At 49.6% G+C, this 71,196-nt stretch overlaps 1 protein-coding gene across 2 annotated transcripts; it reads right to left on the bottom strand.

Annotated features, from left to right (window-relative positions):
- Positions 1-16,353: 16,353 nt before the first annotated feature.
- TBX5 (T-box transcription factor 5) lies at positions 16,354-61,196 on the bottom strand. 2 transcript variants are annotated; one of them, XM_060029383.1, is made up of 9 exons: positions 61,004-61,196; positions 59,093-59,277; positions 57,374-57,468; positions 55,130-55,249; positions 54,150-54,297; positions 50,464-50,616; positions 42,631-42,722; positions 26,618-26,844; positions 16,354-17,065 (listed from the first exon to the last, which is right to left on the bottom strand). In XM_060029383.1, the coding sequence occupies exons 2-9, from the start codon at positions 59,237-59,239 to the stop codon at positions 16,485-16,487; spliced, it is 1,563 nt and encodes a 520-aa protein (XP_059885366.1). In that variant the 5' UTR covers positions 59,240-59,277; positions 61,004-61,196; the 3' UTR covers positions 16,354-16,484. The 2 variants fall into 2 exon arrangements, with proteins under 2 accessions (XP_059885366.1, XP_059885368.1); XM_060029385.1 differs by having other exon boundaries at positions 16,354-17,062.
- Between the last annotated feature and the right edge of the window lie 10,000 nt (positions 61,197-71,196).

Here is a 71,196-nt window from a genome sequence, read left to right as displayed (position 1 = left end):
CAGCTGTGTGAACTTGAGCAAGTTCCTTAACCTCTCTGTGCCTCCTTTTCTTCACGTATATAAGGATAAGAATAAAACCTGCTTCATAAGGTTGTCTTAAAGATTAAATGATAACTTATATTAAAAGCTGAGCCCAGTGCCTGGCATATTGTATATTAAGCATTGTGTAATATAAGTATTGCTATTAGAGTAATGGGAATGTGGATCCCCAGTACCTAGCAAAGGCTGGCACATAGTAGGTGCACAACAAATACTTGTTAAGGAGAGAAATGAATGTTTATTCATCTCCCAAAAGGCAGAGATGATTATATGCCTTTTCATTTTTTTAATCTTCATCACTCTGCACGGGACCTGGCGCTTAGTAGGTGTGCAAGAAATTCCTAGTCATCCCCACTGCCTGCCACTGCCGTTTCAAGCCCTTCCCTTCTTCCTTCTCGAATCCAGGTGGAGCTCTTCCACTCCTTGCGGTAGGGCAGCCTCCCCAGCCCCCTCTGATCTTTCCCACTTTGCCCAGAGAGGCAGAACAGCTTTGATCGCTGACAGGTGCCTTCTAGGAAGAGAGAGAGAGAGAGAGAGAGAGAGAGAAATCCAGCAATTTAAGCTCCCTGGACATGACTTATTAATAAAATGAGCAGCTCTCAGCCTCTGCTCCAATCAGCTGTCCGTTGCTTGGGGCAGATGCGGAGGCTCAGGGCAGCTGCAAAGCTGGGGATAGAGGAAGGGGAGCTGGGGAGAAGCCGCTGCCTCCAGATATCAAATACGTAAGTAAGCCCAGGCCACAACTGAGAAAGGCCCGATGCCCTTGGCAATAATGGACCTCTCTGGATTTCGATGGTCTTAAGTGACTATAAACCCAATTCTCTCCTCTGATTTCCTATTATTAATGAAGTTTTACTTACACAATCATGAATACGTTCTCCTTGTTGAAAAAAGTTCACCTTGCAGATCAGGTCACGTGGACCTCACCTCATCTTGGTCCATTCAGCATCTCCCAGGAAGTAACCTCGGACCGCATTTCAGGATGTATGTATCTTTCTAAAACTCATCTGATGCTTGTTATACCCTGTACGTCATACAGTAGGTAGCCTTAGTTTGCATGTGTATATATTACTGGTATGTAGACTTTTCCAGTGGGGTGTGTTGATTTGCTGTGTTTTGTTTTTTTCTGAAGGACAGCACGTTGAACCTACGATTCTCTAACTGGTTTTTTTTTTTCATTTAGTGACGTGTCTGGGAATGTTGCCATAGAGCTGCAAACACATCAACCTCACTCTTTTTCACTGCTGCACAGCACTCCTGAAGGTGGAGAGAACCTAGTTTATTCAGCGCTAGCTGCATGTTAAAATACCAAGGTGTGTGTGTTGGGGGGAGTCTTTTATATTATGAACGCCCGGGCCCCACCCCAGACAAATTGAATGAGATATAAAGGCAGGAACTAGGTATCAGAATGTTACGATTCCAGCGATTTTAACTTGCAACCAGAGTCAAGATTGATTCATTTAGCTGGTCCCCTATTCATGCATATTTAAGCTATTTCCAAGCCCTTTGCTGATTTAAAAAAAAAAAAAAAAAAGCCTTCTGGGCGCTTCTTTGTACATCCTCTCTTACGCATCTGTGCTGGTATTTTTCCAGGACAGGGTTTCTCAGCCTCTGCACGGTTGACATTTGGGCTGGGTAATTCTTGGTTGGGGTGGGATGCTGTCCTGTGCACTGTAGGATGTTGAGCGACATCCCTGGCCCCCACCCCCTAGACACCAGGACATCACGCTGATCAAAAACGTCTCCAGATATTGCTAAATATCCCTTGGGGAGCCAGATCGCCCCTGGCTGAGAACCCAGAAGGGAAGGATTCCAGAGGATATATACTTTTTCTTGGAGTCCACATGGCTCTAAAGTTCCGGCACTAATTCACAATTTCCAGGAATATCCTGCCCGCCAACAGCCTGCCCCTTTGTCTCTGTGAGTCTGGACTTAGAATTTGGGCTTGAACCCTGAGCGTCTCTCCCTTCAAATACCTCCTGCAGCCCCGAAATCCTATCATGTTTGGAACACAATTCTAGAATCTAGAATATGAGCCTAGAGGTCTGGAGTAGAAGGGACTATCAGATAAGGGTGAGAAGGAACCGATTTCTTTATTTTCTGTATATCTTTCCTTCCTCCTTCCTTCCCTCCTTCCTTCCTCCCTCCTTCCCTCCTTCCTTCTCCTTTTCTCTTTTATTGTTTTTTGGGGTTTTTTGCGGTAAGCGGGCCTCTCACTGTTGTGGCCTCTCCCATTGTGGAGCACAGGCCCCGGACGCGCAGGCCCAGCGGCCATGGCTCTCGGGCCCAGCCGCTCCGCGGCATGTGGGATCTTCCCGGACCGGGGCACGAACCCGCGTCCCCTGCATCGGCAGGCGGACTCTCAACCACTGCGCCACCAGGGAAGCCCCTCCTTTTCTCTTTTAAGGAAGTTCTGCTGAGGGGAGGGGAGGATACTTCTCTCATCCCCGTGCCCACCTCAAATTTCCAGCCTACACTTTTCAGGCTTTTGAAGACCACGGTCTGTGTCCGGGTGGCTCTCTGAGTTTTATAGGTCATGAAAAGGATGGACGAGAGGGAGGAAGACAAGGTAAGCGGTCCTAAGAAACAGAAAGAAGATTCCCAGAGGCTGTGTGCATGTGCGCTTGCATGTGCTTGCCTGTGTGTGCATGCGTGTGTGCGTGTGCGTGTAAGAAAATTAAATTCACATGCTGGGGAGGAAGAGGAAGGGGAGAAGCAACAGACGCAGCCAGCTGTGTCTCTTTAAGCAAGATAAGCGGCAGCCCCATCTATCTCCTGGACACTATCAGCCCGTTGTCTAAAGTACTTACAGCCCCTCCTGGAGAGGAGTGCTAACCAGGCGATGCTGGGGGAGGGGAGGACGTGAGTGAGGCATTTAGGACCGGGCACCCTGGCGGCCAGCTTCCCCGAAGAGCAACACACAGCTTGCAGAGGGGGAAGGTCACCCCACCCCAGGCCAGGCCTGTTTTTAGCTCAGCACTGGCTCCCTACCTGGGCCCCGTTCCCAGGGGAACCACTTGAAACTGAAACTTGTCTTTCTCAAGTGGCTGGGGGAGAGTGTGAAATCCAGGAAAGAGAGAGTGAGCAGAAGAGAAAGGCTTTTTGCTGCTGTTCAAAGGGACCTCAGCCATCCGGCCCCATGATCCTTTAACAACCAGCTGTGGCTCTTACTGCCCTGTGAAATGGGGGCTATGATCCTCCCTGTCTCAGAGATAAGGAAGCCAGGCTCAGAGACATTAAGTAACTCACCGAGGGCCACACCGCTAATCAGAGGTGTCGGGGGAATTTGAACGTGGATTTCTCTCGGCTCCAAAGCTGACGTCTTACCTCTTGAACCAGGGTATTTCCTGCAGCGCCTCTGGATGAAGGATTTGTTCTCTATTCATTCAACAAACAATTTTATCGCCTTGGTACCAGATTCTGCTCTGGGTACTGACAATAAAGACTTGACCCCAAGTGCTTACTGATCTCTACAACACATCCCTCTACATTAAGCCAGACCTGCAGAGACCTTAATAGCCAGATTTTTATCACTTTGGCCCCTGTACCGCTTGATTTCGTCCAACTGTGATTGAGGGTGGCAGCACGTCCAGGGGACCCAAGAGAGACAGTCCTGTAATATTTGCTACTGGGCTCCATTAACGCGATGGTACCCTCAAGAAAATCACAAAACTACACAGCGCTACGTCATCTTTCTAAGAACCCAAGGAACATCTCCCTCCTTGTGTTTAGCAAACATCTCGATGTATTTGTCTTTTATGAACTCTTAGGGCTCTCGTAACTAACTATAATTCTCTCCTCGTTTTGGCAGCTCGAAAACTCAGTGCCAAATATATTTCTATTAACTACACAGGATGTTCCAGTTCTGAAGGCTGAGAAGCGACATATCCTAAAACTTAGTGATGTAAAACAACCTTTGCTTACATTCCTGGATCCCGTGGGTCAGTGATTCAGACAGGGCATGGCACAGGGCAGTCTCGGTACCGCGATGCTGGGAGCTGAGGGCAGAATGATCTGAAGGCTCTTCGCTCGCACGTCTGGGGCTGGGTGCTGGCCGTAGGGTTGGGGCGTCAGCTCTTCTCCACGTGGGCTTCTCCTCGTGGGCTCCTCCTCGTGGGCTCTCCCGATAAGCTCATTTGGGCTTCCTCACAGCATGGCAGCTGGGTTTCAAGAGTGAGTGTCCCAGTGCAGGGGCAAGTTAGGCAGAAATTGTATCACCTTTTATGACCTAGCCTTGGGAGGTCTTCCAACTGAAGGGGTCATCACCTGTCGCCTACCCTGGGCCTGGCCTGTGTTTAGCTCAGTCCTTAGTGCTGGGGAACATTACCCCACCACCATCTCATTCTATTGCCAGAAGTAAGTCCAGTCCAAAGTCAAGGGGAGAATCAGACTCCATCTCTTTTTTTTTTTTAATTAATTTTTATTGGAGTATGGTTGTCTTACAATGTGTGTTAGCCTCCACTGCACAACAAAATGCATCAGCCCAGACTCCATCTCTTGACGGGAGAAGCATCATGGCCCTGGAAGACAGCGTGGGACAAAACTATTGTGGTGGCCACTTTTGGAAAATACAGTCTATCACACGCGACCAAATGGAATTCACTGACATATACTCATCACTCTTGGCCTCGTTATTTTATTATTTGCCACCTGTGGATTGCGTGCATTTTTGAAGTCAAAGATTCTTGATGGAAATAGGCAGGAGATAGACAATGCCTGTCATCAGTGCCGTTTTCTGAGTGTTTGTTCTATGCCGAGAGCCGTGTCAATAGATCCTTCCTTACGCCTGCACTGCTTTAATTCACAAACAATCCTCTTGTCAATATTTTACAAGTAGAGAAGCCAGAGCGCAGGAAATTAAAGAGGTTTACCAGATCTGGCATGGTGGAGAAGGGGCAGAGGTGGGGCTCCATTCCGGGCAGTCTGACTCAGCTGTCGCAGGTAGAGTCCCCCCACGTGCCTCCATTCTCAGCCTTTTGAACCTCATCGCACACCAAGATCCTGACATGGTATTGTAGCATGAAGGCTCGACAAGATTCAGCTCTGTCCTCCCTCAACTGTCTCCTCCGACCACCGAGCGTTCTCGAGTGCAGCTTTCTCTGAGAAATAAGAGAGTATTCAATGACTTCTGCATATATATCAAGATTAACATTCTCTCCAAGTTAGATCAGCCAGGCTGTCGGGAATTGGGGAATTTGGCAGGAAGTCTAAGCACCCACTTCTTGCCAGGCTCTGAGCTAACTCTCAGGAATCTAGGCACGAGACATTTCATGTCACACTCGACTGAGATCTCTTGAAGGGCAGGGACTGTGCCATTTGGGCTTTGCAGTAGGTACACTGCAAGAGCCTGGCATCGGGCCTGGAGGAAGTAGAAGTGTTTGTCTAGTCCAGCTATGAAAACTTGGGCGAGTGACAGCCCCTCTGAGCCTCTATTTGTTCACCTGTAAAATGGGACTAAGAATGGTCCCTGCACACCTCCCAGGGCTATATCGGGAATCTTGTAACTGAGTAGGTCTCCCTTTTGGCCTTGACTTCTAAAACACTCCATAGCAAGTTTGGACCCTGTGCACGATAATCATATAAAATGCTTAGCATATAATGAACCCTCAATAATTGGGACTGTAAAGCATGCTAGGGCTTGAACGCCAAACTCAACTGAAGTTGATATCAAGAGGGAACAAGAGAATGGACGAAATCAAATGGAAATCTCCTAAAAACCTTTTTATAAACCTTAATCCTCCAAACCAAAGTTTTCGACCAAACGTCTGAGTTAGTATGTGTCGATCTAACGAAATGCTGTCAATGGCTCGGAGCTGGTAACTTCACTGGGGGTGTACCTGGCTGAGAAGCGTCGGGGGAGAGGGTAAGGTGGCAGCCTGTTTGGAGAATACAGGAAATTAGCCCAGCTGACCAGGTGTTGCTTTCTCTCTCTCTGCCCAATTAGCACCGACCTCTCATTTTTATTTTCCATGTAGGATGTGGCTGGTGAGTCAGAAAGAAAGGAGACCTTCATTATTTGCTCTTTGCTAAGTTCTTGGAAATATCGAGAATACTTGGCCCTCAAGACAAACCCAGCTCTGGGCCTAAAAGCTAAATCCAGATATGTTATATATTTATTCAAGGCAGCAATTGGCCAGGAAACGACCATAAAACACACATTTTGAATAAAAGAGAGAGATTTATGGTGCATTTTCGAATCTGAGTCATATCTCTCTGCCTCCCCCTAGGCCAGGAGTCCTTAATCACTAACATACCCCCAGCTTGTTCATTCGGTGGGCACAGAATTGCTTCCTTCTGGTCCTGTCCCAGTTAAAGATGTGATGGAGATTGTGCTACTTATCTGACAGTCAGTAAATGAATTGCCAATTCATTCTGAGCTTAGATGGGGCTGGTTTTTTCCTTGGGAAGGAAAGAAGGTGAGCTCCTTTCATATGTATCTTTGATCAGTCGCGACTTGACAAATTATTTTCCCAGGAATTTCTCTATCCTCAATGCCACAGGGAAAAAAAGGGATTTACTCTAAAAGAATAGTTTTTATGTTTCAGAAATTAGAGTAATGTAAAAACTTTTCTCAGGTTCCTTTATCTCTCTCTGTCTCTGTCTGTCTCTCTGTCTCTCTGTCATTCTCTCTGTCTCCCCTTCTCTTCCTACAAATGTTTTTTCCAGAGAAAGGAAGTAGATACCAGGCAGAGTTGGGAAAGGCTGCTGGCAACAGCTGGGCTTCGGGCTGGTTATTTCAACTTCACGAAAGTAACAGAAATAAGGCTCACTCCCTGAATACAGTTGGTATTGGGAAAGCAAAGTCAAATCTTCTATCCCCAGTTTCCCTTGTGACACCTGGTTCTTTCTCCTCTGGACTCTTGTTTTAGAGACAAACTTTAGCCTGAAGAATACCTGAATGCTGTTTCAACTATCTCATGTCCATAGTTTAGACATTCATTTACCTGAAGACAGGAGGCTACTTCCATATCAAGGTTTTATCCGCTATGGTACAATATTAAAGAAAAGCATGTATTGAAAGTATCAGTGGTACAGGGCCGCCATGAACAGTTGGGCAGGTGTGCACTGCACAACTTCAGGTGGCCCCATTTGGCTAGACTATCAACGTGAATGACGTGCTCTGAGGGGTGTTCCCTGATCAATCTTTACAAGAGTGGGTGGCAGCTTTGAAAGGGAACTAACAGAGGTGAAGGGAATATTGGAAAATCATAATTGTAATAAAGGGACAATCTGGGGGATCAAGGTGGAAAGAACTAAAAAAGAGTTTTGTTAGGGACTAAACTGAGTGTACGCTAGTAGTTTCAGTCTGTTTATTTCTCCACTCGAGATTCTCTTTCTGGGAGAAGGAGAGAGAGAGAGAGGCAGTAAGACTTGCTTGGGTCAAGGGCTCCCACCCTCTTGTCTAAGGCCAGGGAGAGCTCTGGATTAAAGTGTTCCTCTCCTAGGGTAAGTTTTCTCCAAGCAGACCCTAAAAAAAGGATTTGAGTGCAGTGGTCTATTTGAGTGAGGGAGTGAGAAGCGAGATAAGGCAGGAAAGGAAACCCATGAAGGGCGCGGTAACGAGCAGGTCACCTCTGTGAGCCACTGGGACTCAGTCCTGCTAGGGACCCCGTAAGAGACTGCAAAACATACTCAAAAGAGTCCCGCCAAGGGGACAGAAAGCTGGGATATTTACAAGTTGGTACTCCGGTCCCTCATTACTTAATTCCCTGGCCAAGCACATACCTAAGGCCAGAGAAAGACATCAAGCAAAGAGACCCCGAGGCAGGAAGCAGACAGTCACTGGTGTCTGAGAACCATTCGCCCAAGCTGCAGGTGACCCGGAGGACGGGCCCAGGAGACAGGGCTGGGCCCTGACAGCATCTGCTGGGCCCACACACAACGAGAATGATGTAAACCATCCCAAAGAACCAGGGTGCTATCTCCCAAAGAAGGAAGACCGATGCAGGAAGGTCACAGAACACCAAATACTCATCACACAAGGAATCCAGAACACATGCGGCTTTGTCCGGGCGCTGCCCCGTCTTCGCCATTAAGGAGCCTCCCGGCCTCCAGCAAGTCACCGCCTCCACTTTGGAGTTACCAACGCCTCACTTTCCTCTTCTCTAAAGGTCTGTAGAGTATTAATATCTCACATTTCCAGGACCCTAAAACTCAGGGTAAAAATGGGGCTCTTCGGTGCTTTGTGACCACCTAGAGGGGGTGGAATGGGGGGTGTGGAAGGGAGACGCAAGAGGGACGAGATCTGGGGATATATGTATATGTAAAGCTGATTCACTTTGTTATACAGCAGAAACTAACACACCATTGTAAAGCAATTATACTCCAATAAAGATGTTTTAAAAACAATGGTTCTGAAGAACCGAGGGGCAGGACAGGAATAAAGACACAGACATAGAGAATGGACTTGAGGACACGGGGAGGGGGAAGGGTAAGCTGGGACGAAGTGAAAGAGTGGCATGGACATATATACACTACCAAACGTAAAATAGATAGCTAGTAGGAAGCAGCCGCATAGCACAGGGAGATCAGCTCAGTGCTTTGTGACCACCTAGAGGGGTGGGATAGGGAGGGTGGGAGGGAGGGAGGGAGATGCAAGAGGGAAGAGATATGGGAACATATGTATACGTATAACTGATTCACTTTGTTATAAAGCAGAAACTAACACACCATTGTAAAGCAATTATACTCCAGAAAAGATGTTAAAAAAAAATGGGGTTCCTCTGGAAAAGAGTATGAAAAAAATATACATATATATATATGATTATATAGAGAGAATATATAGTCTATATATATGGAATCACTTTGCTGTACACCTGAAACTAACACAACATTGTAAACCAACTCTACTTCAATTAAAAATAAATAAATAAGATTTTTTAAATGGGGTTCTCCGGGTAGTGAGCTGGGGTTATAACACAAAGCACACCATGTTCTTGGTCTTCCCAGCCACCAGAAGCGTGAGAAAAGAAATTTCTGTCATTTAAGCCACTCAGTTACAGCAGCCTGAGCAGACTAATACACTGCCCTTCCTAATGGCCTGCCCTATGGATTTCAGACTTACCTACCAGCTTCCACAAACGCGAGCCAATTCCTTTCAATAAGGTTCTTAATACATATCTGTACATCTCTTACTGGTTCTGCCTGTCTGGTTGAAGCCCGGCTATAGAACTATTAAGGGGAGACCTGTAACTGACTTAAGGCACAGCATACACGCTCCTGGCTTTGGAGCAGAACCGAGTCACCCATCCAAGGACACCCTAGACCAACCTGCCCTCCGCCGACCCATCGGCTGATCACGGCACACAAGCCCAGGCAAGACTAGCGGAACTTGGCCATGATCCACAGAACCGCTCAGCTGATTCAACAGAACAACTCAGTCGCTCACTTAGTTCATGAGCGAAAATAAATGTTTTTCCACACATGCCTCTGAGGTTTTGTGGCCGATTGTCCTGCTTCCTTGATTGTGGCTAAAGACCTCAGGGATGTCTGAGGTGGCACGCTGTCAGCGTGTGCTCAGCTGTCCCCCTTCACTGCATCGGCGACTTGAGGTGGGCAGGGAGGATGCAAAAGCGGGCACGAGAATCACCACCACAGAGTCCTTGACGTGCTGTCCTCCGAGATGCACATCTGTTGAGTCATTCATTAATTCACTCAGGACATAGACGACGAACACCTTCTCAACGAAAATACAATCAGACGAGACTGGAATATTCCTGCCCTCACAAAGCTCTCCTGACCCCAGGAGAGAAAGCCTGCAGTGAACGAAGGAAGAAGGGTAAACTGTGATGAAAGTTAAAGAAAGAAGTCTCTCCTAGTGTGTCTCTCCTACAAACACATTAAACTCTCTCATTTAACCCCTACCCCAAGCCTGGAGGCAGATCTGATTGCCCCCATTTTACAGAGCTGTAGACTGAGGCTTGGGGAAGTGAGTACAACTTGCTCACAAACCAGAGGGTTAGCTGGGCATCCGATACCAGGAAGCCACCAAGTCACAAAACCTCCTTTACTTTCCCTGAGGTTGAAGGCTCCAAGGACACGCCATCTGAAGGTGGACACGCCATCTGAAGGCACACACGCCCTGGCACACTCCAGCTGCCCAACTTCTCCTGTTCCTGCAGGTCCTGCAGAGGTGGCTTGGATCCAACCATCACATAAGGGACTCTGGCAGCATCCAACGGTCACTCGTAAGCGGAGTGACCTTGGACATGTCACCTGAAGTCTCTGCTAAGGTGCTTTCTCATCTGTAAAACAGGAATCAGATTGGCCCCTACAATCCCAGTTATGGGACCATATAGGTATGCTGCTTGGTACAGGGACTGACACATACTATATGGTCAATAAATGAAAGCCACTCTTCCTATCGCTGGTACTAGTATCAACAGTAGCAGGGGTGTCAGTCTGATATTAAAATTCTGTCAGGAATAACCCTCAATCTACTCTCCAGGCTCTCTCTCACCCTCAGCCCTTACAGTTCCAGGAACAGGGACCAAGCATTCTTAAATTCGGACCTTCGGTAGGGTTAACATGCCTGACTGCTTTCTGAAGAGGTATAAGAATGCATTCTGAGGTCAGAAAAGGTGCTGGCTTGTCAGCCTTCTAAGATGTAGAAACTTCTGTTCCTTCTTTGTTGCCATAGAAGGTTCAGGGTTGATAACCACTTACAAAGCCAGCTACTTAGATAGTCTTCAATGTGGAGCCTGCTCGGGAAAGCTATGTTCTAATTATTGTTGAAGGTGATGATGGTGATGATGGTGATGATGGTGATGGTGGTGGTGATGCCTTCCTAACCCCTAGTGAGCTTAAGTCTACTATAAAAATAGAAGAACATAGGGGTAGCTTTCCCAGCAAGAGGAGGAAGAAGGGGCGGAGGAGAAGGACTCCTAACCATGATGATAATAATAATTAATACTCTTATTAGCTAAAAGTTATTGAGTATTTCCTCTACACCAGGTACTGTGCTCAGCATTTTACACTCATGTCTCATTGAATCCTTACAAGAACAACTCTTTTGGGTAAGTACTCTTATCGTCGTTGATTCATAGATGATTAAATGGAGGGTCTAAGAGGTTAAGTGACTTGCCCAAGGTCACAGAAGCACTAAGTGATAAGGTGAATTTTATAAGCCGGGTCAGGTAGAGAACAAAGGTGAGATTCTTACAACTGCCTGATTCAACATACGTGTGTGTGTGTGTGTGTGTGTGTGCTTGTGTGTGTATGTATGTACGTGTGTGTATGCTTGTGTGTTTGTGTGGGTGGGTGTATGTGTGGGTGTGTATTTGTTAACAAGAGAAGGACAGTTTTCCCAGGACAATAGTTTAACCCAATAAGAGGACCAAGCCTGCAAAAATCAATCCCAGAAAACAGAGCCAGAGATACATCCAGATGCCTCCTTGTTTCTGAAGGAGAACATTCCACGCCGAGCAGGCGGCCGACTGGTACCCAGCTCTGTCACTGCCAAGGCCAATATCACCCCCGATGGAGTCTCCAAACTTTCATCCTCAAAGCAGACGCCGGTGCCTCACCTTCCTCACAAACTCGATTTGGTCAACAAACAAAAAATAAACTAGATTTTATTTTACTAATGCTATTCCTAATTATAAAGAGAATTCATCTTCATCACAGAAAGATGGAAAATATTCAAACACACAAAGAAATTTTAAACGCTCACAATTCCCACCACTGTTATTATTGTGTTACACATCCTGGGTTTTTTTTTCCTCTGAGCATGAATGAATGCTGTTGTATTTAATAAAACTGAGATGCTGGTGGGCATGCTTCTTGTAACCCGTTCTTTCACTCGCAATGGATCTTGACATTTTCAAATCGTCTTCACAAATGTGGTTTTTTGTTTTGTTTTGTTTTTTTTTGCAGTACATGGGCCTCTCACTGTTGTGGCCTCTCCCGTTGCGGAGCACAGGCTCCGGACGCGCAGGCTCAGCGGCCGTGGCTCACGGGCCCAGCCGCTCCGCGGCATGTGGGATCTTCCCGGACCGGCGCACGAACCCGTGTCCCCTGCATCGGCAGGCGGACTCTCAACCACTGCGCCACCAGGGAAGCCCACAAATGTGGTTTTTAATGGCAAAGTGATATTACACTGTCTGGGCAGACATTAAATTATTTACCCCAACTCCATATTGTATAATAAGGCTGTCTCCAGTTTTGTATGATTAAAAAAACATGATAAAAAAAATCGTGATGAACATCCCAGAAAATAAATATTTATGCACACCTCAGATTATGACCTTAGGACCAATTCCTTAAAGCAGAATAAAGCCAATTAAATGACTGGCACCTTTTTAAGGCTTTTTAAGGCTTTTCATCTGTTTTGCTAAAGTCTCCTCCCAAAGAGTTTATCTATCTTCATTCCAGCCAGGAGTTTATGAAATTTCCTATTTCCGCATTAGCAACATGTATTATTCTTTTTTTTTGGCCATGGCAGGCAGCTTGTGGGATACTAGTTCCCCGACCAGGGATTGAACCTGGGCCCTCGGCAGGGAACGCTCCATGTCCTAACCACTGGACCGCCAGGGAATTCCCTGTATTATTATTTTTTAAATATGGATTTGCTAAATCAATGAATAAAAAGTTTTATGTAACTTGCATTTCATGGATCAAAGTCTTTCTTTTTAAGTGTTTATTGAGCACGTACTGTGTTAGGTACTTAACTGGACATTTCCAGAGATATTCTCTCATTTAAACCTCATGACAGCCCTTTGAAGCAGGTAAAATAGCTCCTTTCAGTAACCAAGGAAGCTAAGGCTTGGACAAACTTAGGTTCCATGCTGAGCTTTGCCACACACCAGCTGTGTGATGTTATGGGTGTTCCCAACCTCTCTGAGCTCAAGAATACTAATGATCAGAGTCTCCGATGGCTCTGGTGATCCTCTGCCCCATAATTTTGAGTCCCGCACTTGAGTACTCAGTGTTGGGCAAGGCAGCCAGAAGAATGCTGTAACACTCCTCTCCCAGGTATTATACAAAGAAGCCTACTGGCTCACAAATGCAGTCCGCCATATGCAGCAGTGGGAACAAACTGGGAAAGACCTCAACACCATTAGTAGGTCCTCAGCAAGTAAGGGTGTCTATCTGTCACACAGGCTGGGACTCCAACACATGCTTGTTGAACAAATGAATGAATGCAGACTCAGTGATTACTACCCATTCATGAATCTGTTTTCTCATTTCTCCATCACCATTTCTGCCTCAGCCCCTTTGCACAAACTGTTCCCTCTGCCTGAGATGTTTCCCTCCCAACTTTTCACCTGGCTAATTCCTAGTCATCACTCAGGACTCAGCTCCCCTAACCCAGGTTAGGACTCCATGTCTTATCTCTTTCTGACATCATGAACGCTGCTTTCATAGTTCTCCCCGCCTCTGCAATCCTTTACTTACGCAGATGATTACCTAAGGGCTGTTTTTCTCAGTAAACCATAAGGTCCAGGAGGACACAACCTCTATCCCTGTGTCCTCAGTAATTATCACATGTCCAGTCCAGAGCAAACATCCACTAAACATATTATAGAAATACAGTAATTTGTGTTGTGTCTTTTGACATCTAAACGACGAAAAAACCACATGAATCTTTGGATATGACATCCTTAAACCTACCAGTTCCCTGAAAATCTCCTTTATTACCACTGTCTGGAGCACAAAGAGGTCAACCTGCATCTGTTATGGGAGGACAGTGTCCCCTTTTTGATTTATGAAACTTGCTGTGGACATGCTTTTTTTTTTTTTTTTGCGGTACGCGGGCCTCTCACTGTTGTGGCCTCTCCCGTTGCAGAGCACAGGCTCCGGATGTGCAGACTCAGCGGCCATGGCTCACGGGCCCAGCTGCTCCATGGCATGTGGGATCTTCCCGGACCGGGGCACGAACCCGCATCCCCTGCATCGGCAGGCGGACTCTCAACCACTGCGCCACCAGGGAAGCCCTGGACTTGGTTTTAATGATTTTTCCTATGGGGCAATTGTTTGAGTGCTGGGGATGGGGACACGAATTCCTTATTCTTACGACAGAAAGAGAAAAAGTAAGACTGCCTATCTTGTATAGTTGGTAAATTAGTTTAGAAGGTAATTTTTTCAAAGATTTTTTTGAACCCATCAAAGTATGTATCTGTTTAGACAGTCAGAACTTATCCAGTGAAACTTTCCTCATTCATTCTCTGTGGGGACAGGAAGGCCATTGACCTAGTTTCTCCATTGTACTTGAAAGAAGCTGAATTGTCATTTCTGTATAATTAATTCACACTTCCTGGGAGTTCTTTGCCTAGGAAAAGTCCAGAGGGACCTGATGAAGTGAACAATTTGGAATTAACAAGCCAGTTGTTCCTGTTTTAAGGGGATGTGACATATTCAATGGTTCTAGATCATTTGAAAGGTGTGGGAGCTGAAATTATAAAAATAGGAAAGAAACTGCAGCACCGATTTACTTATCAATTTGCTGCTCTGTTCTGCCCTCCACGTGTTAGACAGGACAAACTCACACAGCCTAAATTCGTGGGTTTTAAGTAAATATCCACTGAAGGTCTGTAAAGTTGCCTATATCGGGACCTCCAAAACCCTTGCTTGCAGTAAATTAACTCAAAGAGGGAGATCCTTCAGAACACCAAGGATTAGGTGTTATGTCTAGCATGGCCGATATCATTTTTTGATCAGCTGGGATTCCTGATGATTTTTCCTTTCCGATGCCGACCCAAATTCAGTTAAAACAAATGTCTCCATTCCAGAGACCTAAACCAGTGGTGAACACACTCAGCTCCATTACACTCAAGTACAGGATTCCAAATACCCCTGAGAACAACCGGGGAGAGCAGTTTCCTCCACCACATTTCCTCTCAAATCAGTCCATCGAAAGAACAGGGGAGAAAAAATGGGTGTTCAAGTCCCTGTACTTTTTTAAGCACATGGCATTTATTAGGCTTTAACTGGTACACAAATATACGAAACAAGTACTTAATTCTCACCCGCCCCCCGCCTTAGCAACATAAAAAGACATCATCGCATAAAGACACTCACGTGACAAACAGACACACACGCTCACGTACTTGAACATACGCAGTCTCACGTATTACCCTGTTCTCTTTATTAGGGTCAGTTAAAAAAAACACAAAACAACACTTTTTTAATCAAGAAAGCAAAGCACATTTGAAAGGAAAAAAAAAAACAAAAACAACGCAAACTTGGTTTTGAGTATCCATAAAATTAAAAGCTTTGGGCCAGATCCCATGCTGGGTTTCATTTCAGGTTATTACTTAATTAGACCTCCTATTTATAAATAAATAGTACCAGTAAACTATTACATCTGAAGAACCCTGCAATAACATTTTACTTACACACTTTTTTTCATTCTGTTTTCTGCCTTCAGTAACCACAGTTTGGGCCTGCATTTGGTGCTGGTGTGGTGTCTTTGGAGAACGTTCCTCAGTGAGCACGTCTGGCTGCTTCTTTAGGCTGGTGGCTTTTGCCTTTGTATCCAGATTGGGTCGTCAGTGATGGAGGTTTGGAAGCTGGGGGCTGGCTTTGTTTTTTTTATCAGGACGAATATTTATTTTGGCTTTTTCACAACTCTTGTCAGCACAGAGCTTGCGCCTTGCTTATCAACAGTTCTGCCCGCATGTAAACCGGGGCTTTTTAAGTTTTTCAAAGCAAGCTTTCCGGTCGGGAAGCTATAGGCCACGTTTTAGCGGGCAGGAAAAACACGGAGCCGGGAACACAGGGAGGGTCGAGTAAGATAGGATGCCAGATGGAGTCTGGTGTTACCCTGACTCCACTGGTTGGTAGCAGGCAAAACTGGACTTCGTGAGGATGGGGAAGGGAGGACAAAATCGGAGACACCACATGGCAGAGGTAGGTAATTTCTTAGTCAAGGCGGAGGGTTGCGGATTTAGGTTTCGGGGTGGAGGAGTATTTGAGGGCAACTGCACAAATACATATTTTGAAACATACTTGCCTCAGACCTCCCCCAAAATAAGGGACTGGGTCCCGTTAAGAAAATGGAAAGAAAAAAAATATATTATTATTTATTATATAACAACGTCAACATTAACACCAAGACAGGGAAGGACTCTAACTACGCATGAGGATCAAACACTCCAGGAGGCAGGACTTTCTGGAGACCAAAAGAAAAGAAATCAAGGAGGGCATCTGGAGGTGGTGTGAATGTGGCCGGTTGATGAGTGCGGTGGGGGGGAGGGGCGGGGGGAGGCAAAGACTCATCTCCTCTTGGCGGTTTTTTAAGTCTTGAGACAAAACAAAGTCACATTTTTTGAATTGTGGTTTCAAGCGACTGATTACATCAGTGTTGGGGCAGGGTGGGGGGTTCTCAAGTGCAGACGTGAACATGGGGTGAAATGAGACATCTCGTCCTTGGGGTTCTCCCTGCGACTGTCCCTCTCCCTCTCTCCCCTCCCTCTGGAAATGGCAGTGAAGGAGTAGGCCTCGCCTTAGCTGCTGTCATTCCACTCTGGAACCATGCCGACTCCGTGCACGGCCGAGTGGTACTGATGCGGGGACAGGGTCCTTGGCACGCCGTGAGGGTACAGGAACTCTGACGCTTGAAGGCTGCCGGGGGACTGGAGGCCAGTCTGAGGCCCGCACTGCCTGACCACAGGCTGGTGGGCCATGGAGGTCTGGTGCTGGAACATTCCCTCTCCGAGCTGCGGGGAGCCGTGGTTCGCCATGCCAGCCAGCCGGGGGACCAGGGGCCCCGAGGTGAAGTGAGCAGAGAAGTGCTGATAGGGTAGCCTGTCCATGGGCTGCACGGTGGTGACCGTGCAGCTGCTATACGAGGACATGCTGGGCCAGGCGTTGCAGCTAATGTCCTCCAGGCTGGGCACGGGCTCGCTGGGCGGCACGGAGCTGGCATACATGCAGGCCTGCCGCTGGGCTGACTCTGTCCTATATGAGGCACCCAGGCCCTGCTGCTGGGGGTAGCCGGAGCGGTAGAAAGGGTCCTCTTCACTGGGCGACGTCTCCATGTAGGGCTTCTTGTAGGGATGGTCTGTGGTGGAACATTCTTCATCTGCTGAGACAGGAGGACAGACACCCGTGAGGCCAGATCAGCTACCCCATAGCTCAAGGCAGAGACAGCCATTTGGCCCAAGGACAGAAGAATTAAGTCCGGAAGATGGTTGGCTCCAACCTCCATTCTGATAAAAAGAGGATGGACTGTCACGGCTAAGACTTTGGGCTACGGAGTTCTAAGCAAACAGTTTGACCTTTCCAAGCTCAGTTTCCGTTTTTTTTTTTTTAATAATTTTCAGTATATTCCCCCAAGAGAACATTAATGCAATCATTAGAAAAGATGCTTTGTATAGTTTCTAGTAAACTGGGGAAATTGAGCTCAGTTTCTTCATCTGTAAAATGGAAAGGGTCATGACAGCACCTCCTAGAAAGGGAAGTGTTGACAATGAAATGGGAACATATAGATTAAGTACTTAGTCCAGAGCTTGGTACAAGGGAACACTCAGTAAATAACAATTATTATCTTCCATCCTCCCCAGCATGTGAACTTCATGAAGGCAAGACATGGTCTGGATTACCCATCACTGTATTCCCAGAACCTGGGACGTACCTAGTGACAAAAATAATAACAACAGCATCAACAGTAATACCATATACAGCATTTACTCTGCCTGGCACTGTTCTGAGTACTCTCCACGAGGTCACCCGTTTAATCCTCTCAACAACCCCATGAGGTGGGTTCTCTCAGTCTCCTCATTTTACAGATGAAAGGAGACACACAGAGGTCAGGAAACGTGCCCAAGGTCTTATATGGCTGATAAACAGTGGAGCTAAGATTAGAATCCTAGGAATCTCGTGACAAAATTCCTGTTCTTCCATGCCAGGCTAGACAGAAAGATACGCAGCAACTACTTGTGCAATGGATGGAACAGTGGATGGAAAAGTGGATAAATGGACGGGAGCCCGAATGAATCCCCAAATCCTTTCCTGATGCCTTATGTGAACAAGGACCCAGTCATGATCTGTTGAGTTGGTACCAATTCATGTGTCACTGTTTCATCGCTGAACAAGTCACTTCCCTTCTGTAAGCACTAATTAATCCCTAGTGGAGAGCAGTAGAGAGAGTTCTGTCTCTGAAAGAGGGTCTTCCTTAACCACTTTGGGGTCACTGACCCCTCTGGGGACTAACAAAAGAGCTGGGCTCTTTTCTATCCCAGAAAAATAAACTGAAACACGAAGTTTTGAGAACTGTACGTATAAACCAAAGTGATGCACACAACTTCAGGGGGTCAAGGACTCCCTAAAATGCAGACCTCAGGTTAAGAAACTTAGACATGCGTGAGTCTGAATCCGGCTCTTGTACTTAATGTCGGTGTGACACTAGCAAGGCATCTGCCATCTCTGGGACTCATTTTTATCACCTTTGAATCAGAGTTAGCAATACTTACCTCACTGGGCAGCTAAGGAATAAAATCGAGCATGTAAATCTCCCGATACCCATCACCAAGGGCAGCTCTTGTTACCAGGGTAACACCGCCTGTGTCATGGCAGACCTCGTCTGTAATAACACACCTCCAGGTGTTTCCTTCAAGGGAAGCAATACTTGGGAGTTTCTACCAAGATGTAAACCTCATACAGATTCATTCCTTGGCTGGAATTTTACTCCCCAAACTGGAGATTTTTCTTTCCTCACTTCCAATCTCTTTCTAATGAATAACGTTAAGAAATATGCCTGGTTGGGCTTCCCTGGTGGTGCAGTGGTTAAGAATCCACCTGCCAATGCAGGGGACACGGGTTCGAGCCCTGGTCCGGGAAGATCCCACATGCCGCAGAGCAACGAAGCCTGTGCGCCACAACTACTGAGCCTGCGCTCTAGAGCCCATGAGCCACAACTACTGAGCCCACATGCTGCAGCTACTGAAGCCCGTGTGCCTAGAGCCCGTGCTCTGCAACAAGAGAAGCCACCGCAACGAGAAGCCCACGCACTGCAACGAAGAGCAGCCCCCGCTCGCCACAACCAGAGAAAGCCTGCGCGCAGCAATAGAGACCCAATGCCGCCAAAATAAATAAATTTATTTAAAAAAAAAAAAGAAAGAAAGACATATGCCTGCTCTTCCCTGGTGGCGCAGTGGTTAAGAATCCACCTGCCAATGCACAGGACACGGGTTCGAGCCCTAGTCCGGGAAAATCCCACATGCCGCAGGGCAACTCAGCCCGTGCGCCACAACTACTGAGCCTGCGCTCTAGAGCCCGCGAGCCACAGCTACTGAAGCCCACGTGCCTAGAGCCCGTGCTCCACACCAAGAGAAGCCACCGCAATGAGCAGCCCGCACACCACAACGAAGAGTAGCCCCCGCTCGCCGCAACTAGAGAAAGCTCGTGTGCAGCAACGAAGACCCAACGCAGCCTAAAATAAATAAATTTATTTTAAAAAAAAAGAAAAGAAAAGAAATACGCCTGAGTTTGGCAAGTATAAAGAAAAATGAAACACTGGGACACTCCCACAACTGTCACCACTGTGATGGTTGATGGCATGTGGGCAGGACGCAGGACTAAGTAAGGAAAGAAAGAAGAGCCATGCTTTCTTAAGCACCTACTAAGTGACCTGACTCTAATCTCCTAGAGTCATTCCTCAAGGCGGCTGCTCTCGTTCTCATCTCTTAGAGGCAAAAACTGAAGCTCAGAGAAGTGACTTGCTCAAGGCCACGAAGCTGGGAAGGAGCAGAGGCTGGAATCCAAGCTGGGTCTGCCTCACCTTGCCGACCACACCTTGCCTCCAAGCTCTCTGGATTTCTACTACGCAAGGCCACTCACTCAAGTCATCCAACAGATACTGACTGAGCCGTTACCGAGTGCCAGGTGCTGGTCAACTGGTAGCTGTGGTCCCGCTCCGCACACATCCTTGGCCCCTCTCCATCCTCCCCTGCACAAGGGCAGGACCTGTAAGGGCAGGAGGCTGACACTGTGTGAAGAGCAGGTGCTCCTTGGATGTAAAGCTCCAAGTCAGTCATTCTCCCCACAGGAAGTCCTACGGCTTCACCCTGGACTATAAACCAACAGGTGTGGGTTCCACCAAACCCCTCTACTCGCATCATTCCCGAGTGATACCCCCAGGTAAGTCAAAAATCTCCCCAAATAACACATATCTACACAAAGGTTGTACCCACCTAACAGCAAGCAAACTTATTTTTAACTAGACTCTTCCTGCGACACATCTGGGACCCATAGGATGCCCAAACATCGGTCTAAAAAAAAAGTGAAAAATGCAGTCATCACTCTTCCAGGTGTTCTAGCTACATGGTGCCAACCATCCCGATGTTTGAAGACATTCAGATGAGCAAGTGTCCACATTTTTTCACTTTTCAACCGGGCGTTTTGAGGGCGTCTTAAAGACACTGCTTCTCTTGACTTATTTCTTTGTTTGTCCTGGCCACCTCCTCCCTTGATCCCTTCCCTCTATTCTTCCTTCCACCCACCCCCTAAGGTCCATAAATCTGAATGTTTCCATTGTTGCTGGAATCATAACCTTTGGGTTTTCCATTTAACCAGGGCGTTCCCCTCTTCAATAATAGAAAGTACAGCTGCAGGGTACCCTGGCAAGAGGGAAAAAAAAAAAAAAACAAGGCAAACTAACCATTCCCGAGTTTCTGATCCCCTTCCAGACTGGTTACAAGTAAAGAAGGAAGAATAATATGAAAAAGGCCAGAGCACATTTTGGAAAATCGTAAAATTACACATTCCAATCCTTAATACCCCAAAGATCTGATGCAGAGTCCTAAGAAAAACTCAATGCTGGCTTATTGATGGAAACAGGACGTGAGCATTCTCCAGTGCCTCTTGGTTCTCATCTCACTGTAAAGAAATTCCAAAGCCAGGGTCCAAATTTCACGTCGATCGTGATAAATGCTTGGGATGTAATCTCTGTGTTTATTTTCGTGATGGTTTGGTTTCTATCTTTTTATTGGGAGCCTGATAACTGATCAACAGCAAAGACCTCTGTCCCAGACGAGTCCTGTTTCTCTTCCACGGTTGGGGAATGGGCTGTAGTCAAGGGTCAAGTCCTCAATCAGATGAGTCCACGGCTTGGTTTCAGAAAGTTGCGTAAGGGTGGTCAATTATACTGATATAATGTCCCGAGCCCAGAGGAGTCTCTTGGACAATAGTAAACCTCTTCGTGATTCTGACCACGGATCACCACACGGCAGTGTGAAAAACCCTGGTGCCTTGCGTGTTTCTGGATGTTGTCGATTCTGGATAAAGTGACTTTAATGATGAATCCAGAACACAGATCTCAGGGCACAGTTACGTCTCTGATTCACTGGCTACGTGACCTTGGGCGAACCATTGGACCATTCCAGTCTCAGTTCTTGTCTGTACGTGGGGATAATACCTACATTTCATGTAGGAATTGAGATAATAACAGTGCAGTCTAGTTTCTATCTTCCTTGTACCTAAAGTAAGTATTCAAATCTTATCTGCCCAAGTAATGTGGGTCGACTCTGTTTTCCCCCTTGGAAGATTGGACAGATGGCTCTGTGAAGGTCATCCAATACTTGAAGGTGTTCGGGTGGATTCCAGGCTAGAAAACTCCCAGAGCTGCTTGCAAATCACTGATGCCATTGAGTAAATATTGTCACCATTCCCAAATGGGTCATTTCCCTTGCTGCTGGAGTTCATTCAGATGAAAGACCGTGGTGGAGTCTTCACAGACAGACCCTGGAGGTAGAGCAGTGAGCAGCCACTCCTCAGCTGAGTGACCTTCAGCAAGTCAGAAGTAGGACTCTAATTCAGGCCTTTGGACTCCTCAAACAGTGCTCCTTCGGCCAGATGGCCCCAACCTTTCAGCCTTCACGCAGCCCACTGTGTTCAGAGAGTATGACAAGGTGGTAACCTTGACACTTAAGGATGGATGGATGGATTTGTGTGTGTGTTTGTCCCCACGCTGTTAGCTCTTAACTTTAAAGTGCAAAGAACTAGGATGGTATCGTGGGCAGATCCTAGATTGGGAATCAAAAGACTCCAGTTCAGATCTCAGCCACTATCTGAAGCCATGAAAGGTACTGACTTGTTCACTATCTGTCTCCCACAGCGAGAATACAAGTTTCCTGGGATCAGGGACCTTTTCCATCGTGCTCTCCCCTTGTCTTCAGCACACAGCACAGTGCCCAGTACAACGTAAGTGTACTGTTAATATCTACTCGATGAACGCATCCCGGATCGGCCACTCACCGGCCACATAACCTTGGGAATCCAAGCTCTTAGTCCTGTATTTTCCCCCCTGCAAAATGGCGATGGGAGGGCATCTCCCATGGCTCAAAGACTGCAGTGAAGATCCAGTAAAGAAAAGGAGGTAGAATCGCTCTACAAACTACGGAGACGGAGAAGATGCAAAACCCTTTACTCTCTCCAATTCCCTCTCCGTACCAGCGCAGAAAATGGCTTTGCTGAAATCTTTATTTGGGTTGCCTTTGGTTTCTAATTGTGGGGAGGGTAGTCAGGGTGGGAGGGGGAAAGAAAGACAGACAAGTGCTCTCCCAGGCCCTGGGGTCCTGGATTTGATTGAGTGGCATTGATAAAAGACCTTCCCAGCTTTTTTGGCTCCAACCATCGAGAGAGATAGTTTGGAGACAGCCGGGTCCAAACACAAGGGGCCCTCTGGCCGGCCTGGCCCTTTGACATTTCACTGGGGCTGCCTCCTGGGCTGGTTGGAAAGGAGACAGACAATGAGGGGAAGTCAGATAGTGGGGCAGTCAGGGGCCGGGTCGGGGGAAGCCACCCATGGAGTTATCACTTAACGGGAGTCCCAAACTGGAAGGAAACCTCGGCTGATTCCTTATCACTTTACAATGGAGGTTGATGATGAATTGCTTTTTGTCGTCTCTGAGGCAGGCAGGCAGGACAGACCGAGCTTGGCTGGAATGTTCTCTGTCTCTGGGAGCTCCTTTTTGGGGGGTGGAGGGAGGTGAGAAGGGCAGAGGTTTCTGCAGAGGTGAAAAGAGCCTGGCACCCCGAGTGCACAGACCTCAGCATGTATGAATTTGGGGCGGAGCGGCTCACTAGCTGGGTGACTCTGGGCAAGTTTCTCAATCTCTCTGAGCCCCAGTGTACGCGTCCGTGAACGAGGGGCAATTCTTCACCCTGTTATCTTCAACCAGTCACGAGGTCCTGACTCTCCCGACATCGCCAGCTCTTCTCCACACACCCCGGCCTGAGCCACCGTCATCTCACACCTCAGAGCCTGCAACAGCCTCTGAACGGGGCCCTGGCATCTGTTCTATCACAGCAAAGTGACCGCCTCAAAGCACAACCTGAATCCTGCCACTCAGGGCTTCAGACCCCTCCAATGGCCGCCCATGGGCGTTAGGCTAAAATCCGAACCCCCCAAAATGGCTCACAAGGGCTGGCGTCGTGCTAGCCCCTGCCTTACTTGGCAACCTCCCCTCCCGTCACTTTCCCCTGCTCTGCGCTCCAGCCACCCTGGCCTCCCATCCACTGCCCCAGTGGGAGCGGGCTCCCCATCTTCCGAGGGGCTGCACGCGTGCTCTTCTCAACGCCTGGACACCCATTCGGCACCCCAATCTCCTATCCAACTCCCACTCTCCGCAGACCTCGGCTGAAATTCTCCCCTGATGCCCTAGCCTAGTCCAATCGATACCCCACTCAGCATTTTGTTAACACTTTCCGTATCTCCGTTACAGCATTCGAGCATTCGATCGCCACTGTCATCAAACAAATCTATAAGAAGTCATTGAATATGTGAGCTGCCTGCAACCGTGTGAGTTTCCCAAGGGCAGGGCTAGCTCACGTTCAATAGAGGACTTACAGGTACCAGGCACTCTTTCAGGTGCTCTACCTGGATCATCTCATTTCATCTGCTAACGATCCTGCGGGGTAGGTGCTACCGTCATCCCCATTCTGCAGAAAAGGTAGTTGAGAAAGCTGAGAAGCAACTGACCCACGGTCACACTGCTGCGAAGTGTCAGCCGCTGGAGCATACGGCAACGGACCAGCCACTGACTCTAGCTTCCCCAGGGGCCGCCTCAAGTGGATCCCAAGTTCACTCGAGGATCCCGCACAACACCCCCACGCAAACCAAGTCCTCACATCACCCAAAGAGGGTCCATCAGGCTTGCGTTCAAAGCCTCCACCCTGCATCCTCCAGGAGTGCGTTTACAAGGATGCTGCTGTAAATACTGAACTCAGAACAGCGCCCTGATTCTTTGTAACTTCCTTCTCTTCTGCTGGTCTGGCATTAATTTAATCGAAAGAACTCTTTAATTCAAACCTGGTGAGCTCTTAATCAGCGTGTTCGACCCAGCCTCAAGAGCAGATCTCTGGTGGACGATGAAATTTGGAGACCGTAGCCCATAAGCAAAGGTAACGGAGGCACATAGGGCGGTGGTTCAGGGCCCAGGCAGAGTCTGCAGACCAGGCTTGGGTTCAAATGCTGCCTTCAAGAACCATTAGCTCACAATTTTCCCTCTGTGGGCCTCAGTTTCCCCGTTTGTAAAGTGGGTTAATAAGAGTACCTACTTAGTAACGTTCTTGAAAAGGCTGTGGTCTGGAACCTAGGCAGGGCACCCTTAAATATAATATAAAACAGAACCTCTGTGCAGGGACCTGTGTTTCATGGGACATTCTTAACCCCTGCTTGTGCCTGAAGAGGCATGTTTGCAGGCATCTGGTCTCCAGCCCATCTGGCAGCGGTCGTGCTGGGAGTTGGGCCAGGGGGCCTGACGGGGTGATATTGCGCAGGACTTCCAGATCCAAGGAGCTTGGATGGGCTTCAGGTAAGTCTGGAAAGCTCCGTCTCACCCAAGTCAGCTCCCCAACCCCAGGCTTGGAGCCATGATAGCTCTTCCCTCTTTCAAAACGTGATTTTGGTAAACGTCAAATCACCAAACCGTGATCGTTTCCTGATGTCACCCCCGTTCCAGAGAAAGCTGCAGAAGCATCCTTTTCCATTGGTTCTGGTTAGTGAGTTGTTGGGTTTTGTTTGTTTGTTTTTTTAAAGAAAACCCATGGGGGACTGCCCTGGCGGTCCGGTGGTTAAGACTCCGTGCTTCCACTGCAGGGGGTGCGGGTTCGATCCCTGGCTGGGGAAGTAAGGTCCCACACGCCATGAGCACAGCCCAAAAAAAAAAGAGAAAAAAAAAAAGGGTCCAGGCACCAGGCACTGGGCTTTGACAGGCGTTGTGTTGGCTGCTAGGGCTGTGAGGCCCAACAGGGCCACTCTAAAGATGGAGCCGTGAGCCTGCTGGAGCGAAACAGGGCCGGTTTATTAAGTCAACCCTGTGCTGAACGCAGGACAAGCATGATTTCATGTCATCTTCACACCGAGTCTATGAGACAGGTCCAATCACGGGCCCGAACCTATAGATGACTTTTAGTGCTGTTTAGAGTAACTTTTAGTGATGTTTGCTAAGTAACTCGCACCTAATCAGAAACATTTGAAAATGGCAAAGGTAGGATTCATCTTGCTTTTCTGACTCTGAAGACCACAGGCATAAGCACGAGGCTACATGGCCCCCTCCCCTTATGTCTGTTATTCCAGACCTTCACCTAGATAAGCAGCCTTCTCTTCACTTCCTCCCAGGACTCACTTTCTGGAGGGATACCTGTCACTTATTCCTTCATAGCTGTCACCCAGCTTACCAAGTACCAACTGCTCTAGGGAACTTAGCATCACTTACAAAGGGAGAAAGTGACACACAGCAGGGCTAGGACGCCTGCCTGAGGTCACACAGGAAGCTGGGGGCAGAGTTGAGACTCAAATCTGTTTCTCTGGTCCCACTGCCCGCATCAACGCCTTCAATTCTGCCTCGAAAAACTGTCAGAAATTTCGATTCTGCCTCGAAAAACTGTCAGAAATTTCCTTCCTTAACCTCCACTCTGGACTCAGATAACTTAGGAAAAAAAATCATCCATTTCTCATTTAGCAAAGGAAACGAGGTTGTGTCTCAGACCGCAGCCTAGTAGATTTAAAGAGGGGTTGCACAGGAGAGAAAAATCTATTGTGATTTTGTTCTCTCCCTCCCTGCCTTTTTCGGTATTGATTTGATCTGGAAAGTAAAGAAGAGCTCAGAATCCACTTGGGAGAAACCCTGCACGTGAACTAAAGGGCACATCCAATTCCAAGGAGGTTCCCTGGAAGCACACTCCCTGACGACTAGTGGCAACATAAACTCAGCTTTATCCTTTTGGGGCAATACTTCCTCTTCAGCAGCTAAAAAGAATGAGGCCACTCTAAGTTCACGAAAAGGTATCTACGATGCATTCTAAAGTTTAAAACAATGCAAATTGCAAAACAGATGCAGTATGATATCAACTGTTAAAACTAAAAGCAAAACTTTTTGTATTTGTGGGTGTGTGCAAGTGTAAATAAATAAATGGGTCTGAACATCTCAAATAAGTTTTCCCCAAGGAAGGGGGGGGACGCGTCAAAGGAATCTTTAGCTTTACTTGAATGGCTTGAATTTCTTGCAATCTCTTTGTAGGTTTGTATTGCTTACATTTTAAAAATAAATACACGTAGTCATGTGTACTTATTTTTTCAAGGAAAAGAAGGAAGAAGTACAGACAGTGGCCAGGACGGCAGGCCTGTCACACTCACCTTTCCTCTTGGTGCAGTGGTAAATCTGGCCATGCTCCTGGGGCAGCGGGTACGGGTTGGGTGGGGGTAGGAGGTCCTGGGAGGGGCCAGACACACCATTCTCACACTGGTACTGGGATCCCAAGTTGGACGAGGCGGAGAGAGCTCGAGGCTCACTGCTGAAAGGACTGTGGTTGGAGGCCACTTTCTGTCTCACTGTGCTCCTGGGAACCACGGGATATTCTTTACTGAAAGAGAGAAGATGTGAAGTATCACTGATCAGTGGCCTGACAGAGATCCTCCCACTGGCTGAACCACAGGGTCAAAGACTCTACCAGAAAACTCACAGAATAAGAAACAAAGGGATCTTTGATGAATGAATAATCCAGTTATACTCAAGTGCATCCAATGCATCCTATCCTATACATATATATTTAGTCACCACTTTTCATGTCTTATACATTAGGCGAGTAGATTTATGAATAGTTCTATACATATGCAGAAAGATAAATGAGCACCCCCAGTTGAGACCCCTCTCAACAATCAATAAACACACATGGCAGTTGAAATATTTCAACCTATTCTAGACGTCTTTGAATTCCCTAATTCAAAAGCTAAAGAGCTGAGAGCTCACTGAGACTTAACTTCTGGGTCTCCATCTTTAAAATGGGGCTGTGGCCTTTGCCCAACATTAGTAAAGAATGGTAGCTGACCACCTGGGGTGGCCACGTAAGAACCTAGGTGACCCTAATCTGAATAGTTTGCTCCTCGTGCCTTAGACTTTCCTTTTGAGTTGCCGTACTTGTCGCCAATGACATAACACTTAACTTCTCCGTGCCTGGTTTTTCCCATCTGTAAAAAGGGGATAATGAAAAACCCCGGGTTCAAAGGGTTATTGAGAGAGGAAATTAGTTAATACACGTGAGAGGCTTAAAACAGTGTTTGGCACAACAGATGGTAGCCATCGGCAGGACTGTCACAGTTTTGGAGGCAGAGTAGAGGGAGAGAGAGAGGGGGAAGGAAAAGGAGAAGAAAAAGGAGGACAAAGGAGATAGAGAAGAGAGCATGGAGACTAAGACCAGGCAGATCCAAATTCAGGTCCCACCTCCACCACTCACAGGCTTCTGGGCCACAACCTTTCTGAGCCTCAGTTTATGACGCCATAGGTACAGCCTCCTCCAAAGTGCTCAAAATCTGGTCCCTCACACTCATAGGATCCGTCCTCCACATTCCCTTCCCTTCAGCTTTCAGACCATTTTTTTCCACATAAGAGTTTGGGAAATTCAACAGAAACCTCTCCTGGAAAGGAAGAAAGAGGTGCTGAGCATCACAAGAGTCCCAAAGGAAGCCAGGTGGGTGGGGGAGGGATCAGAGTGAGAGTTTGCAAAGGAGCTGAGAGGAGGGACAGCTCAAAGGTACAGGTAGAATTGAGAGAAACATCCGGGGTGTATAAGAAGAGAACGGCCCAACCCATAATATTCCCACATGCACAAAGAGGAGGGGGCTGCCAACGTTTGGGATGGGGGAAGGAAACCTTGTTCAGGAGAATAACTAGTACAGTGTGTAGGCTGATGGAAGGGTGATTTGCCCATCTATTCTGGAAGGCAATATGATATCACCCTTTTTTTTTTTTTTTGGTCACGCCACATGGCTTGTGGGATCTTAGTTCCCCGACCAGGGATTGAACCTGGGACCATGGTGGTGAAATCCCCGAGTCCTAACCACTGGACCACCAGGGAATTCCTGAGAGCATCCATTTTTAAAAATATACAGGGACTTCCCTGGTGGTCCAGTGGTTAAAACTCCACGCTCCCAATGCAGGGGGCACGGGTTCCATCCCTGGTCAAGAAACTAAGATCCCATTTGCCATAAGGCGTGGCCAAAACAACAACAACAGTAACAATAATAATAATAATAATATACAATAACATGGAGCGAGCAATCCCATTACGAAGGATTTTCCCAAGAAGCCATCAGGTCAGTATCCAAAGACGTAAGTATGAGGATTTTCTCTGCAGCACTGTCTGTAACAAGGCAAAAACCAGAAATAACCTAAATGTCCTCATTAATGGTAGCGTCAGCTTTGATAGAGCTAAACGATGGAATATTATGCAGCCTTGAAAAGGATGAGAAGGCTGGATATGCACAAATTCAGAAATCTGTGTGAGCTGAATTAAGTTAAAGAAGGGGGAAACAACATGGTCTAGATTATGAAATGAATCCCAGAGGTTCCCTCCAGAAGTTGGGGTTACGGGAGACTTTTTATTTTTTTATTTTTTTTATTTTTTATTTTTTTGCAGTACGCGGGCCTCTCACTGTGTGGCCTCTCCCGTTACGGAGCACAGGCTCCGGACGCACAGGCTCAGTGGCCGTGGCTCACGGTCCCAGCTGCTCCACAGCATGTGGGATCTTCCAGGACCGGGGCCCGAACCCGTGTCCCCTGCATCGGCAGGCAGACTCTCAACCACTGTGCCACCAGGGAAGCCCCAGGAGACTTTTTAGATCAACTTATTACTTTCTGTACGTCTGCACGGCTTGGCTCTTTTTACCGTGAGTGCTTACGAAGTTTAGATGAATACTTCCATGTTGAAAACAATCATTACTATTGCCATCAGTTACCTCTCAAGATTGTTGAAATTACCCAACAATACACTCTAGAAAATGTCTGGCACATAGTAGAAACTATCGTGACTGCCGTTACAAAATGACTCGTGCTTTCAGCCCATAAAATTTCTCGGGAGGGAGCAGTGCCATAAGCCTGTCTGTCTCCTGAACTTGGAGATCTTAACTTTGGGGAAAAACTTAGGGGTGTAAACTTAAGATTTTCAAAATGATGTCTTTGTTTTCACTAATCTTGAATTGGAATTTAGTATTTCTTTCTGTTTGGGTGTCAGCAACAAGCCGCAGTTCAGTTAGCAGCCCTAGCGACTGTCATCAACAGAAACAAAATAGCTTCACATCCCGTTGCAGCTGTATGTGTCTCCAGACACCATTTACGCTCATGATGACTACAAAAATACAGTCGTTTTTGACCTGCCACTAGATCCTGTTACTTAAGACGTTCGTAAAGTGCGCATGTGACTATATCACCATTTAGAAAAGATTTTGACAACTGTATTTTAATATAACTGGCTTCCTTGGCAATCAATGCAACTTATTTTACACATTTAATCAGATTAATCTAAGAAGTGATCCCCAAGCTTCACCAGACTGCCAGAGAGGCCCACGGCCTGAAACAGAGTAAGGACGCCTCCCTAGAAGAAATATGTATCAGGAAATCGCGAACTTAGCTGTGATTTTTGCCATGAACCGACTATATTTTAACTTATTCCATTTTTAAAACGAATTCTTTATCTAAATATGTTTTGCCTCACTCTGAGTAGTAATATACGTGCAATGAGGGGGTTTTGGTACTAGTTACAGTTTCTCTAATGCAATTTAAAGTAAATACCTATTAAAATCAAAAGGTACACCTGGGGCTTCCCTGGTGGCGCAGTGGTTGAGAGTCCGCCTGCCGATGCAGGGGACACAGGTTCGTGCCCTGGTCCGGGAAGATCCCACGTGCCGCGGAGCAGCTAGGCCCGTGAGCCATGGCTGCTGAGCCTGCGTGTCCAGAGCCTGTGCTCCGCAACAGGAGAGGCCACAAGAGTGAGAGGCCGCGTACCGCAAAAAAAAAAAAAAAAAAAAAAAAAAAGGTACACCTGAAATCATCTTGCATATGAAGAGCACTACACCTAGCACATTTTGAAGAATGCTGCATCCGCCCACTTCGCCTCTCCATGACCCTATGAAGTGGGTACTGCTTTAGTCCCCATTTTACAGATTAGAAAACTGAGGCCCAGGCAGATTAAATAACTTGTCCAGGATCACAGAGCTACAAAGAGACACCACCAGATTTCTAACCCAGCTGTCCCCGAATTACTTGTGGCCAATCTCCTACTGACTTCTTTCCATTTTAAAACATAATATGCTTTTGGGGGTGCGGGTGTTTGGGGCCCAAGACTCCTCTCTCACTTCTCCCATCCCTCAGGGGGATGACCATGTCCATCCTGGGCCCCCGCCTTTGTCATCTGAAAGTACGTCAGAGTAACCAGGCAGGGGACAATGGCGTATCTGCCAAGTTTCCATGAGGCTACAGACACCCTCACGACACCCAGGGGTCTCCTAGCCCAGCTTTCCCGTGGCCTGTGTCATCTCAGAACTAAAGATGGCGCCATCCTGAGCAGCGTCACTGCTCAGACTCTCCTCCTGGGGCCAGGAGGCTGAAAGGAATGAAATTAGCTTTACAGTTCTCCCTTGGCTGCTGAAGCTACGTAATGGAAAGAAAAAAAAAAAAGAAGAAGAAGAAAAGAAAGAAAAATTATTATAATAATAAAACATAAAAGTTGTCAAATCTCACTGGCAATTCTATTTAGGTCTTGCTTAGTTCAAGTACTGGACTGTCAGAGATCCAACAGGAAGGGGGGAATCTCTTTTCATTTGATATTCTTAATGGAGACCGTTATTTTTTTAATTAAAGAAAATAACTCTTAAAAAATGTTGGCTGAGGGAATTTACAAGAGAATGTATCAATGGACTCCGTGGAATTCTCCCTTCCAGCACTGCCAGATTGCAAAATTACTCCCTGGAAAGGCCAAATTCTGCTTCTGATTACTAACACTCACAGAAGTGGGAAAGGCATATTATCCCAATAACCACTTGTCCCTCTCAGTTTGTTCCTCTCTGAAGAACTTGAAACATCATTCCCACCATCAATCACGCACATCTTTCTTGATGCCTGAAATGCAACATCCCCAAATCCATCTGACAGGTGTCAAGATTGAGGCATGGAAGAGTAGAGTGACTTCTCAATCAGGATGGGGCTACAGAGGCAAAGAGGAGAAAACGGTACCAACAAACAACATTGGCATCTTTTTTTTTTTTTTTTGGCCACAATGCTTTCGGGATCTCAGTTCCCTGACCAGGAATCGAACCCATGCCCTCGGCATTGAAAGCGCCGAGTGCTAACCACTGGACCGCCAGGGAATTCCCGGGATTGTTTTTCCTGGACTCATCAATGGACCAATCAAAGGAACTCAGTGAGTAGCAACACAGCAGAAGTCTCTGAAGTCCCTATGACGAGAAGATAAACTATCTTCCTCCACAGTTTGAGAGCATCATTGAAGAATCCAGGACACCAGAGAATTAAAGTGAAAGTTGAAAAGCCCTCGTGCGTCTGGGAAGAGGGCAGCAACTGGGGACTGTTTTTCCACCACCCTCATCCTCGTCTTCCTCTTCAACGTCCACGTTGTTCTCTCTGTGCGTCCTAATGTCCCAGCTACTGTACTGGCTGACTTACATGCTTTCCTTCATTTGATCCTGGCAAGAATCCCATTTCATCACTACGATTAGCTTTACTTTAGAGATAGAGAAAATAAGGCTCAGAAAGGCTAAGCAACTTGCTCCGGATCACCCAGCTAAGAAGAGGCAAAGCCGAGCTGCGCTCCAGGTCAGGGCTATTCCAAAGCTCTTGCCAACTTATACTTGATAATAGGGAATTGCTGCCTTCCCATCACTGCTGGGATGACACAACCATTCTGTTACATAGAGTATCCTCCTCTGTGATGCCAGAGTTAGATATTGGCTACACCAGGCACCATCAACCTTTACCGGTCAAACTGTCAATCAATCCTGCTTTACCAAATGTCACATCCCACTGCTCTCCACTGTCTCCTGCAGACACAGACGCGCTCTGCCCAGTCTGGACACCAACCAGGGTTCTGAGTCCCTCAGCTCACTCTGGGTGTTAGGGCTGCAGACCAGCTTCTCCCCAGCTCCGCCTCCCTCCCACATTCTGTTCCACGTGAGCGGATGCCATGAATGACACCATTGTCGCCGGGTCTGGGTTGTAAAACGTTACAAGGGAATATTGAAATCCAAGGCCAAACGGCGTCGCAGCCTGCTAACGAACGGCCCCGAGAATGTTTTCCACTGCAGCCGACTGAATTGGCCTTTTCACGGGAGCAGGTGGCAGAGGTTCTGGGGTGCTGGGAGGTTTCTGTTGTTTTCCCCTGGCGATGCTTACCCAGTTTCTGGCAGCCTTTCTCAAACGACTAAAGCAGCGCACTGGGGCGAGGCTGGGGACTGTGAAATCTCTGTTCTCGAAGAGCAAATTCCTCCTCTCGCTAGCACTTCAATCTGCTATTAAAATGAAAAGGGGGGCCCCAAAGTCCCATGAGAGCCTTCCCGGTTTATTAACTTTCTGATACGCTTGGGGAAGCGATTCTGATCTAACGTGTGTGGACACTCAAGGGACAGGAGGCAGCTCACCCCAAGTGGGTTTTTGCTCTGCAAATAACGAATCGCTCCCTCCTCGTCTACAAAGTGCTTCACGACCGCTTTATGACTCGGATCTCACCACACCACTGAGCTGGAGAAAAGCACGGTGGACGCTGCTCCAACTCGCTGGCGAGGCCACGGGGACACAAAGAAGTAAAGGGAGTTTCCCACCATTGATTCAACCAGGGCTGTCTGATGTAAGCGACAGCAAGAAAATCAAAGACTGGGACTTCCCTGGCGGTCCAGTGGTTAAGACTCTGAGCTTCCACTGCAGGGGGCACTAAGACCCTGCATGCCACATGCCGCGCCAAAAGAAAAAAAAAGAGACTCAAAGACACTGCCCTCTCTAGCCATGAGCGCCCACCATTTATGACAACTTTGGTTGGCAACCTCTTAAATCTCATATATATAAGTTCATACCAGGGTGGTCATTTCAAGTTGCAGCTCTGAAGTTAGGTTGTGTGGGTGTACCTTCCTTTGGTACCCAGCCACCAACTTGGCCACTGTGGGGCTGGCTAAATTCTTCCTTTCTCTGAGCCTCAGTCTCTCGTCTGTAAAATGGGAATATCAGATTCACCGCCTCTCAGGATGGCCGAATGATACAACGTTCGGAAAGGCTTAGCATATATTTCAGACACACTGCTCAATGAACACGAGCTTATAAACCACACAATTATGTTTTGAAGCAGAAGTTCTTACCTTGCAAGGGCTTCAACTGATCTATGAATCGCCCCCCCAACCCCTACTATCAGATGAGTAGAGCTTGTCAGTTTTTCTAGGGAGAGGTCCATACTTGCATCGGTTACTCTGAAGGGGTCTGAGATTCACAAAAAGGTTTTGAGTAACACTACAGAAGCAGCTCCGGAATCGAGAGAAAAGTCCTGGACCAGTTATGTGGGTGATTCAGGATATCTCCCTCTGCCTCGGTTTCTCCCTTTGCAGATGGGGATGACAAGGCCCCCGTCACAGTTGAGTTGCGAGTCCCAAGGTAAAAGCTGGATAGTCATGAAAGATCAAGGCAAACTGAACCTGTGGCGGGCTCTTAGTAACAGTACGTGAGACAGTATTCCCAGGTATCTAGTACTAAGTTGAAGAGCTTAATACTTTTCCGATTTTAGTTTTAGTTTTGTTTTGTTTTGTTTTTAATGATTTTGGAGGGAGGATGAGAAGGTAGAGGGATGCCTTCTGAGGCTGGGCCTCGGTGCTTCTGGAAGCCAGAGTGCAGAGGGACTGGGACTAACCTGGGACAGGGACCTTTCTGAAACTGCTTCCTGTACTCAAGGGGTTGTGTTAAGGCCTCCTGTGTTCTGAAAGGAAGCACGGGGGCCCCTTGGTCATTTGCAGAATGACCGTCAGTGAAATGATGACCTTAAAGTCACCCCAAAGCAGCCACTTCTGCAGGAATACTAAATGTTCTGTGGACTAATATAAAAGTCTGCCTCTTGCTAACACATATATATGGAATCTAAGAAAAAAAAAAAAAAGGTCATGAAGAACCTAGGGGTAAGACGGGAATAAAGACACAGACCTACTAGAGCATGGACTTGAGGATATGGGGAGGGGGAAGGGTAAGCTGTGACAAAGTGAGAGAGAGGCATGGACATATATACACTACCAAACATAAGGTAGATAGCTAGTGGGAAGCAGCCGCATAGCACAGGGAGATCAGCTCGGTGCTTTGTGACCACCTAGAGGGGTGGGATAGGGAGGGTGGGAGGGAGGGAGACGCAAGAGGGAAGAGATATGGGAACATATGTATATGTATAACGGATTCACTTTGTTATAAAGTAGAAACTAACACACCATTGTAAAGCAATTATACCCCAATAAAGATGTTAAAAAAAAAAAAAGTCTGCCTCTCCCCCTTAAAAAAAGACCAACCAACCAAAAAACACCTACGGGGGAATGGGTCTCTAGGAAAACAAATTCCTAATGTGAGAACGTTAACCACTATGATGGGACAGGTGAGAGACAGGGCTTAAGGTGGGGATGGGTAGAGATAGGGAAATCTCTCCAGAGAAGTGAGTTTCAAACGTGGCTGCACCCTGCAGTCACCTGGGGAATGTTGTTTTAAATACTGATGTCATTGCTCTGCGGTGCAGCCTGGACACTGGGAGTTTTAAAAAGCTACCCAGGAGGAAAAAGCCTTAAGCAAAAGGGTAAACACTGTATGATTCCTTTTATATAAAATTCTATCACAGACAAACCTAACCTACAGTTTAAAAAAATCAGAACATCGACTGTTTCTGGTGGGAAAGTGGAGGAGGAATTAACAGGGGAAGGGCCTGAGGGAACTTTCTGCGGTGAAGGAATGTTCTGTATCATGATACGGGCTTGGGTTTCACAGGTATGGGTATTGTCAGGATGTGAATGGCGCACTTAGTTGTGCATTTCGCAGTATGTAAATTTTACCTGAAATAGACAATCACGAACAAAAACTGAATCCTAGTTAATGGTATGCACGCTGAAGTACACAAGGATGGAAGGTACTCATGTCTGCAACTGAGTTTGAAATGCATCCAAAAAACAAATAATATGGATGGATGGATGGATGGATTGGTGAATGGATAGATTGGTGGAAGAATAAATGTACGTATGAATTGATAGATGGATAGATAAATGGATAGATTGGTAGGTGTATGGATGGATAGACAAATGGACAGATTGGTGGATGGATGTGTGATAGAGCAAATGTATAGCAAAATGCTAATTGCAGACCCTAATCAGTGGGCATATGGGTGGTCACCGTACAGTTCTTCCATGTTTTCTATATGTCTTACGTGTTTCATAATGAAACACTGGGACACACTCCAGGAACTCCTAATAGTCAGCCAAAGTTGACCACCAAGTAGAGAAAAGGGTTCTTTTTTATAAAACAGCCCAGCACAAGAGCTCTATTTCCAGAAAATAAGATCACACATTACCTGCATGTCTTTGCTCATTCTGTAGGGCCAAAACAAATTACCCAGGTGTGACCAGGGGACCCTTCCACAGATAACTTGTTACAGGGCAGTTTCGGACCCCTTCCCTAGAGCCACTGATTCGGAACCTCTGAGGTGAGACCCAGAAATCTGCATGTTTCACGAGCCTCCCCACCCCCAGCTAATGCGACGTCTGCCAAAAGTTTGAGAAACACGGCTTCAGTGTGGTTTGCCCTTAGACACTATCCCTGAAGAGCAGGTCCGCTGGGGCAGGGGCTGGGGAGGACAGGGGTGGGTACAGTGTTGCAGACGAATGGGAAACCTTAAACGATGGTGGACATGATGGACAACCAGGACTCAGGATGGGACCCCTTGGGACAAACCTCCATTCACAGGTTAGGCTGGCTTGGCCTCCCAAACATAACCCCCCTCTTGTTTTACATAACTTCACAATTTCCTGAGAGAAGCCACGTGCCTAGCCAAAAGTACAGCAAGAAGTGGGGATTTAACGCCATCTCCAGGACGCTGTCTTGGAAATCACGCCTCATTAATTGGACTTCCCCATCACCTTTAACCACAAGCATGAGGATACAAGAGCGCTGAGCCTTTCATTTGAAAAAGGCCGTCTGAGGTTAGGGAGCTGAACATTCATTTGAAATCAGGAAGGAAAGGCTGGAAAAGGAGGGACGGCTCCAGTAGAAGGATTTTAACTTTTGAAGGGTCCCGGACCCCATGAATCCCTTGAAATTCTTTGACATTTTTTTCTATTTATATATTTTGAGTTTTCCAGCGTTCCTTGCTAATCGGATTTTCCAACGGGATCTTAGATTCTGATTAAGAAGCCCCGCCCTAAAGGTAGGAGAGGAGGAGGTGACATGCAGTGCAGAGGGCGGGACAGTGGTGGATTTCTCACGATGGTGGAGAGACGTCGACGGCCTGGGGCTGACAAAACCAACCTATTGGCTCTACCTGGGACATCCTGGGCTCTAAGCTTTTCTATCTGCTCTCTGGTTGAGGGGCTCAAAATCCAGGCCAGCCAAACAGAGACTCCAAGTACCCCAGCTCTGGAGATGACTTCCTGCCAAGGTATCGGCAGTCCAGTAAAAACCTGAGGAAGGAGAGGCAACCGCAATTCTCCCACGAAGAGCTCTGAAGCCACCACTGCTGCACTCTGCTAGCCTCCCAATAATACCCAGTAAATGCTGTGTATGCTGCAGAGACCAGGCGCTGCTCACGGCCACTCTGTGGGCATTAAAGCAGGAAGTGCCCAAGGAAGCACTTTGCTGCTGCTTGTTCAGATTCTGGGGCTTGTCATTCCGAAAAGACCAGTGGCGGCCCGACAGGGCGGAGGGGGCATTCTCTCCATCCGAAAGAAACAAAGCTCACGGCCAGGCCTCTGCACCTTAACTGGCAGTCAACCTGGCCTCTGGCTTCACGAGGGGAAGGACCCCATCTCAGCACCTAACATGATCCAGGGTCACTCCAGGCCGGGGACCGTGACAGGCACTCCTGGGCGCACTGGGGCAGTGTTAAAACAAGTGCGCACACTCCTTGACCCTCCTTCTATCGAGAGGAAGGATCCCTGCCCTTCCACCTGGAATCTGGGCCCATCTCAGTGAGTCCCGTTCAACCAACAGAATGCAGCAGAAAAGACACTACAGCTTCCCAAGGCCTGGTGAGCAAAGACGCTGTGGTTCTCCAGGGGCAGCCTGACACCACGGAGGGAGTCTAGCTCCCCTGAGAGCACCATGCCGGACCGGTCACATGCACACACTCCAGTGGACAACCCAGGTGGGCTCCCAGCCGAAAGGCAGAGTCAACTGCTGGTCGTGGGGTGTGCCATCTGGGACGTCCAGCCTTGTCTGGCCTTCAGATACCTGCCGTCCCCACCAACACCGGACAGCAAGCAACAACCGCCCAGAGGCATCCTTCCCAAATTCCCGACCCACAAATCCTGAACTAAACCCAAGTGTTTCCCTGGGACTTCCTGCTTCACCTCATGCACAGTGACAGCGAGCGATGCCTGGTCTTTCCACCATAAGTAGCACTGAGGGAGCATTCCTGAGGGCTAGCAGGTTGCAAGCGGATGAAATCTGGAGCGCTGTGATGGCCTCTGAGCTCCCCATGGAAGGACCGAGGCTGCCTGTACCTCCTCCCCTTGAGTGGGCTGCGGAGGCGTCGGAAGCTAAGTGCTACAGCTCTGGCTGTCCCGGATTTAGTCTCACACACACACAGCAGACGGCACAGCTCAGAGCGCAGGGCTTCGCAGCCAGTCCATGTGAAATTTAGCAGTAATTCGTTTCGTAGCAATAGTAATTAGGACACCCGCATTACCTCGTCTCATCCTTGCAACAGCTGTGGAGGTAGGTTCTATAATTATCTCCCATTTTACAGATGAGGAGGATAGAAGCCCCATGGAGTAGGGGAGCCCCGGGGCTAATCAGCGTGATAGCCTGGACCCCAGCTCCAGAGCCTGCTTTTCCATCAGTGGACCCTGCCCCTCGATGCACGGATTCATCTTTGCATCCCCGGGACCTGGCATAGAGTAAGCCCTGAACGAATGTGTGTTAGCTGAAGAAGCAAGCAACAGATCAAAAACTGAATAAAAGAGTATCTGGGCCACAGTTTCCCCTTCCGCAAAAGGAAGAAGGTTGGACCAGATGCCACCTCCCGGGATCCCTTCTACCTCTAGAACCCCACGCTTCTAAGGAACAGTGTTCCCTGTCATAGTGCCACGCCAGCCGGCTTCCAGAGATCTTCAGAGTCTGACGCCTCCTCCAGAGCCCAAGACAGGTAGATCCCTGTGCATTCCTTCCCTGATCCAACGCAGAAAACCCTTCCTCCCAACAGTTTCAAATCCCATTGCTGGGGCAATGCCTGGACCCCATCCTCTCCATAAAGGTGCCCTCCCCAACCCCAGGGCCCTGGCCCCGGCCCCATAGGCCAAGGAAGTTCCTGTTCACCTTTGACAGTGAAGCTCCCACACTTTCTCATCAAGGTGAGCATTTATTTAGGTGCAACTCCCAGATGTCTGCGATGTGCATATCACCTTGACAACGTCCACCAGCTGTCCTGCCATTTAGTTAACATTTTCTTTAAATAATCAGTCTTAACTATCCTTCCTTCCTCCCTCCCTCCCTTCCTCTTTCCTTTCCTTCTTCCCTTCCTTCCTTAGAACTTAGTCTCGGGGACTTCGCTGGCGGTCCAGTGGTTAAGACTCTGCGCTTAGTGGGCGCAGGTTCAATCCCTGATCGGGCAACTAAGATCCTACATGCCTCACGGCGTAGCCAAAACAAAACGAACTTAGTCGCATTCTAAACAATACTGTCTATGAAATCAGCCTGATGCAACTGTGTGTCTGTGGGCACCCTCTAAAATCATCTCATCTCTCACCAGGGGAGGGGACACTGCAATTTGGGAAATATTGGTTTTTAGGGCTAAGAAGTTTTTAAGCCGCAGACTAACCTTTCAAAATAACCTTGGCATGTATTTTAATCAGCCGGCTAGAGGCAGGATTTGTGGAATGATTTTATTCTCTTCTTTGTGCTTTCCCTTCGCGCCCCCATTTTCAGAATAAGCAGTTACTACTTCTGTAACTAGAAACCGCACCTCAATGTTGGAAAACTAAGACACCCTCTGCGTGTTCCAAACGCAGACTGCTGGGTGAAGAGAGAGGAGAGGGCGGTGAGTGCCCAGACATTGGCCAAGCTAATCCAAACGTTATTTATGTGGGATCACTGCTAGTGAAGGCTCAACCCTCCTTAACCCCACCCTTCTCCCTTCGTCCGATTGTTGGAATTAGAGGAAATTTCATTCCTCCCGCTTTGCTCCCTGAGCCAGCTGTCACCGGGTGTGTGGGGGACAGGAAACAGGATTACAAGATCAACAGTGAGCCTGCCGTTCCAGCCAGGCTGTTATCACAGCCGTCTCCGGAGAGCCATCTTCCCCACTTGTCACTACCTACTGCGAGCTGGGAGTTGGGACCACAGCCCAGAATAAATTCTGAACAAGGGTAAAACTGGGAGTCATGAGGAGTCTTTCCCAGCTTGGATCATTTTTTGGAGCGTGGTCTAGGAACCAAGCACTCTTCAGGCATTTTCTCACATAATTCTCGCAAGAACCCCAGAAAGGGGAAGCTATATTTATTTATGCCCATTTTACAGATGAGGATACTGAGGCTCCGTGGGGTGAAACTGCTTGCCTGAGGTCACATGCCGATAAACGCAGAGCAAGGATTGAACCCAGGTTTGTCTGACTCCAAAGCCTATTGGAACCTCTCTGCTCCCTCTCCTCCCCAGGGGCCATCTCTAGAGAACTGGGCGCATGACCCTGTGCACTCCCTGTTCCCCAGCGCAACTCCTAATGTGGCCACAAAGACACACGTGGCTCGGAGGCTGAGAGTTTCGATCCAACACGTCAATCACTGACTTCTGAGGACCAACCGCCTTGCCTTCCTTCCATCTCCAAGGGCCTACCCGGAAAGGACCCCTCAGCCAATCTGCAGTAACTAGGGGACGGTTAGGGCAGCCCGTTCAGACCAAAGTACAGTCATCTGCCTAAATATCTAGGCAGCCGTGTTGTTCAGAGCTGTAACAGAGAGTCCCCAGGATCGCTGACATGTGAGCTCTCAAACACCTGTCCCTCCCCACCTGCCTTTCCTCTGATGTCCATCATCTGCCCAACCAGCTTCCAGAGCACAGGGGCCCCGGCCTGACAAAGGAAAGCAGTGAGGGCTCTTGGGAATAGACACACCCTGACTACGCAGTCTGTGGCCAGAGGAAGCTTCTCGGAGGAAGAAATAGCTACAGGGAGGCTTTAGTGATGGACAGGAGATGGAAAAGGAGGAGAGAAAGACAGAGCCAGACCAACTGTGGTGTTCAAAGGGCCAAAAATAATGGAAAGAAGACAGACTTGGAGCAGCTCCTTCAGCAAGATTGAAAGGGAGAGGGGACGCTGGTGAGGAACAAAGCTAGGGGGCGTGGCAAGGCTGGATGGGAAGGGCGTGGTCAACCACACCAAGGAGTCTGGACCTGACACTGAGAGCAATAGGAGGCCTGGGAGTGTTCTAGGCTGTGCAGTAAGCGTGTCTGATTTGCGTGGTACAAAGATGTCTCTGGCAGCTGCCTGGAGCACGTCCCCCGGGAGGGCAACAGAGCTGACATCAGGTCTAAAGAGGTTAGAAGGCTGCAGCAGGCGAGGTCAGTGGTGGCTGGAATAGGCAGCCTGGATGGAGAAAGGAGGCGACTTGAGAGATATGATAAGAAGGTAGCATCAACAGGGCCTGGTGACTGGGTAAGATTGAGGGGGCGATTCGAGCACCTTAAACCCATGATCCCACCTGCTTTTGACCTTGTGGGAAGGAAGGAAGAAGTGGGGGAGGGAAGAAGGTATTCAGTTGCAGGCTGGAACCAGTCCCTACCTGCACAGCCTGGACCCCTACCTGCAGGAGGACCAAGATGAGACTGTCCATCAACGGCAAAGCTGCTGTGATGACAGACGACCATGAGGATAGGATGGGGGTTTAGACGCCATAGAAATAAAAACTTGGCATCCCGAGCCTACGGCTGAAAATAGTTTGGCCTCTTTCACCTTTACGTGGTATTTGTTGTCAACTCTTCCAACGGCCATAGATTAAACCCAACTCCAGTTCTCAAATGTAGACACGTAAAGCCAAAAATGTTTCTAAATAATCATTTAAGAACTTGGTTATTTTCACCACAAAAAGCATCTTACAAATCCACAATTGTGAAGGAAACCAGTTATGAATGCAGAAATTCATATGAGTGTGGTGTACGTGTCCCATCTGAGGATAATGGCATATTTATTTTTTAAAAGCATGCAAAATTAGGTCTGGTAAGCCCGCTATCTGAAAACAATTTCCACGGCATGCATTTCTAAACCCAATGTTCAAACCACAAAGCTGCGGCCTTTCTCTCTTTCTCTTTCTTAGGTCTCTTGTCCTCCTTTGAATGGCTACATCTGTCCATTTGCCCAACTCTCCCTTTTCGTGTCTTCCAGAAGGGATGAGGAAAAGCTTCCTAAATGACCTCATTTTATTTTGAAATACTAAACCCACCAAAAAGAGAGGAAGAAAACTTTCTTGGTCAAAGGGATCAAGATGTATTTCTAATTCTCTTGCCATATGGTAAGTTATTTTGGAACTCTACCAAGAGGTAGAGAGAATATTTAACAAAATTGGCAACGCTCGTACAATCCTTTCAAATCAGACCAAATTCCCATTCTCCACAGCCCCTTCTAGTCATCATATCAGCGACCGTGACCACAGGATATGTAAAAACACCGAGCAATTTTTATCACCAGCTTCCAATCCCCCATGCCTGGGACACCACGTGGTGTCAACTTTGTCTGTATATCACCCCCAGGAACTCAAGCCATTAACTTCCCTTTCATTTATCAAGAGCTGTTGCCTAAAAGAACATCATTCGTCGGCTGTGACTTACGGGAAGAAAGAGAGAGCGGACTTCACTTGAGGGAGAGAGACAACAGAGAAAGAGGACAAGATTGTAGCTTTTGTTCCCGAGGCAGATGGAGACCGTCACATTCCCTCCGACATGCTCTCCCCTAAAGCTACGCACTCCACGTTGCCTGATAGAGGAAACCACCTTTCTGGAGGGTTACCAGAAAGTGGGATTGAAGAGGCTCTTTCTCCTTTTTCTTGATGGCAAAGAGGACCCCATTTCTCTGTGCCTGCACTTCTGGTGTTGCCGGCTCACCTGTGTTATTAGTGGGGGTGGGGAGTGCAGAGGCGGGGAGCGGAGGACACCATTTTCTTACCTTTGCATTCTCGACATTCTATGCAGCTCCATGTCATCGCTGCCCCGGAATCCTTTGGCAAAGGGATTATTTTCAATCTTTAACTGGGTGATCTGAAGGAAGGGGAGAGAGAGAGAAAGAGTTCCATTTTCACTTGATTGTTATAAGACTACCTCGGGACCCGGCTAATAATAAGTGTCATGGAAACGCAACCTTCTGGCAACCCAAAGAAGCAAGTGAAGCCCGTCACATCAACGGGACCCATCACTTCATTCGAAAGGAGGAAAATGTCCTAGATCAGATTGTATTTAAAGGGGAAGAAAACCTGGTTTCAGTTTGCCCATTAATTGGAGTCCTACTCTGCATCATTCTGGCTGGAGTGGCTTTTTTTTTTTTTTTCTAAATCGTAGCATTTTGTGTTTCAAACACAATCTTGGCCTCAACACTTGGTACACCCCCTGCTCCCTGGAAAATTGTACCATGTTGACACGGTGTCAACTTCCTGCAGCGTGGCAGTCTCCATTGGGAAGGTCTTGATGATTGCTCTCAGAATCCTACTATGCCTCATTTCACGTTCATTTCATAGTTTCACAGATACAGTTTGCTAGCTCAGGTGGAAAATGGTGTCTAATTAAATAAAGACCAACATATAAAATTATAACGTATATGATAGCTACCAAACAGCTTCAAAACTCTTTAATTGTCTAGGTAAGGGGACTTCCCCAGCGGTCCAGTGGTTAAGTCTCCGCGCTTCCACTGCAGGGGGCAGTGGGGTTCGATCCCCGGTCGGGGAACTAAGATCCTGCATGTCGCACGGTAAGCGCAAAAAAAAAAATATTGCTTAGGTAAGGAAGAGAGAGCCCTCTTCTTGGAAATTTTTGTTGCACTATACAAAACTTAGTGATAGAACAGGGTCTTTGGTTCAAGGTCCAGAACCTTCATGGAAACCATCAACACATATTCTGTTAGCGTGAGCGTATGGTAGCAGGTCTAGGTAAAAGAGTGCATCCCTATGGAGTTTGCCAGAAGTATTTCCTAAAAACTGTGTGTGAACTGAATTTTTATATATATAATCACTTCATGGAAACCAGGGCAGCATTCTTCAGAGGCCAGTCATTCCAAGGTCACCTTCACCATCATTATCGTATCTATACAGTCCCTGTTCACTGGTCTGCTTAATGTTTTTATTTAAATCAAACCACTTTTGATTTAAATTTATACTATAAAAATAATTATATCACTTCTCTATACGTCAAAGTGGAATCACTTGCTAGTCAATAAAAAGAAAATAAGTATATCAAATTCCCTCTACTGGGACTTCCCTGGTGGTCCAGTGGTTAAGAATCCACCTTCCAATGCAGGGGACACAGGTTCGATCCCTGGTCGGGGAACTAGCTCGATCGCTGGTCAAGGAACTAAGATCCCACGTGCCACGGGGCAACTAAGCCCGCACACCACAACTAGAGAGCCCGCGCGCTGCAACGAGAGATCCCACATGCCGCAACTAAGACCCAATGCAGCCAAAAATTAATTAATTAATTAATTTTTTTAAAAAATTCCCTCTACTGGTACCCCCGGAAAGTTCCAAGCCTAAGGCCTGCCTTCTCTTTGTTGCAAGAGGAAATTCGACACTTTTAGAGAAGTATTTATCATAAACTGGTATTGAAATAAGACTCTTCTCTGATAAATGAATAGAAAGATCATTGGAATAAGAACAATTTTCTTTGTGATCCCATCATCTTCAAGTACCCACAAAACCATCTCCTCTATCCCCAGTAGTATCGTTACAGACTTTGAGAAACCAAGTAGTTGCTTTGCAAAACTAGGCTTAATCGATGAACGCACCCATAATTTGTCCATTTGGGGGCAATCATTCTGGTCTGTTCAGTTTTCTGGAAGAGGTGGTGTTATAAAGTTTCCTTCTAACTCCAAGACTCTACCATGAACATAAAAATACTACATATGTGTGTGTGTTCACAGTAAAATATATATGTAAAATTAACATTTTTTAAATGTTATGTGATTCCAACCATATGACACATCTTGGAAAAGGCAAAACTATGGCAACAGCATAAAGATCAGTGGTTGCCAGGGGTTAGGAGGAAGGGAAGGATGAACGAGAGAAGCGCAGAGGATTTTTAGGGCAGTGAAACGATTCATGATGTAGGATACATCATGGTGAAGACGTGTCATTATGCATTTATCCACACCCACAGAGTCTAGGGACTGCCCTGGCGGTCCAGTGCTTAGGACTCCATGCTTCCACTGCACCACGCTTCCACTGCAGGGGGCACGGGTTCCATCCCTAGTCAAGGAAATAAGATCCCACAAGCTGCATGGCACAGTCAAAAAAAAAACAACTCAGAGTCTACAACTCCAAGAGCGAACCCTGACGCAAACTACGAACTCTGGGTGATGATGTATCAATGTAGGTTCAACAACGGTAATAAATGTCCCACTCTGGGGGGCGATGCTGGGAGCAGGAGAAGCTGTACATGCAGGGAGACAGAGGGTATACAGGAACTCTCTGTACTTTCCACTCAACTTTACTATGAACCTTAAACTGCTCCAAAAAATAAAATCAATTGTAAAACTTTTTAAATATGTCTGGGTATTTCTATGTATACACATTCCCTCCTCCTTCATTTTTTTTAACTGTACCCATTCCTGCAACTTTCTGATTTTGAATTAACTCTTCAGAATGAGTAGAAACGTCTGTAAAATCTCTTTGGAAAACAGCAGAGATTGGCACAATACTGTAGATCAATGATATTGCAATAAAAAATAAAAAATCTCTTTGGAAAACAGTCTTGAACATGTGTACTCCTCAAGCCAGTTCTGAGTCCAAAAGCCCATCACCTAGTGGGGATTTCTTTCTCACTCCGGTTTTATGACAATAAAATGCAACCCAATTGACCATAAATCATTTTTTAAAGGGGGAGAGGGGAATTCTCAAAAAGTTAAGTAAAAATTAGATCATTTTGAAAAGGGGTGGAGGGAATCCTTATCCCGCCTTCTGTACCTCCCACCCACCCAGTGACAGAAGGCATCCCCTGAACATACTGAGGACAGTAAGACAATGAGGGTGTGGCATCAGGGCTGAATTAATGCCTATTCCATGACGTCACTGTTCCACCAAGAGCTCAGGATAAAAAAATTACCCTGAGGAAAAAAAAGAAAAGGGTGGCTTTGGTATTTTATCAGCAAAAATTTTCTACTCAAACCCATTCCTTGCACCTCAAACAGATTAACTACTACCTAATTCTTGCTCTTATCACCATAGCTTCCAAAAATACGATGGCAAAGGATACACACAGTTTGCTAGATATACACTTAGGTGTGTGGGTCTTACCTATGTCTTAGTGTAGATGCCTATTGGACATAAGAATTACCCCTGAGAAAAGTTAACATGCAAGCTTAGGTGCAGGTAAAAATGTCCATCTGATTTCATACTTATTTCACACTTGTCCCCTCACTTACCATAACCCTGTCTATGATATTCCCTTCCTAACACAGAGCTAGTCACTCACGGGCACATAAACCGATACACCTGGATGTCTGAGTTCTACCCAAAGGCTCCGCTGAAATTGACTTCCATTCATCATACAAATGTACTCCCTCCAAAATCAGCAGAAAACCGGATATCCGGGGGAAGGGCATGGGTGGGGGGGGGGACAAATATAAAAGCCAGCTCCAACCAGTGAGACAGAGGTTGTAAAAATTAATGAGAATAATTGTTGTGAATTCTCACTTTTGAAAAAAAAAAAAACCCTCTCGAGGGCCGAAAGTCTTAATTATGTCTCTCTCTTAGGGGTTCATTTCCTGGTCCCAAGCAGAAGGCTCGTACCTCATAAATACAGGCTCCATACACAATGATTTAAGCAGGACGAAAATGCCTTTTAATGGCAAAGTAAGTTAATATCGGGGGAGAGACATGCTTGCATACAAAGCCATTGGTGCAAAAGCAGTGAAATGAAATGCCCATGTGATCTTTTTGTAACACCTAAATATTTCTAGGGATTGCTCTGGGAGCTGCTGACAACTGCAGCGCAAACCTTCCAAAAACATGTTGCACAGAGTGAACAGTCGCTGGGGAAGAGTCGAGCGTTTACGTATCTTTTTCAAGCTGTCAACCATCTGAGGGAATAACTCCCAAATCCAGCTTGGGATCCCAGCTGGGCTCAGGAAATATGTCGTGTCATTGGAACCCCGTGGTATACAGGTGTGCGACAGCAGTGTAAGAAATGAACCCGGTCACGTACCTGCCTCCACCTGGTACCTGGCACCTGCCTCCAAATCAGCCTGGAGGCACTAAGCCCTTTGGACCCAAAATGGGTGGCTCGTATTTTTCCCAATTGTCCTGGCAATTTAATCTCATAGACTGCTTTTCCTTCCCTGCCCGATTATCCAAAGCGTAACGCTGGGCAAAGAGTCCTTGGATTGAAAATGCAACCACGGAATGAAGCAACTAAACCACAAAGACTAACATTTGTAGTTGTGTTTCAACCACAGTAATAAGAAGTTATTTAAAAATCTCAGTCTTTCAGATTCTAAAATAGGGTAGGCAAAGAGTTTTCCAACACGTGTGTTTTGGATGGAGTTGCCCCGTTAATAAACTGATCAACTAAGTAGTCGATCAATGGAATCATCACTAACACTGTGCTGATTCTGTAGCAGGTTCTGCACAAAACACATTCCATGGATTATCTCATTGTAATCCCCACAAAGACAATAACAAAAAAACAAAAAATAAATTCTCTTCTTATCCCCATTTTACAGACGGGGAAAACTGAGTTAAATCATTTGCCCAAGTCAAATGGGTTTGAACCCAGGCAGTCTGCCTGCAGATTCTCATCCTAACCCTACAGGAGAGTGAGGAACAGCTCAGGTGGCTTCTACCCATGAAGCCAGGAGTCTCAACATCCCGTCCAGGTGGGACAATAAAGTAACAAAACAGAGTCCACAAATCACACTCAACCTGACCCGCTTATTTAAGTCACACATCATATATCCATGCGAGGAATGTCTGCAAGGGCCTGGATTCTACTGGAAAAATCTATTGCTTTAGACTTCCTCGTGACAAAGAAAATAGGTGTCTTTGGTACTCAGTAACTAAATACTGGGGAAAACCTCATATGGGGAGAGTGATTGAAAGTGCTCTCCTATGAAATCCCTCTTCTGGATGTCAGGCTGGCTAAAAAGACCTATATGTACAGCACAACCGGGCTCCCTGGCCCAACCAATGAAGAAAATCAGTAATTCCTGTGTGATCCTCAAATACAGCTATATCCATCACTCAACTGACCATGGTCATCATTTCATGATATAGGTAAGTCAGAGCACGATGCTATATACCTGAAACTCAAACAGTACGTATGCCAGTTATACCCCAATAAAACTGGGAAAAAAAACAAAAACAAAAACAAAACACATATATCCAAATACATACTTGGAGACCCACGTTTTGAGACCCATGAGCGTTTAGATACACAATCTCCTAGATTGTGTTCAAAACTCACACATACACACCCCATTGGACAGGCACTCCACACACACAGATCACCAAATATATTCACTGGAGAAGACTTTTTTTTATATATAGAAATCTAGGGGATGTGGAGTATGTTCCCAAGTGGCTACAGTGATAGTTTCATGGGTATACACATATGTCAAGCTTAGCGAATCGAATACATCAAATAGTGCCGTTTACTGTATGAGAGTTATGCCTCAATAAAGCTATAAACAGAGAAAGCATGCGTGGTCCCCCAGATCTACCCACTCCTGATGGACCCCTAAGATCTTTACTACATAGAACTTAGGAATTTCCCCCAAAAGAGCTGAACACCCACGTGTTTCTTTAACAGATCACTTTCATGTGTCTATCACTTCCTGTCCTCTGTGGATAAACATGGGTTTCCTTGGCAGAAAAAAAAAAAAAAAGATCCCACAGATTTTTGGACCCCCTGTCGGGACTAGCAGGCTCTAAGCGTACATATATATGAGGAACTGAGCATCCTGGTTGCTATGTTTTCCTTTTTTTTTTTTTCCGCCCTGTGGCCATCACCACAAAGCTAAACATAGGTTTACAACAGCCATGGAGGAAACAGGTTTCTAGCAGCCAATCTCAAATTAGCCTGAAACAGTGCTGGAACTTTCAGGACGCTTGACCTTACTTTTCCGCTCTTATTGGTTCAACGAGTGGGAAGAACTTAGGAAAAAAAAAAAGAATCCTTCTTTCCCTGTAAAAAGTAATTGCGTGGCGTGGGGGGATGGGGGGAGTGAGTTTTCTGCTGAAAGGAAGCTCTTCTCTCAAGGCCTGGGATCCCAGACAGGCCGTGTGGCCTGGAAGTGACCATCCATCACAGCTTGCCTTGGTCATTGACAATCTGAATTTGGAGATTACCCACAGCATTTCGTTACTGCCCTTGCTTCATGGGGGCAGGGGGCAGGGGGCGGGGGGCGGGGATTAACCAACACATAGACTGCATGAAATGACCTTCAAGAAGTGATTGGAGGCTTTAGGGTGCTAAGCCCATCTCTCACCCTACCCTGGCCTCTCCTGCCTGGCTCCACAGTCCCTATAACTTCCCTCTACCCCACTTTTCCCTTGCAGGTTGGGGAGGGATAGGAGCTGTAGAGGGGGAGGGGCCCCCCATCCCCACGTCCATCTGGGTAAGTCATCCACATGACCCGCCCTCACTGATCCCACGTGGACCCCCTACTTTCCCCTCCCACAGCCCTCTAACCCCAAGTCACTTCATAATACTCCCAACGGTCCACAATCCCACAGCGGCAGCGGCCTCTCCCCAGCCCCTACATCTTGCCTTTCCTGATTCCAGATCTTTCCGTAATGAGGCTTAGGAATCATTCAGTCCTGCCCTCCCCCCGCCAATAAAATGAATCCACGTGCACTCAGGTTTCTAAAGAACAGACATGAACCATGATGAGTCAAGACAAGCCCTTTCTCCTGGGCAAGAATAGAAGATACTCCCCCCCAACCTGCGGTGATGGGGCTCCCTGTTCCAACATCACGGTCAAGCCTTGAATGGCCCAAATCGGGGCCTGGATTTCGAACGGCGTGGAGGTCTGACAGTGACACAATCCACCTGCGACATCCCACCTCTATACCACACTACAGCCACCAAATGATGCATTGGTCGCGTGCATGCCTCCCCTCGCCAAGCTGTATTTTTGCAGGATCATATTTAAGTCCCCAGAGCTTTGATCCAGGCAGCTGGTGACACAGGTTACTCAGTTTTTGCTTTTGTTTTAAGCAATGCCAACCTTGCTTTAGTATGTGGTCCAGGGTCAGTAATCGCTGAAACAATTAAGGAAGCATCTGGGAAAACCCAAGCTCAAGGTTTCCGGCAACTTTGCCACTTGCCCCGATTGGAACTGAAATGCATCCAAAGGGCAGAGTGGAGGAGGGAAGGAGACTGACCCCCCACAGAAAAAGTGGTCCCAGGAAGGGTAACACCACGTCCCCACCCAAGAGCACGGAGCCGGCCAATACGGGGACCTTTCTTCTCACTGATCACTTCACGACTGCAGCGAGATGCCTCCTTGTTACATTTGAGTACCGAGCATTGATACCACGCGGTCATCTATGGTTTGATCATTTCCTTTCTATCTGGGCTGTGTGTGTGTGTGTGTATGTGTGACTTTCGTGCCAACCGCATGAATGTAGTACAAATAGCTGTGATCCTTAGTCTGCAGCTCTGTCCCTGCCCCGGCCCACTGAAGCAGAAGTCGGTGCCCACCGTGCGGAGGAATAAAGGTGCCCATAAAGCCACTGCGATTCGTGCCAACAAGCGGGCGGCCCCAGGCCCGCCGGTTCCTGGGTACTGGGCTCACCTTGTGGTTCTGGTAGGAAGTCACCGCAATAAACGCCGTCTCAGGAAAGACGTGGGTACAGAACGCAGTATTTTTTGAGCCAAATCCATTATTTTCGTCCGCTTTCACGATGTGTAATCTTGGCTGGTATTTGTGCATGGAATTTAGAATAATCTAAAAATAATAAAGAAAATGAGATTGTAAGAAAAATCAAACCCCTTTGTTTCCATAAAGCCCCACTCTCCACCCCAAAATTACGTTCCTTATATAGGCTCTCGGAGAAAAGGTCCCATTTTTTTCTCCTGTTTTTGAAAAGAAGCCAGTGATTTCATTAAAAAGAAACATTTCAAAAATGACAATTTCCATATGAAAGAGCCAGGGTAATATTCCAGGAATCTACCCAGAGCACACACAGCAGTAAATCAGAATGCTTAATAAAGTTAGTTTAATAAATTAACTCCCTGCGTAGGGCATGTCCCCCCCAGCGGGAGTGATGCAAGTTTGGGGCAAGGAATTGGTGCCCGCCTCGAGGAAGCCTGGGCAAAAATTTTGGAATGAAAGGACAGCAGAAACAAATAAACAAACATATATATATATAAAAATAACTAGCCCTGCCCAAGAAAAAAAGGCTCAAAGAGATGCAAAAGAAGAGACCAAGCATTTGCAGAACTGGAAGAAATATCAGAGGAAAAAGAGAGGAAAATGGTGGGAAGGGGGAGACTCTAGGGTGTGAGTTGGGTGGGAGGGAAGCACCCACCCCACCCCTAACATCAAACAGGGGTCTGGTTGCCCTTGAGATTCCCTGTCTCCAACTTCACAGTATTTCAGGGTCCGCCACCGGAATTATCCCCAGACCTGGCCCCAGACGGCACTGTGGCATCTGCTTTGGGGGGAATATTTCTCTCCTTCCTTTCTATCTTCTCCATGTCTTTGGGGGGGTCCCAGGGGCTAGTGGGGGGTCTCACGGTTGCAGCTCTTCTTACAGACACCATTGTGAATATCAGGAGGGGGTGTGCAGTCACCACACTCTTGCTGGAGCGGAACTTTCGGAGAAGATGCGCATCTTTACTAAAAACAACTGAGTTTGTTGTTCTTTTGGCGCCGTGCTTTTGATGCTCCCGGGAAGCTGGTAACGCTAATATCTCTCAAAACGTCCTGATCTATACCCACCGAATGGGCGAACTGCCGCGTTTCACGAGCTGAAAAATCTGGCCTGCTTTTACCCCAGGACCGCAAACTGAGCGGCGGAGGTAGTCTCAGTGTCTTTGATTGGATGACCCTGGGGCAGGGTTCTCGGGCCAACCCTTGAAACCGACCTGGAGGAGGGGGAGGGGAGCGCGGCCCGACTAGGCCGGGGGAGGGGCGAAAAGCTCGGGACCCCGCGGCTCCCCGACCCCGGGCCGCGCGGCTCTAATCTCCGGCCGCCGCGGCCCGGCCGCCTCCCTGACCGATAGCGACGCCGGCCGGGGCGGCGTGGCGACAGAGAGACGCAGCGGGGCCCTGCGGGCCGGCGCGGCCACCATCCCGGCTTAGCCAAATTGCTTTGACGGCTGGGGACAGTGTGGAGACATCAGCGCGAGGGCGATCTAAATGGCCCTTAATTTCATTAGGGCGGCTCTGGACTCAAAGTCCGGAGTTTGGGGTGGGAATGCGTGGCAACTGGGCAGTCCGGAGCGGCTCAGAGCACCGCGCCTTCCTCCGCGGAACTGAAAGGACTTGAAACTCACAGGGGCGCCCAGGGCTCGGGACCGTGCGCGCGCCTTCCCCGGGGGTCCACCCCAAAGGCACACCCGGGCTGCAGAGGGAAAGTTAAGGAGCCCAGACCAAGGTGCCACGGAGGCCCAGCCTCCAGAAGGACGCGGTCCTGGGAGATGCACGCAGGACCTTTACAAAATGGTCCCTTCTCTCCCCAGCGCTTAACCTAAAGCATCCGCAGGGACAGCAGGTACACCGTCAGCCAGCCAACACCCACGCAAGGTGGAGGTCACGTCTGCGCTGGGATGCACCCCGAGCTGGCCGCTGCAGGCAAAACACCCTGGTTGAAACGCAAAGGAGGCCCGGCATTCTGCCTAGAAACGCACCCCCCCCCCCAGCCCCTTTCCTCTCCCTTCCTACAGCGTAGAAGGGGAATAGGCCTTCCTTCTCTCTTCTCCAGTGGTCAACAGTCCGACCTCACACCAACCACGTGTACAGTGGCATTGAGCGCATCAGTGGAGGGCCCTGGTCTCCTTCCCACCACAGACTCAGTGCTTCAGCCCTAAGGCCCCACAAGAACGGATTTCTCATTTGGACCTTCACAAACTGTCCTCCCTCCAGATCAAATGCATCTGTACCCCGTCCCCTCACGTCCCCAAACTGGGAACCCTGTGTGTTGCTTCTCCAAAGTGGCAGGATGCAGGTCACTTCTGCAATTAGAGAGACCTGGCCTCAAATCCCTGTTCCCAAATACAAGCTGTGTGACCTCAGGCAGGTAACCTCCCCTCCCCCGGACTCCATATAAAGGCTGTGTATTTCCACCCTCCTCTCTAGGCTGCTATGAGGATCAAATGCCCTAAGACGAACCGGCCTCCTTGTTTGGTGGAATCATCAAACTAAGGGTTGCAAACTCTGAATTCAGAGACTGCGTTCTGTCCCGGTGATTATTTCCAATGAAGAGATTTAGGGACATTTTCCCTCAAATCAGTGTTCTGTTCATTTGTTTTTCTTTGGGGAAAGAGAGGATGATACCCTATAGAGAATCTACTAGAAGCTACACATTCTCTTGGAGGGGGGGGGACTGCACACTCAAGATCCTGCAGTTTCAGGCAGCTCATCAGGCCCCTCTCTCTCGGGGCCAGTCCAGATTCCAGGTGTAGGACCCTGATCTTGGTTTGCCCACTCTGGGCATGGTGGGAGGAGGGGGGAAAGCTGGAAGTTGGGAAAAAAACAGATAAACCCAAGAGCGTCGAGCTAAAAGGGGCAGGAGTACCGGAGTTCGCCTCTGGTGGGTTGGTTTCCCCATCTGTAAAAGAGGAAGCAGGGGGCCTCAGGTCTCCCTTTCAGCCGGAACATCCCCATAATATGGCAGGATTTGCAAGGAGGTAGGTAAGGTATACAGCTCCCATCGTGGTCCAGCCTCTGCAGTCTGTGCTGAGTACCTGCCGAGCTAGAGGGCCCATGTTTTCTGCAGGACTGAAGCACTACTCCCCACCCCTAATCACAGATGGGGCTGAACGGACAGGAATTCCAGGCCCAGAATGAGCTGCCTTAGTCACCCCATGACCCCTGTCCCTCAGCAAAGGCAGGTGGGTGGGGTACTGGTAGCAGGGATGCAGGGTGAGAGCCCCAGGCCAGGAGACCTAGGGGGCTCGATCGCCAGCCACCCAGGAAAGACAAACCCAGAGCGTGGACTAGTGGACCACAGGGAGGACTGCAAAGGGGAGATGTCTGGGTAGGAGAGAGGTGGAGAGAGCCAGGAAGAATTAGAAGGTGTGAGAAATAAGAGAAAAGGAAAGAGGAGAGAAAGGGGAAGAGAAAGGAAGGCCAGGTCAAGAAGGGAGAGAGAGTAAAAGACCAAGGCAGGTGAAATGGAGCAAAGAAAGAAGCATGGGTGGGCGTGAGGAACGAAGAAGAGAGAGACAGTCCTGGAGAAGAGGGAGAGGAGAGTCAGGTGAGGAACAGAAGGTGTGAACCTGAAGATACGAGGAAGAGCTGCACGAGGTACTCACATGCCCAAATGGGTCCAGGTGGTTGTTGGTGAGCTTGAGTTTCTGGAAGGAGACGAGCTGCCGCATCCAATGCGCCCCAGTGGCCGGCGAGTCCGGGTGCACGTAGAGGCGGCCCGGCATGGCGGGCTCCGCTTTGCCCGTCACAGACCTAGACCAAGGAGAGGCGCCACCCCGCCTAGACTTAGTGCACCGTGGTGCCGGCTGGTTCTTGAGCAAAGCAACGGCTGCCGACTACGAGAATGATCTGGAAATGGCCTGACCCTCAGGTCTTGCTTGGGCATCTGCAATGCCAGACGCGCAGAAAGCCTGGAGCTGGTGTCCAGGCGAGCGCTCCCACCACCACCGCCGCCCGGCTCTTTCTCCTTCCACCTAATTCCTCCCCCAGCACCAAGGGCGCCGTGGGGAGCCTCGCAGCGTCTCTCTGCCCACGAACAACTGGCGGGTACTGGAAGCCTGGATGTGCAAAAAAGTCTCGGGAACACTCCTTGAGGGCTTTCCAAAGGGGCTTCGTCTTCAAGCCTCTGCACTCTTGGCAGCCGCGGGAGCAACGTACCCAAGGAATGCGCCTCTCCTCTCTTGCCTGTTTAACTCAAATACCCCGGACTGATTTTGCAATTTCATAAAAAAGGCATGTTCAAAGCAGGTAACTCATAAAAAATAACTGTTAATGGTTTATGCCCCCAGAAATAGCTCCAACGCTTGGTAACAATACCCTTTTTAAAAATCCACAACCCTCCGGTGCAGCAACAGACATCGGCACTTTACTTCCTCTGATCCTCAGTTTTCTCGTTTATAAAATGGGGGCTAATGGCTGCTCTTTTTTTTCTCAGGGTGAGGTCAGGAGGATGCAGCGGAAGGGGCAGCAAAAACCTCTAGCACACAGTAGGAGCTCAAAACAATGTTTATTGGTTCAGTGGGGAGAGGGAAGTTTGGTCTGCACGGTCCTCCCTGCCTTCCCCGCCAGCCGCTACGGTGCCTACCATTTATTATCTGCGAACTTGTATCTGTGGTCGTCGGCGGGAACGATGTCCATAAGAAGAATGTACTTCGTTTTGGGATTAAGGCCGGTCACCTTCACTTTGTAACTGGGAAACATCCGCCTAGGACAGACGAGGAGGAGACACAGAGGCAGAGGGAATTAATGCAAACATTCTGAAGAGCGCGTCCACAAATTTTAATGGAAGAATCGATCGTGGACGAGAAACGCGGCCCCTGCTCCGCTCTTGCCAAGATCCATCCCAGGTTTCCCTCCAAGTTATGGGGAGGAGAAAGGCCAAGAGATGAGAAAGCAGGCTGGGACTATACCATCTACAAGAGGAAATAGAAAGCAGAAGGCGAGGACTTCTACAGACTGGTTTCGAGGAAGCCCTGAAAGGGACCCCTCATTTCAACTCTTGCTAAAGACTCTTTTCAGAACCAGACACCTACTTTTTAAATTTGGGGTCAGGAAAAGGCTTGTTAAAAAAAAAAAAAAAAAAGGAAAAGAAAAAAGTTGGTTTCCTCCGCCCAGCCAGGTGCTTTGGCCGCTCTGAGCAGCGCTGCGCGTCACGTGGCCACCCAAGTGGGTGCTCCCTGGGGCTGCCCGCGCGTGGGTGCCCACGGCACGTCCCGGCTTCACTCCGCCCCCAGGATACAGCTCGGTGCGTGACCTCTGACACGAGTGTCGCGCAGGAATTTCTCCCTAAATGCCCCCACCGCATCTCCGAGGCGCCTGGCACTCCTCCTTAGAGAGTCCAAACGCTTTGGCCCTCCTCAAAGAAATTTAGTTTCGGAAGGAACCGGGCCGTGCGCGAGGATCTGGTGCTTGGAAGGAGGTTCCGCCGCCCCGCGTGTGCCGCGCCCGGCTCCCTCTCCGCGCACAGGCGCACTCCCCGTCTCCATCCGGCCTCGGGAGGAGGGCGCCCCGGAAAGCAAGCCTTCCCAAGGCCGCCCGGGGCGCAAGGACCAGTTGCTGGAACCTGGCTCGCTCAGGGATGGCGGGAAGGGGTGGGTGAGTGGAGACCTCTCCCTCTGGCCTTGGAGCCTCGCCTCGCGGTGTTTATCTGCCCGAGCGAGCGCGCCTGGAGGCGGAGGCGCCGGAGGCTTCGCAGGCCTTTTATAGTTAAATCCCGTTGGCTCAGGCTTGGGAGGGAAAAAGGAGGCCCCGGCCGCCCTTTCCTTCCTCGGCGGAATGGGAAGAGGACCTGAGTTCTTTGGTATAAACAGAACGCGCCTCCTGTTCGCTCGGGCCGAGCGGGGGAGCACACATTGTTTAATTTCAAATAATAATAAATGTCACTGTTGTCAGTTTATTGCGAGAGGCTTGGGCTGCAGAAGCGGTGGGCGTCTGGCGAGGCGGCTCCACCCGCCCCTTTCACACACTCGGTGGCTTCGGCCTACCGGATGCTCGGCTTCACACGCCTGCTGTGCGCAGACTGGGACTTTCTGCCCTCCGGGACGCGGAGGGCCAGTCCAGCACCGGTAGGGACGTGGCGGGGTTGTCCCCGCACCCGGGCGCACTCAGACGCCGAGATACCGAGTTGCACGACCCTCCTACCCCCTCCCCCAGAAGTCTCGCATTTCTAGCTAAAACTGTGAGCTTTTAAGAGGAACTCCGGGGTGAGTGTCTTGATGAAACGGCCGTGTTTATCGGTGTCTGTATATAGAGCCCGGCGTAGCCCGGTTCCCTTTCAAAGGCTTCGCCTGCTTTCTATAAACAATGAAAGAGGTAGCGAATACATTCAACTGATTCCGAGTTTGGCGATCGGGTGGGACTCTGGAACCGCTCCAAGGTCAGGGAGGGTGGGAAGGAGGGTCTGGGCCAGGAATCAAGTCTGAGATCCCATGAAACCCAAACCCCGTCTCATCTCTGTGTGTCTCTGCAACTCTCTGTTCTCCCGTTGGCTCTCCCACCTCATCCCTCCTTCTCTTATTACTAATCCATCCAGATAGCACAGCCTCCCAAGCTCTTGCTTCTTCTTATATACGAGGTGGAAGAAACGCCCAGGTCCCTGAGCTGAATCTTTCAGGCTTTTCCCCTCACAATGGGAGATCACTGGAGGAATTCACCGTTCTCCTCTTTAACCAGAATACGGTCAAATGAAATATATTCATATTCGCTCGCTCTCGCTCTGTCTCTCCCCCCCCACCTCTGGTTCTATTCTCCCCTTTTACTGGTCTCCCACACCTTTCTTAGTCTCTCCCACAAGTTCCCTGTACCTTCTCCACAGAGGTGACCATCTCACCTGCCAGCCTTGGTTATGATCATTTCCGTGCCCACTTCGTGGAATTTCAGCCACAGTTCTCTTTCATGGAGAAACACCTTGATCCCTTCCATGCCCTAGAAGAAGGAGAGGAAAAGTCAATGAGCCTTCCCTCCCCAAACTCCCCCAAAACAAAGAGCTTTCTCTTCCTTCCCCCTCGAGCCAGTGGGCTCAGAGGCTGAAAACGGCCCCCAACCCACTGCAGCACTGTCTGGGCTCCGGAGCAGCCCCTGCCCTGTGTATGCTCTCTCCCGGGCAGGTCTTAACCCCACAGTGCAGAGCTGTCTCCTTCTAATGTCACCAACACAAGGCTAGAGAAAAAAAACCCAGCCATCAGGGTGTTCCAGAATGTGCATGGGGAGGACGGGGCTGAGAAAAAAATGGGACCAATCCCCATCCGCTTTAGCCAAGGGGCAGCTAAAAGGAAAAAAAGAAACCCAACCTCAATCCTCAAAAACCCACCCAGGACATTCTTATGCAGACACCCAGATGTCCACACGAAAATAGACAGACATGCACTGTGTATATGCGTGTTTATTCTCACCATGGCAGTGCATAGGTAGACACAGGTGAAATATAAAATTTTAAATATTTATATAATAGGTTTCCACAATCCCAAACAAAAATTAATTCTCAAATGTCTCTATTAACATACGTCCTAGGCCTTCCTCGCATCCAGCTTCGTTCATTTCAAGTTGTTTGGATTATGGGCAAAGCGATTTAACATTTCTACCTTCAACTACAAGTTATTCTACAAAACCCATACCCAAAAAATTACATACAAAGTCTTCGTTTCGCAATAATCTGTAAACCTCTAACAAGTACATTTGTTTTCCCCTGAAAGAAAACCTCTTAAGTTTCTGAAAACGCGTGCCCACTGTCTCACTACAGATATACGCGCATCTTCCTGAGATGTGAAGGGCAAAGGAGAGAGACAATGAAAAAGCCAGGAAGGACATCTAAATTCCAAAGAAGGGTTTTAGCTGTGTGCAAATATCTTTTCTGGTCAAGACACCCCGCTTCCAGCCCTCTGACACCCCATTCCAAAACCATCAAGGTCTGCGGACGACGCCTTCAGCGCCCAGGGCGCCGGGGGTGAAGGGCACAGGGCGAGAGGCGAGGCTTCACGCTCGGCTCGGGCCCAGCTTCCAGCCAGGCGAGCCCGGGCTCCCCGCGCCCTCCCGGCCCAGCCGTGCGTGCTCCCCGCCGCCGGCCCCGCGGAGCCAGCCCACCAGGCCCCGGCCGCCAGACAAACGGTGCAGCGCGCGAGGTTGCGCGGTGGCGCGGAGGAGGCGGGAGGAGGCGAAGGCTACGAAAGATCTGAAGAGGGGTCAAGCCATCGCTCATGCCGGCCTGAAGCGGCCGCTGACCCGACCCTTAATGAGGCGTTCAAGCCGAGTTTACACCTAGTGCAGCAGGAAAGAAATGATCTGGGCCATTGTTCGCTGGCCCCAAACAGCCGGATCTTTGAGGCTCCCCTAACAACTTCAATGTATTTCAAAAATCCTCTGGCCGTAAAGATAATCGTCACAATAAAGTGGATGGGACTATACTGGCATTTAGGGAGGCACGGCAGAGAAGGGTGGAATTGAGCAAGGATGAAAAGAAAAGGGGCAGATCATGGGCACTGCCCGCCCCCCTTGCCCAAACACTCGAAAGAGGGGCTTTGGTTCCTGCAAAGGGCCCCGAGGCCCTTCTTACCTGCTGGGTGAAGGCGGCCTGCGGGGACGACGGGGACTTGCTGGGGGCCCCTAGCGCGCTCTCGGGTTTTGAGTCACAGGGTAGATCCTTGGAGTCTGGTTCCAGGGGTGTGTGAGCCAGGCCAAAGCCCTCGTCTGCGTCGGCCATGGTGAGCCCGGGGCCCTGTGACCGCTCGGGGTCCTGCTCTGAGGACGAGAAGGAAAGAGAAAGACAGATGGCGGGGGACGGGGGGCGGGGGCGCAGAGGAAGAAAAAGAGAAGGTTGGAAGCACAGTTCTGGTGACAGGAGGGGGCAGTGACTAGGCTGCCACCCGCAGTTTCCAGCTACCAGCGCCTCCGTCCCCAGCTGAAGGAAGCTGCAGAAGGTCCCGTCATGATTATCATTACTATTACTTTAAGACCACGCACAGCCTCTTGCGAAAGACCCGCGTCACAGCGGGAGGAGGCGAGGCCCGCATCTCCCCTTCGCAGGCTCCCCCGCGATAAGCGAGCTGCCCGTCAAATTTGTCTGGACTTCTGGGAGAGCCAATAAAGATAAGGCCTGGGTATTTTTGGAAGCCATTGGGTACGAACCAAAAACAAAACAAAACACAAACCCGGTGCCCTTCTGAGATTTTTTTTTTCTTCATCAAATTACAAGAGGCCAGCAGAGCCCCGTTTATGAAAACTCACAAGAGGAATATTTTTCTGCAGCAGGCAGAATGCCTGAAAGAACCCGCCTCTCGCAAAAACCAAAAACATAGGAAAGGAAAGAGCTGGAGATCCAGAAACCAGGTCTTGAGAATTCACGTTCATCTTCTATCAGTCACAGGCCTTGAAATGAAAAGTCCTTTAACATTGAGTCCTCCCCTTTTCCCCAACCGTAAGCAACATGAAAAGTAGAAAGGAGCCAAACAGAAAGGGCAGGAAAGCGGCGGCGCAGCGGTTCGGAGGGCGGCGCGCGGCTGGGTGCCGGAGGCCAGCGCTGGGGGCGCGTTCTCCTCGTTTTCTCGGCTCTCCAGCCCGAGACGGGCATTTTGTCGAGCGGCCTGGCCGAGAGGAGTTTCTCCGAGCTTCCGTCGGGCCTGGCTCGCTGCAACTGCAGGCCCAAGCTCGGGGTTGGCGACGCCAGAGTGGTGCCCGGATAAATCCTGGGCTTCCGGCATTGAACCGGCCACTGAGGTCCGACACAACTTGCAGAATGGCCCAGGGTTACAGGCATGTGAGGTTGGAACACACAAAATAACAGCTGCAGAACGGTTCAAGCCTGGAGGAGCCTGCCTCCTGCTCTGATCTCCTTCCAACATCCTCTACGTTCCCAAGTAGGGATTTCCTCCCTCAAAAGCCGGGAAGACTGGGAAGGAGGCGCAAGAAATGCATCCCCCCTCCCCCAAATCTTAGCAGTCGCTTGGGCAAAAGGCTGGATCCCACCCCGGGTCTGCAGTGGCCGGAGACCCAGAAATGGTGCCGAGGAGAAGACCAGCTTCTGAGGCCCGACTCCCACCCAAGCCGCCTCTTGCACCACGCCCTTGGGGTTTGGGGGAGGCGGTGATAGGAGCCCCCAAGCCTGCTCATAACAAAAGAAAGTGGGGCTGGCGTGCCCCACGTGCGCTTCCATTTCACCGCCGGCCACAGGGACAATCCCACCGCGAGCCCTGGCCGGGGTCCCGGGGAGCTCGGGGCTGGCGGGGCCGAACGAGATGCGGCTTGACAGAACCGGGCCGCGCGTCCTGCAAACCTCAACGCCTCTCCCCCAGCCCCGGCCGCCTCCTCGGCTCCACACGCCGGGCAGCTCCGGGCCGCGCAAAATCTCCGCGAGCCGGGCCCTGCAGAATCCGAGGCCAGGCTTCGAGTGCCGCGTTCCGCGCCTCCCTGAGCCGCTCAGCCGGCGGGCTGCCTCCCCAGCCTCCCGGGCCATCTGCGGAACTGTTACCTCGCTCGGTGAAGCCGGTGCATTCACTGCATCCCTTCTGGCTCCTAGCAGGGAAGCCGGCGGCGAGGCGGGGGCGCGGGCATGGTGGCTCCGGGGTCTATGGGGGGGGACTGCTTCCCCAGACCAGCGGCTACCGCTGCCTACAAAGGAGGACCCACCGCGGGAGCCTCGGCAGTGACTGCCCACAATTCAACACACACCTCCTCCGCTTGCGCTCGCGCTCGCGCTCCCTAAAGACTTCCAAGTCGTCAGGCGCCAGAAGGGCTCCGAAGGAAGCGAAACAAGCGGCCTCCGGGAGCACCTCCAATAATATAATCTCAGTGCCCTGCTTCTCCCTTGTGCCCGCAGGGAGGGAAAACTGGGAGACAAGAGGGAGCCTGGGAATGGTCGACGTCCTTTCTGAGCGCAGCTTCCAGGGTTAAAGTTCCGGAATCCGAGGTAAGAGTCGGTCTCTCTCCCTCTCTCTCTCTCTCTGTCTCTCTCTCTCTCTCTGTCTCTCTCTCTCTCTCTCAGAAATACAAGCCGACTCAGCTGAGCTCGGTGACGTTGGGCTGCCTTGATGCTTACAAAGTACTGAAATTGCCTATCCAACTAGCTCCCACTGCACGCCGCCTGCCTCTGTCTGTCTCTCTCTCTCTCCCTCCCCTCCTCCCTCCTCCCTCTCCCTTCCCACTCCCTCCCCCAACCACCTTTTCCATTAGATTTCCCGAACACTCAAATCACAACACGACTCTCAAACCCAGACCTCGAGATCACCCCCTCCTCTCCACCCGCTCTCCAACCTCCATCCATCTCTGCTTCTCTGAGCGCGGCTCGGAGGCTGCAAAAAAAATCCTGCACAAATCATCGCAAACCCGCTCGGCTTCTGCCCGGGAAGTAATCTGGGTGACGCGGCTGTGCAGAGAACGGAGTAGGAACGCACGAGGCGTGCACACACGCGCTGGGAGCCTCCTCTGCAGCCTCGCCCGCGTTCTCTCTCCACCGCTGACCTCAAGACGGAGAACTGCCTGACCCCACCTGGCCCAGCCTGCCGCCGCTAGCCGCCCTGATATCTCCCCGCATCCCCACTCATCACCCCGACTCTGAGAGACTCTGGGGTGAAGGCAGGGTGAAGGTGCGTGGGGATGGGGGGCCAAGATCAAAGATGCCCAGAAATCGCCCTGCGCTCCCACCCCCCTCAGGGCCACCAGACCTCCCGTGCCCAGTTTTATTAAAATAATCAAACAGTCACTGGGGGCTGGCTGGGGTTTTCATCTCCACTCGCCTCCTCTCCCTGCCCTCCCCCTATCTGAAATGTATTATTTTGAGGGTCGAGTTGAAGAGGTCAATAGAAGCGTAAACACGGTCAGTAGGTCTTAGCCTGAGCAGACCCAGCTTGGAAAGTCAAGAATTAGTGCTTGGAACAAACGTCAGGGTCCCCGTTGTTGTTTCTCACCCATGTCTCTGTCACCCTGTTCTTTTCTCAGCCTCTGTCTAGAGATTCAAGCCTGCAGGCCAAGGTCTGGGGAGAGGGATGGAGGGAGGAGAACCGCTAGGGAGATCTGAGGCTGCCTCAGTGCCATCCTCTATGGCCCCGGGAACTAAAATCCCAGCGCAGGCCTGATGCATCGCTGCAAAATTCCTAAGTGGATTGTCCAACCCTAAAAGTGGGGCAACTGGGGAGAAAACCAACCCAAGCATTCTCTAGAGTTCTCACTCCACCTTCCAGGTTTGTTTTCAAACAGCCTTTTGCTGAGACAGTTTATTTATTTGTGAAAACACCCTCACCCTTCCAAAATGTCAGCTCAGAGGACTTTGGGCTCGCTCAGGGGGCGACCCCCGGCCAACGACGGAAAACAAACATGGCTTCAGGAAAAGCCTGCATCTCCGCATCTCTGGCAAAAAGGAAGGGGAAATCCAGAAAGAGCTCTCCAATCCCTTTACATTCTCAGAGATTTGCGGATAAAATAAAGTCCCATAAATAATCTGCAGGTCCCTCCCGAGAGGGAGAATCTGTACTCCCCCAAGTAATTGCCTGGCCCAGATTCACTTAGTTTGTGAAGTGCAGATTCTGCGGGCCACCAAGTTAAATTGGTATTTTGAAATCTCAAGGGCGAATCTATTCTTGCCAGGTGACACTCTCGCGAGCAAGAGAGTGCATTCTTATTTCCACGGTGAAAAAAAGAAGCAAGGCTGGGAGTGGAGTGGATTCATCTGGGCCGAGCTGGGGAGGGAAGCCAAGGGGCCCTGGGCAGGCCAGTGCTAAGAGAATCCTCTACCCCCCACCCCAGAGCTCTCCAGGGCGACACTCACCTCCAAAAATCCTACCTCTTCTTTCCAGCGCAGATGCCGAGAGTAACGCCTCGCTGGGAGGGGTGTGTTCAGATGAAGAGTTTGGAAAGGACCCCCCAAAAGAGACCCCTTTTAGGCCAAGCCTTCTTCCAGCGTCTTTCAAGAGTAGTGTGTACCTCCCAGCCCGAAGTTGGTTTGTGGTCTTCGACAAATTAAATATTACTGTTTATTACCAGGCATACCCCAATAAAATAAAGAGGCAACCAGGCGATACCGACTATCTCACCAGCCGCTGCACCTATAAGACTTGGAGACGTCACGAGTCACGCAACCGGCCCGCGCGCTGTCACGCTCGACTGGGGGGCAGCGGCGGGACGTTGAGTCCTCTCCGTCTTCGCCTATCACTCCCGCCCGGGTCTGCGCAGCCACAAGTCTCAGACGCCTGGGCCACGGGAATAAATAAAGAAATAAACAAATCCAACGCTCTCTGGGGAAATGGGGGTGGCGGACATCAGCCACAAATAGAGACAAGATCGATTTGCTTAGGGAGAGGGAGGGGGTCTTTTGGCGAAGGGAGGTGGGAGCCCACATCAGCCCATGGATTGGAAAAAAACCGAGTTGGCGGGGGCTGGGGGGGGGGCGTTGGAATCGAGGTCTCTCGCAGGAGGTAAGAGTCTTCTCATTATTTAAAAACAATTTTTTCCCAGGAGGAGCTCTCAGCATATGACTATTGAGGCGCCTCTCCAGCTGATTAAGTTTGGGACGCGATAACTCACTGCCCGCTTGCCGGCGTGCATAGAAGTAATTACTGGGTTAATCGCGGAGGGGAAAAGACACAGAGACGTTTGGAGCAAGAGAGAGTCGTCCGCAGCGTTTCTCGCTTAGAAGAAGTCCATTCTGCGAATCCTCCTTTTGCTAGGTCGGGGCATGCAACTGGTCCCAGCGTGGCCCGGCGGGGGCGGGGTGCGGGAGGGTGATTTGTGCAGAGAAAAATTGTAGTGCCGGGTCCTGCAGAGGGACGAGGCGCTCTATTTTGTTTTGTAATGACGATTATTATTATTAATATTAGTCTCGTCAGGGGGCATACCTTCTAAGCAGCCGCGTGGCGGATGCGCACAAGCTTTTGCGCGCAACTGGAAACACACTAGGTTCAGTTGCGAAACGTACCGCATAGACGCCCCTGGCGGCGCTGAAAGGAGAGCTAGGCCTACCCAGCACGGAGCGAGCGAGCGAGCGAGCGCCCGGCCTTCTGGAAAGGGTAAGTTCCCCTCCTAGGGGCCCCGAAGGAGCCGGACATCGGACTCTGGACTTGCCCGCGGCTTCGGGGTTCGAGCCTGGGTTGCGCGCGTGCCCCCAGCACCACCCCACCCCCCGGGCTTTCCGAAGCACGGCTTGGCCCCAGGCCGCGTCTGTCTGGGGCTGGAGCAGCAACAAAAAGTGCAGGAACGCAGTCGACCGGGCAGTCTCTGGAGCTAAGGTCTGGCCCGCGGGGAGACCTGGCAGTGGTTTCCAGCGCCGGACGCGGGCGCCCGGGCCAGTCGGGCGGCAGACTCTGCTGCTTCCAGCAAGCAGAACCCGTGTCTCTCCTCTCGGCCAGGCCGCAGTGACTTTCCCGAGCTTCGCTTTCATTTCCCAAATTATTAATAGTTATCTTTTACCCACTCCGAGGCCCTTTGGGTGCAGCGTTTGTTCCCAGATGCCTGAGAGCGCAACCCCAAATCCTTCGCCCAGAACCTGGAGATGGGTTTCTATTTGACCTCTGGGCCGAGGTGGGCCGGAAACGGAGGCCTGGGCCCCGCCGAGACTGGAAGGGGAAAGCGAAACTCCGAGCGGGGCGAGCTCTTTTCCGTTTCGCTCCTTTCTCTCGCATCCCTGGCGCGGGCCCCGCAACGACCCGGACCGACTCACAAAGGATTCCGTATGCTCAGCTTCCGGACCCGCTATCCCAGAGGGTCCGGAGGCCGCACCACTGGTAGAATAAACTGAAGACCTCAACTAGGTTTGAGAATCTCCATTATTTCCCCAGTCATTGGACAGTTAACTTGAAAGAGAGGCTTCGATCTGCAACCTTCCTTCCTTCTTTCGGAGGACCGATGCTTTCCCCGAACTGCCACCCCCATCCCTACCCCCATCTCCACCCCCACCCGCGCTCGGTTTTCTCCCGAAATGTATTTTCCTCATTTTGCAAAATTCCTGCCTTCATTTTAATATTGCAGTGGATAGGGAAGCAGAAGTTCCTATGTTAAAAATCGAAAACAATAAAAGCAAGGGCGACCGCTGTTGATCTTTTTCCTTCACTCTTGCCTTCTACTTTTAAGAAAGTCGCATTCTGGGGCTTCCCTGGTGGCGCAGTGGTTGAGAGTCCGCCTGCCGATGCAGGGGACGCGTGTTCGTGCCCCGGTCCGGGAGGATCCCACATGCCGCGGAGCGGCTGGGCCCGTGAGCCATGGCCGCTGAGCCTGCGTGTCCGGAGCCTGTGCTCCGCGACGGGAGAGGCCCCAGCAGTGAGAGGCCCGTGTACCGCAAAAAAAGAATAGAAAAGAAAAGAAAAAGAAAGTCGCATTCCAAACCACCGTATTTCTTTCCTCCCAAAAGAGAACTCGCTTAAGAATTCACCCCATTTCCGTTTCTCTCCGAGATGTGTCCCCGCCTGACTCGGATCTCTATCGAAGGCAAAAAGTAGGTAGAAGTGCAGATGGGACTGGGAAAATTAATAAGAATTATAACAACAGTAGAAATAATGGCGAAAGCAAACTTCGACCAACTCGTTTTGCAGAAGAGAGGGTCAGACTGAGGGTGGGAAATTCCCTCGTTTCTCAGGCGGTCACTTTCCCTGCTGCCTAGTTAAATATGGCTCTGTTGTATTTTTTTCCAGGACTGCAGTATCTTCCTTCCCCATGTTTTACTCGGTTCCTGGTTTCCTCCCTCTTGACCAGAAGTATCCGGGAATACTGGCGGTTATGATTATTTCAATATCCACTATTCTCCAATATTTCCACCAAGAATTAGTTTTGTTACTTACTTTACTGATCAGGTATGTTGAGGTTGCCCCCTGTGCTTTGGAAATATTCCCCTCCCTCCACTCCCCCAAGTTTGATGGACGAGATTTCCCCCACGGCCACCACCACCCCAGTCAGGTTAATGAAATAAGAAATGGCTACGGGCGGGAACTTCATTCGAGAGGCTCAGCCTGGAGCATCTCAGCGCCGGAGATCTGCAGAAGAACAGAGAAGGCAGTACCACACTTGGAGGCAAAGGAGCCCCTGTTGCTGCTCCGTCCACCTTGGCAAGTCCCCAGTGGAAGAGAAGGGCGAGGGTCTTGAGCTGAGAAAACCTGGATCACACCCCCCGCCCCCCGATTCCGTAGGCTGCTCTGAGCCTGAGAACTCCAATCGTACCCGCAGCCTAGAACCTGTAGAAAGGCCTCCTCATTTAGTCACCATGTCTGCAGGGCCACAATGTCCCCACAGCCCCGAAAGGAGTGGGGGGTGGGGAAGAGACTACATTCCAGGGCTCTGACCCTGGAAAGATAGAGATTTAGGCTAATACCTCCAGGTCTGGGATGCAGGCGGGATGGGGGGCGGGAGGTGGCTGTCTGGACACTCCCTCCCTCAGCTGGAGGGTGCGGTGGAAACTTGGGAGCCTGCTGCTCTCCGGGGCTCTGGAAAGACAAATTTTCTTTGGCAAAGGGAACGGTGTCGCGCTGTCGACACGGCAGACTATTTTTCTTGTTTCCTCGCAAGGTGGGGCGGCGGGCTGGGGGGAAGAAAGCAAGAAAGAAAGGGAAATTAAATCCACACGTGTTAAGCTTTGCTCAAAGGGCAGAATTCAAAACGGAGACGAAACTCGGATTCTTCCAGTTCTGGCTGCCCGCGGGCCTCTTTCCAGACAGCCCGGGTCTCACGGAGCATGGCATCCCCACCGGAGACAATTCGATCCGATGTTTCACAAAGCGTTTTATTTAAGGGGGAAGGGGCATGGTTTCTCTCCGTCTACCTGCGGAGAGGCAGAACACGTAACAGCAAAGAAAACACAGAAGATGGCAGTTGTGAGAATATTGACCTCCTTTAAGAAAGTTCAGCTTGCTATCGCCCCGTCAGCCCAGTGATTCAGGTAACACTCACCCTATGGCCGGGGTGAGCCAGGCCAGTGATTTTGGAAAACCCTAAGGTCTGATCAGGCTTTGGGCCTGTCTGTTTTAAGAGAACCTTAGAGGCTGTTTTGTAGACGCGGGAAGAGGCAGATTCATCTGCAGGGCTAAACCTCTCATCCCTTCCTCGTTTCTTTCTGGGAGAAACTTGCCGGAAAGGAGTTCTGCACCGGTGCAGGGGTGGAGGATGGAGGAGGCCACCCTGCCTGGAGCTGCGAGGGAAAACTCTAGTAATGACCTCGAGGAGGTGAAGGGAGATGGGTGGGGGCATGGATGACGAGGGCGGCCAAACCCCAAACTGGAAGGATCTATCACCAAAACGATTGCTTGGTCGAGACCTCTAATTTTTCTTCCCTTTCAGCTCGGGCCGAGAGCGCCCCAGCGGGTCGCCTCTGGGCTCCTTGTACTGGGTTTCTGGCCTTTGGGGGCAGCCTCGACAGCGACAGAAGGTTCCGGAAACGGGGACCCCAAACGCCTTGCTCCTCCGATACAGCCGTAATCACACCCGGAAAACACTGGGGTGAAACCGACAGAGGCTGGCCGTGGGGTGCAACTGACAGAGGTTCACGGTGGAAAAGTTCCCGGCAATTGTTTCCACAAGGGCCCTGGGTTTCCTGGTCGCCATGGCAACCCTGGAGTTCCCCTCGACCCCTCTCAACCACCGGGCGCCCGGAGGACAATCGCCGCGCACTTTCGCCGCGCGCCCTGAGGCCTGCAGGGCGCTTCCGTGCTTCGCCCTTGGCTTCCCAGAGCCTCTTCAGTGGGCTCAACACGGCAGGGATTGACAAAACTCCCCTCTTTTTATAAACTGGGGGAGAAAGATCGAGATTTAGTAGAACTTCTGCTGGGTAGGTCTCCAGCAAAAGCCCCCACTTTGAATGGCGAATGATGACCTCGGAGACGTGCGCTCACGCAGCGGGTGGGATACTTTCATCCGAGCCCGCATCCGGCACATCTCAGCTAGGGACCTGGGTCTTGAGGAATCCCAGGGGGTTCTCTTCACGCATACTGCCCACCCCCATGGCACCTGAGGCTCCCCGCGCGTCCGTCCAGGCAACGGTTTCTGCTGCCTGGAAAAAGTCTCCAAAGTGGGAGGAGAAAAGCCAGGAGCTAAAACTCATGGCATTAATGTCTGCCAGATCTCATTGAGAGAAAAAATAAATTATACTCCTTTTCCTTTAAGAGAGAAAAATGTTGGATTGTGGGCATACTATAAAGAGCATTAAATAATACTTGGGGGTTGCATTGCTTTCTCCTTGAAACTGCAGGGGAAAATGCCCCTCTGTGGGGTGGCCAATGGACAATACAGGACAACTTTTCTGTTCTCATTTTGGAGGCAGTAAGCCCTCAGAAAGAACCAGGCTGCTGACCAGCTTGGACGGCCGGGTTTGGCGGAATGGAGGTAGCCGAAAGAGCAGTTCCTGTTCTGAGTCCATCCCCGCCTCGTTTCACTCTCTGCTGTGGACCTCATTCATCTCCCAGCTGGTCAGGAAAGACAAAACTTCTCTCCCTCTACTTCCAATGGGGGCATCCAATGTCTCCAAAAACTCTGGGCTGGCCTTGCAGTGTTGCTACCCACTTTCTCCGTCTGAGTCTGGAAGACAGCCTGCAGGGGTTCCCTTAGCACACTCAGGCTCCCATTTCTTTCCTCCCCAGCATTTTGCATTCGTATCTGCGGAAGAGTCCTGCTTGTGTCCACACAGCCACAAGGAGAGAGGCTCAAAGGTCCACTAGCTTTCGAGATGCCATCAGAGCTAACATTTATGGCCAGGAGGTCCTGCAACATAGTTTCAGCTCAGCTAGTTCTAAATAGCTCCATGAGAAGGTGGCTCCTGGCCAGTCACATGCTGGTAGGACCTGAACCCAGGCACTCTGACTCCAGAAGCCAGGAGCTCCTCTTTCACAAGACAAGGCCAGGGAAGGGGAAGGAATGGGAAGAGGTCTCCTGGATTGCGGGCGGGAGGGGTGCGAAGGGCACTTTGTAAGCACCTAAAAGCACATTCAGTCGTGGGATAAACGCTTAGATCTCTTTTCGCGTCACCATCTCCTCTCCCCACTCTCACTGAGGAGGCAGGGGGACCCAAAAGGGGGCCTGTGGACACACAGCCCCGGATCCACAGCACTTGGCAGGATGGGACAGAAGATGGGGAGATGCTGAGTCCTCCTCTCCAAACCTCAGCGTTCCGTTCCCAAACCCTGGCCCGTGTTTATCACAGCTTCAAGCCAGTACACGCTGTCCCCTGGAGGGAGAGAAATAGGGTGGGTAGGGTAGAGGAGGAGAGGAGATGTGCCTGGCTCCTTTTCTTGAAACAAATAATTAAGCTCAGAGAGGGTGGGGAGAGTCACACAGCCTCTGCTGGAAATTCACCCAGCTCTGTGCCCATCCCTAGGCTTTGCACCTTCAGGAGGAGCCTGAAAGGGGACCCTAGCCGCTTGGGAGTGTGCGGGGCCTGTAGGCTCAGCCTGCTGAAGGCATGGAGCCGCCTGCAGTTCCCAGACACTCCGTGCTCGGGGTGGAGAGAGTGCGCCAGTGGCGTGGGTCTCAGGGAAGTCCCAGACCTCTTAGGGGCTCCAGACCTGGGATTCGGAGGAATCTGTGCCTGGCACCAGTCCTGCAGCCTCCCCAGCCGCGCCTGCCTTGCCTTCCCACTTCTAGACCCTTCTTCCTGCTACCCGTGTGCCCGGGAGCGCACCTCTGCCACACCGGCTCCTGGCGCAGCACTGGCTGCCGCAAATCCAAGTTAGGAAGGGAGGGACTCCTTTAGAAAGTGAGGAACTCTGAGATGCAAACCCCAGGACAGCTCCCCAAAAGGAGGCGCAAGTGATCCTCACTCCAGCTTCCTCCCGGGACCTGCCGGACCCCATGGCCTTCAGGGACCAATGCTTCCCTCCTCCATGCAAAATGCGAGCTCCGTTGGGCTGCCCCGTCTCCAGGATCTCCAGCACCACCTGCGTACCTCCCACTTCCAGGACCCTGGGGGACAGACACCAGCTGGGTTCTTGGGGTTTTATCCCCGACCTCTCCCATGCCAGTCCTCCAACAACAGCTGCCCCAAGGAGGACTGGCTCCTGGTACATCTTAGGGAGTGCCCAGGACCCAGGAGTGGGTCCCTGACTCCACAACAGCTGAATGTGAGCACAGGCCAGGGCTGGCTCTAGCTCACTCCCCGGCCTCCTGCCCAGTTTCCATCTTGTAACAAAGCTGGAGCTTCTACTGCCCACCTGGAGCGATGGGCCGTGTGTCTCCTCCTTAAGGATATGACATTATCCTTAAGTCTCTCTGGATGACTGTGTGTCCTCTGAGGAGGGACTTTGTGTGTCTCTCTGCTGTTGTGTTTGTGTGTGTGTGTGTGCTGTCGTGTGTCCCTCCTTGAGAGAGAACACTGAAAATACATATATATTTTCTCTGTGCATCTCCTTATGGGAAAACACTTGTGAGTCCCGGTGTCGGGGCCCCGAGTGTGTATGGTGCAGGTTGGTGTGGGTCCGTGTGTCCTTGTGGAATGCCTTGTGTCTGCGTAGAGCCTGCAGGGTAGCCACCACCCAAAGATCATCACGGGGCAACCGGTGTCCTGGGCTCATAACCCAGTGTTCAGCTACCCTCCTTTTTTATGGGCCACTTGTGTGATTATTATTTTTACCAAGAGCGCCAAGCGGAGGTCTGCACGCCTGCGTCTCCTGAAAGGCAGTCACAGCCCAGCTGTTCAGCTAGGAGGCCAAAGGGGCCGTGTACAGGCGGCCCGGGCCACCAGAGTCTATATTTGGAAACAAA

The sequence above is a fragment of the Delphinus delphis genome, chromosome 13 (assembly GCF_949987515.2).
Source record: "Delphinus delphis chromosome 13, mDelDel1.2, whole genome shotgun sequence".
NCBI lineage: Eukaryota > Metazoa > Chordata > Mammalia > Artiodactyla > Delphinidae > Delphinus > Delphinus delphis.
Note: the sequence above shows the minus strand (reverse complement) of the source record. Positions and strands in the feature narration are given on the sequence as shown.

Coding starts and splice junctions, on each gene's coding strand:
- TBX5 (XM_060029383.1), bottom strand. CDS start 59,239: ATGGCCGACGCAGACGAGGGCTTTGGCCTGGCTCACACACCCCTGGAA. Junction 54,298..55,129: donor AAGTTCGCAGATAATAAATG/GTAGGCACCGTA, acceptor TCCTTGGTCTAG/GTCTGTGACGGGCAAAGCGG. Junction 17,066..26,617: donor CCACTGCACCAAGAGGAAAG/GTGAGTGTGACA, acceptor CTCCTGTCTCAG/CAGATGAAGAATGTTCCACC.